This window comes from Kryptolebias marmoratus, linkage group LG14 (genome assembly GCF_001649575.2).
Source record: "Kryptolebias marmoratus isolate JLee-2015 linkage group LG14, ASM164957v2, whole genome shotgun sequence".
Taxonomy (NCBI): Eukaryota; Metazoa; Chordata; class Actinopteri; order Cyprinodontiformes; family Rivulidae; genus Kryptolebias; species Kryptolebias marmoratus.
In genome coordinates this window covers 12038022-12108492 of record NC_051443.1, presented here as the reverse complement: position 1 = coordinate 12108492, position 70471 = coordinate 12038022, and the positions used below count along the sequence as shown (strand labels likewise).

Sequence of the window (70471 nt, the reverse complement as noted above, 5' to 3'; positions counted from 1 at the left end):
TTCGCGGAGCTGCTGGTCGTGGTAGGTGGAGAAAGTGGTGCGGCAGTGCCTGGGGACGTCCATCCTGTCCACAATCTGCGTCATTCTCTGCCTCAGCTCGTCACACTCCTGGGAGGTCAGCAGCCCGTCCAGAACCACGTACCCGTCCTCCCTGTACTGAAAGGCAGAGCTGGTTCAAAAGTGGCGGAGATTTACCCCCCACCCCACACACACACACCCAAAAGAACCGACTCTTTGGGGGTCACTTGTATGATCCCTGAGAGAAACATTTGATCAGAGAGGTGATCCTGTCATATACATGATCTATGACAGGGCTGTACAATCAGCCCCGCCTGCCAATGAGTGCATTCAAAATAAAACTAGGTTTTAAATTGTGAATTAAATTTACAGAATAACAATTACTGTTGGACGTTCAGCCCCTGAGCTGTTGGCTTTCAGTAACTATGCTATGCCCCCCCCCCACACACACACCCGTTCGGGAGCCCAAAGAGTTGATTCAGATCCTGTTCAGAGACGGTTATTCCTGCTGACCAGAACCCCAGAAAAAAAGAGCCATAATTCCCATCATTTCATGGCAAAGCTCACGTTAAAGAAAGATCTGTGGGTAAACCAACAGCACTTACAAACAGAATAGACTTAAAACAAAGTATGTTAAGAGCACAGAGATAAAAAAAAAATAATAATAATTCTGTATTTACTTGAACTCAGTTATATCACCCAATGACCAAAATAAATTGATTTTAGTTTTGATTATTTGTTAATTTGCTGTCAAATGACTATTTCATGAAAAAATGCAATTTCTGTGGATAGGTACAAAGTAATATTTTTTTTATTATTATATTCATTTTTATAGTAGAAAATGCAGTCATTTAAACTGTGCTGAAGAAATCAGACTAAACCTAATAAAACAACTTGAACACAGTGAAACAATTATGTAACCATTTAACTATTTGAGGGAGTGGAAGTCTTTGGGGACATTATGTTTTTAAGGAAAAACTTCAACTGAACGTATCGTACAGGAGCTCCTTTTAATATATTAATGGTAAAATTCCCACTAAAGAGTCTCATGTTTTCTGGAAGTTAAAGAAAACCTTGTGTTTGGTCTCTGAGAAGCCACTTGTGGGTGCAGAAAGTTTGCGTAATAATAAATCTTATTACCTCTCGAGCCATTTCATTACATCGTCTGTAATTCTTAAATCTGCAGGGTTTGTTTTTTTTCCAACTTAAAGACATCAGCAGCTTCCTCACCTTCTGCACATCCCGATCCGTCATGAAATCCATCCTGGATCCGCTTGGAGGGAGATCCTGCTCCTCGAAGACACGACGCGAGATGATTTCTCATCCGGATAACCTTCCCCTCCGGCTACGTGAGGCATCAAAATCCATTTAAGGTCCAGCCGTGCTGTAATCGGATTTGGAGCTGTTAACTCTTTCGTGGTAACTCAGTCCCACTCAGGGATTGCAGCTCTCCTGTTGGTTTTAGATGTAATGTTGCTTTAAAACACCTGGTTTAAATTAATGACTCGTGGATGTGCTTCTGGAGAACTTGGTGACTTCGCGAAGAGGGAATTAAATCATTTGAATCAGGTGTGTTGGAGCAGGAAAACCTAAAACTTCCAGGACAGCGAAGTGTCAAAGGACACTGTGCTGCTGCAGTGGCACAAAATGACCGCTGGGTGTCACTGTTGCTACGTGTTCAAATACAGAGCAGCAGTGCCATCGTGTGGCCTGTTTGACCAATTACACACAGAAAGATGCATTTATTTTTTTTCTATTTCAAGTGTTTGTCTCCTTTATATTTCATTATAAATCGTTGTTACTTTAGTGGTAAAATCATACATAAAACAATCATTCATTAACACTAATTATAACCAATAATGTTTTAAATTTGTAAAAATTAAATAATTATCTTGCTTTTGTATGCTTTATTTTTAACTGTGGGGGGAACTGATTTCAGAGATGTTTCTGCAGCGATGTTCAGTATCTGTCCACCGTACACCAACAACATTCATTGGAAAGGAAAAATCCCCTTCCAGTGAACAAGGACTTGCTATAGTTAGGACCCTATTACTCTTCTTTCCTGTAGAAAAACTAAAAAGCATCCTTTAGTAAAATTATCCTTGATCAAAATAAACAAAACACTCAATTAATCAAATCAGCTCTTTAGTAAAAATCCAGTGCTGAATGACTTTGCTGAAACTGAAATCCTAAAGCTAAAAAAACAAATAAACAAACAAAAAAACAGAACACTAGCTAAACAAAACAAAACACTGGGTAAAAAGAGCAAAATGGTTGCTAAGAGGTGAACCAAATGTAGCAGAATGGCCGCTAAAAACTGAAAGCAGCATAAGACAAAAATTGAGCAAGCTTGCTGAAGCACATTTCAAAGAGAACAACATTTTAAGGAATTGAAGAAACAAAGAATTTCATAATACAACTTTGTGTACACACACACACACACACACACACACACAAGTTGTACTCCTCTCAGAGAAGACAGCATATCTGTTACAATGTCTAACACGCTAAGATATGAAGACATCTAAAGTTGAGGCACCACTACTCTCAGAGCTCCCTGTGAAGTGTAGATAACCCTGGAAAACACAAAACACGGAGCAGATATTTACACAGACATATAACAAATTATCATTAGGGTTAAGAGAAACTGAGGCACTTCAAGGATCAATTTGTTGCATGAATTATAAATACACTTGAGTCAGTGGAAGCAGAAATCTCTTGTCCACTTCCTTTTCAAGTGTGCAAAAATCATTTCTCAGCAGTTTTCAGTTTCAAAAGAGGAACCAGCCCAGATGACAAATTAACACACTCATCAGTGGTAATTTTATTATCATGTGTCAGAATGGTACAAAAGTAGGATCTGAACATTTGGAAACCAAACCGTTCCAACGATACAGAGCCAGTGTTTATTTAATTGGAAAAAAAAAAAAGTATATTAATACAAGGCCTTGTCCTCTGGGGATAAGTTACAGATGGCTGCTCTGCACAGCGGTTCAACATAAACAAACTCATGTTTTTTAAAAAGTAAATAAGACATCAAAAGACAAATCGTTTCCAGAACTCCCTAATCCACAGGGGGTCAGAATACATAAAGTTATCATACACAGAAAATACAATCATTTATTTAAAAAAACAAACAGATTTATATATAACCAGAAAATAAAAGTGATCACGACAGTTTAGCAATAAGTTATGCTGAACAACTGCCTAAAAATACTGAAATTTTGGATAATTACAACAAAATTACCTTGACTTTCATAAATAATAATAATAATTTAAAAAACATGTATTGTTGGACATTATTGAATGTATACTGTTACGCACGGCCCCCGCACTGAAGGGTGAGCTCACTTCCAGTTACAGTAAGATTGTTGAGTCATTTCTGTCCGAGAAAACAAACCGGTCTGCTCCAGAAGGATCCAAAAGGGTCCAAGAAAAACTGAATCATCTTTCTGTGTCACATAACAGACATGACATACAAACGGGACTCCAGCTGGGATTGTGTTTAAACAAAAAGAAGGCAGAAGTCATGATTTTTTTTTAATCATATATGCACAATAAAGCTTTTAATGAACTTAAATTAAAATAAAAAAAGGCAGCTACTGATGTGACAAATTAAATACAAGTGCACACGTTTTCTTGTGGCCAAGCAGGAAGTCAGTAAAACTTTCTCATTTTGGTTTCTGAGAGTTTAAAAATCAGACTTTTAGCTGATTCCCCCCAGCTGACAGGAGTGGAAATATACTAGGCTGAAAGTGAAATGACTCATTCAGCTGACTCGTAGCTTTAAGTGTCGCATTAAAAAAATGGCAAATTTTGGAAGAAGATCCTCTGTCGGATGGTAGAAACTAAATGAGACCTGAATGATGGCACATACATGTGTCAAAATGCACGACATGACATTTTTGGCAAACTTGCTGTTTCAATCATTTTCATCTGAGTTCCTACAGACGCCCTGAACAAGCTGGCTATGATACTCTTCATGCTAAAGAGTAATTTTTGACTAAATGCTCAATAAAGGTTGAAACTTAAATTAGACACCAATCAGACGTCCTTAAAACAGAAGGACAAAACAAAATCTACAATCTTTGTGACGTTTGTGTAAAAGACAGAAAACAAGACTTGACCCACTCGATCTGACACTCTGCGGTCCAGGAGGCAGGTCTGAAGGCATCTGCACTGCACCACAATGATCAATGTCAGAATATCAAATTACTTTGGAGTGACAGAGAAGACCTCATGTGGCTGAGCCCGGTACACGTCTCTGCAGTAAAAGTACCTAAAGTACTTATCTGTATGGCATCAACAGAACAACAGTCACTTCCTGTTGTATTTGTTGGAAAACGTGTTTCCTTTGCATCCAGAGAACAAAAATCAAACCGAAACATTGTTCAAATGGATTTGCCATTTGTAGATTTTACACCTGCAGGACAATACTGTAGTTGTTCGTTTATGTTCTGACCTTTGACCCCGACTTTTTAACTGCCTGCTAGTTGAACTCAACACTGACGCTCTGGTTTCTGAACTCGGGAGTGTGCGAGAGCGCTTTACTTGCTTTACTTTAGCAAAGGCCTCCGTGAAACAAAACACCCAGCTGAATCTTTACAGCCAAAGCGCCTATAAACCTTTTAAAGGAACAGTGTGTGAAACAACTGTGCGTCGGGTTACCCAGCGCTGAAGATTTTTCTATATTACTGTCAGAATGGGCACACAGAAGAAGAAGAAGAAGAGTACTCTTCAGGAGCAACAACAACAAAAAGACTGGCGGACTCCGCGGCAGCGTTTCAGGGCCGCTCATAAACATCGTGGCTGTTTAATTCAAAAATCATCTTTAAATATTGAGAAAGGCTGTAGGTTTCCAGGGGGGTGGTTGTTGCTGAAGTTTACTTATTAACCTTTCTGCTTACCTTCAACAAATAAAATGTCTCTAAAATCATAATTATAGTCTGCCTTCTGTAAAATAAACATCTTTCCAGTAAGCAAAGGAATAACATTTTTAAAGTTTTGTGACTACTCTGCTGAAATAATGGAAACTTGTTGATCAAAGTGTGGATAAAACGCTGCAAAGAGTCTGGGTTCAGCAACAAATCAACCTCCAGGTGTCGCTAATTGTTACACACTGTAGCTTTAAAAGGGCTCCGAACTGAAAGAAATCAGCTGGTAAGAATAAAAACACATGATCCACATTAAACATTCCAGCTATACATTTTACAGCTCAAAATAAAAAAAAAGGCCATGATGATGTTTGTGATCATTAAGAGGGTATAGCTTGTAAAAGCTGGGGCCGTGTTATCGGAGAGAAATGTCTGGCAGGAGCAAACGCAGATTTCCTCCAAATGATGCTATTAAATCCCAGGGCTTTACAAGAAAAGTGTTTCAAGCAGACGTAGCACGCTGCACGAATGTGGAGCACGGATGGTGGATGCAACACGCTCCACAAAGGAACTCTTTCTCTGGCGGAGGCTGGGCCGAGCCAGTTTCCCTCCACTCCGCAATATCCTGTTTGTCCTCGTGTGCCTCATGAAGGAACGAACGCGGCGGGGACAAACGTCTACTTTTCCACGGAGCGAGGCGAGCGCGGTGAACGACCCGAGAGCCTCGAGTCACGTCTTCTGACCATCCACTGGAAGTACCACCGCGGTTAATGAATATCAAAGATCTCATGATGCAAAAACAAAACAAACAATAAAAGTAGATATTTCAGATTAATTACTGCCTTGTGTGAGCTTGAATATACAGCTGAAACCAGATGTTTACATAAACTGTATGAAAAGACAACCTTTTGTTTCTCCACTGACTAAACCTTTCCCCATTTAGGTCAGCCTGAATAACAGGCTCCTTAAAAGTCACAGGTTTACATACACAAAGTTTACTATGTCTTTAAAGAATTTGGAAAACGTTGGTCGACCACATCTGAGATGATTGGAGGCACACCTCAAACACACGGCTTCTTTGTGTGGCATCATGCAGAGAAAAGAAAAATAAATAAATCAAAAGAAATCAGCCAAGATATCAGGGAGAAAACTGTCCACCTCCACAGAACGGGATTATCCTGCCATCATACCCCTCACGAAGGAGACGGGTTCTGTGTTCCTGACATGGAACGTGTTTTGGAGTGAAACGAGCTAAAGACCTTGTGAAAACGTGGGCTGAAGCTGAGCGTGTCGTTACCCACAGTGAAACGAGTCCTGAACCGACATGGGCTGAACGGCGACGGGTCAGCCTATAATCCTGACTCAGATACAAGTTCTGACAGGCGGAAGGAGTCAAAATTCCACTGCGAGAAGCTTGTGGAAGGAAACCAAAAACATTTAATCTAAAAGGCAAATCCTACCAAATACTAGGAACATGTTTGTAAACCTGTAACGTTGAAGAAAGTGATAGAGATAACTTTGGGAATCCTATCCGACCTAAAAGGAGGGCTGTGATGGATCGGTGGTCAGTGCCGCTGTCTTGTAATCCTGTGTGTAAACATCTGGTTTCAAATGTCCATGTTAATTAGGAGAACAAAACTTAGAACTGTGACTTTCTTCAGTGTTCTGTGGATTCATAAAAGGGAACATTATTCTATCTGAGCAGAGTGCAGTTAAACCTTAGGCTGAAACATTATACATAAGCTCTGAAATAAAAAAAAAGGCCACTTACGATATCAGGCTACAGATATTTGCTCCAGTAAGTCAAAATAAATGTTCAATAGGTGGTTGGTTTGTTACATGCTGAAAATATGTCTCTCAAGCCCAAACATGCTACAGACGTCTGTTAGTATCTTAAAGTACATCAAAGTAAAATCTTACACAGCCCATGAAGACAAATTTGTAATGAGACACTTTAAGCCCTGTAAAATAAGACCATGTTTGTTGCACATGCTCAAGTAAACACGTTGTCGGATGATGCGAAACAGAGCCAAAAAAAGGATTGTGAATTTCTTAATCACAGCTCCCAGCGCAGGCAACAGTTTACCGCACCGGCTGATGTTCGGTTTAACTGCAGGGATTTAAGCATTACACAACAAAGTTTATTTCCTTTGATTCCCGCAGCCTTCAGTGTTAAGGCCTAAGCTGCGAGATCACCTGCGGGATGATTTGCTAACCCTCAGAGTCATTCTGTGCAGACAAAAAGATGCCTCTGAGCAGGTCGAGCATAAAAAAAAGTAGCCTGAAGACGAGAACGCCGCCAAATCTTCATGCCTGAACAAAAATGGCTTTGAGCCGCATCATAATTTACTGAACGTCATCTGTCAATGGAGTGAGCCGCGCGGCACAGCAACTGCAAACGTCGAACTTCTCCAAAAGTCTCAAGGCCAGAGGAGGGGCAGGTGAACGCTGCATGGAGCATGTTGAGAATGTGCTGCGCTGAGCAAAGTAATGATCAGGAGCACTTTTAGCTCACTGGAGAGGCTGAGTCGTGCATGGTTGTCTCAGTCAAATGTAGAAGTTGGCTTTAGGGTCTTACTGTGGCATGCATATTCAACACCTACTGCCAGCATCCTTGCAACCTTGTAGTCAGGATGAAACAAAGAAAAGTCACTTTATTCAATCAATTCTGATTGTCAAGCTTGGTTATGAGATTTAGCCTTGCTTAGCACAAGAGTAGTTATATCCAACATGATATATCAGATGGTCTTTGAAGTCCTTACTTTTATTTGGTCCTTCCAGGGTGCCAAATTTCTATGCCTGTGTGGTCAATACTGCTGCATCTCTCTCAAGCTCCATCCGACTGTCATAAACCTCGTTTCCTCCGCAGCGGTTCGGCTCAAGCTTGCTCCTTATCGGCCCTCCAGAGCTGCTCTTTGACTTCGGGCGGCAGCGTGTTGAATAGGTCTTCCTCCACCACCAGGCCGCTCCTCTTCAACAGCCGGCAGTCGCCGAGCTCCACCGGGAGGCACTCGAGGCGGTTCCCTCTCAGCTCCAGCTGGGTCAGCCCGGTGAGTTCTCCGAAGCGCGACGGCAGTGTCTGTAAGCAGTTGTTCCCCAGATTCAGAGTGCGAAGTTTCTTGCACTGGAACAGCTCCGGGGGCAAAGTCTCAATCTGAAGCAGGGAGCATAAAAAAGGCAGAATAATGAGGAGTGTGCCGGTAAACAGGAAGGCTAACAAACAAGAATCCATACATCTGGACACATAACCAAAATGAAAGATTGCTCAAAATATAGCCTCTCTTTGTTGTGTTTGGATTCTGTTTGGTACAAGAACTTGATTTTAATAAAACAAAAACAGAGTTTCTCATACATCCACAAAAACCCATACATAAATAAATTCTCAAACGAACTAAGTGCTGACATTAACTCACTGGAACTGATAATGTGCCTTAAAAAGCACAACAAAAAAAAAAAACCTTAAAAACAGGTTATTTGTGGCAGCTCACAAAACTGCTGGAGGCTATTTTCAGCAAGCAGCCACACAGTAAAAAGGCAGTAATAGTAGCCTTTACTAAAAACACATGGCGCCGTTTGGATCCTTGTGAGCTCAAAGCAGCGTTTTCGAAAGAAAATTCTGAGTGTTTATTGAAGAAATCCCTTTCAACGAAGCTCACGTAAAGTAACACATCTATGACCTTCATATTTCTGGGATTCAGGATGCTTTAAACTGAAATACCATTGTGAAAGACAGAAAACAGAAGAGCTTAAATCTACCAAACGACAGAAATTTAAATGATTTAACTAGAAATGATCAATAAAAGAGCAACATTCACTCAAATAATAAACATTTTGCTTCTTACCCTGTTTGCCGTCACAGCAAAGTACTGCAGGTTCTGGAGGAAGCCCACGTCAGGGTGGATGCTCGTCAGGTTATTGTGACTGAGGTCCAAGAAGCGCAACTTGCGGCAGAAGAAAAGCTGGCTGGGGATCTTCTCGATCTTGTTCCTGTTCAGGTAGAGCCTCTCCAGGTTGGTCAGAGTTCCGATCTGAATGGGGATATAGGCGATCTGGTTGTACCAGAGCTTCAGGCACACGAGGCGGTGCAGGTGCTGGAAGCTGATGATCTCCTCGATCGTCTTCAGATTGTTGTCCTTCAGGTCGATCTCCTGCAGGTTGTGCAGACTGAAGATGGAGTGTGGAATGCGCTCGAGGTCGCAGCGGACAAGCTCCAGCTCCGTCAGGTTGACCATTTTCTTAAGGCTGTTCAGGACCATCAGCTTGGTGCCCTCGTTGTTGATGGAAAGCTTCTGAAGGTGCACGCCCACATCAGTCACCACTTGCGGCAGCTTGGTCAGGTTGCTTTTCAGACGCAGCACCTTGAGACTTTTGAGCTCTCGGAGCCCGTCGATGACGATGTAACGATTGTTCTCGGCGCTCAGGTTCCCAGTCAGGTGCAGCTCATTGAGGTTCTTCAGGCTGTAGATCCACAGAGGGATCTCCTTGATGTCAGTGAACTTGATGTGGAGTGACTTGAGGTGCTCCCTCAGGAAAGCCAGAGCTGGAGCCTCAATTTTAGCTGGCGTGTGGTAGAGCCACATTTCCTTCAGGTTGGAAAGCTGAGCGATGATGGGGGAGATAGTGACATCTGGGATAAGCTCCAGCTTGAGCACCTCCAGCTCGACGAGGTCGAACACTGTATCTGGGATCCCACTGAGCATGAAAAGGTGCACCTCCAGTTTCTCCTGGGAGTTCTTGGTAATGCGCTGCCTCAGCTTCTCCAGTGTCCACTCGTTGTTTAGGTTCAGCTGCCTCAGCTTGTTCTCACTGACCTCGGACAGAAACACAGCAAAGCGCTTCGAGTAGAGCGGGTCGTACTGATCTATCATGTGTAGCATGAAGGCAAAGTCATTCTTCACGTCGGGAATGTCACTGTAACTGCTTTCCTCGCGGATTGATTCGAAGGAGTATCGCTTGAGGGAGCGGCTGAGCATCCAACAGAGGGTGTACATGCAGATGAGACCATAGACCACAACCAGGCTGATGTAAAAACAGGCCAAAATCTTGAACAGAGTTGCTAATGGGTGAGCGCAAGAAAACAAGCTGTATCCTGTTAGCTTCTCAATATTCACTGGGCACACTACATTGAACTGGATGGAGTCTACATAGTAAATCGTGTAGGTAATAATCAGGATAAACTTGATTACCTTAATTATAGTCTGTCGTATGTAGAGGCGGTACACTATATCACCTTCTTCGACATGGATTCTAAACTTCTTCACCTTCTCAAAAAGCGCTTTGGCCTGCTCCCCTTCCTTTTTGTCTAAAACCCCGGTTTCCGAGCGGTCCACTATTCCTTGTTCGATTCTGGACTTAGTTCGCTGGAGCATGGGAACACTCGCCTCAACATCCTCGCTCACGCTCGAGGCCTTCTTGTCCATCGAACCATTCATTTTCCCCACTGGCTTAGGGTCGCTCTCCTCCACCACAGTCTCAGACAAGGCTCTTGTTGTCCACGGTGAGTCGAAGCACTTGAGGAGGATGGAGACAAAGTGCTCCAGTTTGGAGCTCGTGTGTGGGAATTTGAACCAGAAGTTGCTGCAGGCCAGGAAAATGAGGGTGTGGAGTAGCACCAGATAGGGGAAATATTTAGCAAACCAGTGGAGTTTGTTCTCGTAGCAGACAGCATCTATGTAGTTATACTGGTGTCGGTCGAGGTCGTACTGAATGCCTTTGGGTTCCAGTGGATAAGTGGGGGTCGTGTTGGAGACGGGCATGGGCTCGCAGGAGTTGTTGACGACCCACTTGCAAGGCAGGCAGATCATCTTGTCCTGCGTGACCTGCAGCGTCCCACCGAACACCGCGATCATCAGCATGACGATTGAGAGATAGTCGGTGAAAACGTCCCACCATGGCTTCAGGATTCGGTACGCTGGCTGGCTGTCAGCGAAGTACCGGAGCTCTGTGATGGGAATCATGATGGGTTATCTAAAAAAGGGGCAGAAACCAAAGAATGTCAGCATAAAACACGGCGTTCCTTATCTGTTTTTCTACCAATTTTTGGTGTTCTCGTGTGTGATCTCTAGGTACTGCATGCTTTCTTGTAGTGTGATAACATGAATATGGATGTTCCTTAAGATTTCTTGTCATTGATACAGAATAATTTAAGTTAAGTATTTGCCAATACCAAGTCTTAATCTGATTCTTGCATTTTACTACAACACAAACTAAACAGGTGGATTAAGGTTTGTTTAAATAAGTTGTAAAAAGAAGTTTTTTAGTATGTCAAGCCATAATTCTTGACTCAACATCTTTAAGACAATAACTCACAGCAGTCTGAATTGTTAGCGAATGAGGGACATCTTTACCATTTAATTCTGGTAAAGATGATTTTATTTCTTATATAATCAAAACAAAGAACAACTGTTTGACAACAATACACACAAAGAGACTGATTCAAGCAAATAAACAAAAGCTTTTCTTTAATTGCCATCCTAAATGCAGCTCGATTAATACATATAGTCTCAAAGTTACCAATTTGAAACATTCAGACTGTATTTAGGGTGAAAGCAGGGAGTTGCACTACTGTTCAGAGCAAACCAGATGTGAAAGGATCAGGCAGAACATCTGATTCCCTGTAACTATGTCCAAAGATTACTCAGAATGAACACCGTTTTCTCTGAAACAATAATTAACTTTAGCTCCTAAAATCCTGCTTTGACAACTCAACACAAAACATGGATTTTTAGATTAGCTTTGTTAAATCGGTTAATTTACCTGATAAATCAATGACTGGAGTTAGGAAGAGCGCTAAAGTGAAATGGGGGAAAAAAGATTAAACTATGACTTCAAATCTCTTAGAAAAATGGAAGTGAAACTTAATAGGTTGCTGACAAGCTTTTTCAGACATTAATTTATGCTTGAGCATTTCAGGAAAGTCACAACTAGGCCTCCCAAAGTAAATGTTAAAGATTATTGTTACCTCCAACAAGGAGGTTATGTTTTCAGTAGTGTTGGTTGGTTTATCCCTTTGTCCATCTGTCCGTTAGCAAGATTACTTAAAAACTAACAAACTGATTATAATTAAATTTTCAAGAAATGTTGAGGTTGTCACAAAAAACAACCGATTATATTTTGGTGGTGATCAGGATCCTACAATTTTCTAATGACTTTTTTTTCTAATGTGCTTTTAGTTACATACGAATGTTAAAAACTCTAAATTGTGGTGCTTTTGTAGCATAATTTGAAATGTATTTCTTATAACTTCTGTTCCTTATTTTAGTCCAAGAAGACTGAAGAAACCCAGTAACCCTTGTAACAAAAATATGCTGTCACAAGATTTAAGACAAGTTGGAAAATCCCTAATTGTTTTTCCCTGTTTATTCAAATTTAAACCCTACCTAAAGAAAAAGTCTGGAACAGACGGCTGGGCAGTCATTACATACAACTTTTTTTTTTTTTTTCCTTAACCAGTTCAAACCAGAACAGCAGAGCGGTCACAGCGGACCGCTCACTTCGACACACAAAGACCCAAGCAGCCGCTAAAATAACCTTTAACCTCCACGGCATTAAACAAACAGGCAACAAAATGGCGTTTCATGCCAGAGTTTCAAACTAACATTATCTTATCTGTTGAGAGATGACAAAGTTGTAGCCACTTTGGTCAAACCTCAAAAATGTGATCATAAGCCATGTCATGCAATATCCTGGGCATGCGTTGTGAATTACTCTGTTACTAACAAATAATACTTCAGCTCAGTGTGCTGGCTACTGTAGGTTAGCTGTGGCAGCCATCTTGAATTGGACTGAGCGCTAAAGTCAATCAGTAGCAGACGCACATCTAATGATTACTTTACGAAAGTTGCATTAAAACCTGTCCACTCACTTATGACATAATTTGCAAATAATCAGTCGTGGCTGACTCAAACAGTAATTGCTGAATTAAAGTAAAAACCTTATTAGTCTCAGCTACTCCCACGACAAATTTTAGCACAATATCTATAAAACTGACTGAGCCATTTTTGTGGGTCTTTTTTTTTTTATGTCTGCTGTTGTGGCAACCATCTTGCATCAAACAGACTCCAAAAGTCAAACAGTTTTAGATGTACATATAAAAGATTACTTTCTGCAAGTTTTATTAAAATGTGTCCATCTGGTCATGAGACATTTTGCTAACAGACAAGCACATGAACACGAGCAAAAGCATCATCATCATCCGTCTTTGCCTTTCAGCAGCAGGTTATATTAATTCAAGCACAAAAAAAAACAGCACCAGCGTGTACATAATCTTATGTCAACAGAATACTCCTTCTGTGATGAACAGAACGGCTCCACGGGAAAATGCTGTCCTCATTCGAACAATTCAAGCCGATTCGAAAGGGAAGGTCAAAAATGACTGTTGTGCAACACGTCTGCTACTGGATTCCAAATTGTAGCCACAGGCCTGATACATTTCTCCCAAATTTGTTTCCAAAACAAAGCAGCCTTTGTGAGGTGCAGGTGGAACGAGCCTTCACGGGATTCAGAGTCAACTATCCATTTCACTGGAGCAGCCGGGCGTCTCTCAGGTGGAGCCAAACAGAAACATCTGTCTCGGAAAACATCTTAAAGTTTGCCTGAAGTTAAGCTTTTATTGTTGAAATGTGATAGTCATTTCCTGACATACTGAATAAATAATGACAGAAGTGGGGAAAAAAAAGAAATAAATCTTTACGGGCAAACTTTAGGACACTCAGGATTATGTTCTAGGTTGTTACTCTGACAGAAACCTTTTAATATCGTAAGCCAATTTTGTCTTTGTGATTTTCCACCCGTGTCAGCCCTGCGTTGACCTGAGAGCCTGTCCGGTTGTGGGTGGATCTAACCCACTACAACAACCACGCAGGAAGAGTTTTCGAACTACCTGAAAAGGATGAAGGGGTTGAGAAAACAGATGAATAGATTCGAAGCTGGATGAATGCCATTCCAGATAATTACAGCAGGCTTGAACCTCTTTAATGTAAAGTACAACTATTGTTAATGTTCTCCCTGCAACAACTTCATAAATTTTATTATAAGTGCTTGGAGACACCCAAAGGACCTGAAAGCATCACATGTTTACATCTACAGAGTGCGAGAGAGGGCAGGGCTGCTCACTTTACAACAATAGTAGATGAGGTTTTTTTTTTTGGCATTCGTGGTATTCAAACCACAGTCATACGAGTTTTACCTGTGGCTAAACTGGATACTTAAAAACTGGATTTAAAAACGGCTTTTAAAACATGCGGCTGGTTTATGTTTAAGCTAGAAAAGTCTACAGGTTTGCTTTTAAACAACCCTGGAAATCGAGGTGGCACATAAAAAAGACAGATTAAAAAAACAAACATAATTCTGATTATTAAACAGACTTGTTGCAAGTTTGAAACTCATCCAATTTATCACTCACTGCCGCAGAAAACCTAAATTTGCAGAAAGTGATCACTGGATGTGCATCTACAACTGATTAACCTTTAGAGTCGAACCCATTCAAGAAGGCCGCCTCAGCCAGCTGACCTGAGAAAACACAAAAACGACTACAGCTCAGTCGGTGTTACAGATACCGGCTTAAAGGTTGACCTGATAGTATCTGAAAGTCCTCCCCTGACGCATTCTCTAAGCTTGTCGACACCCTGCGTTATTTTCAAGGTTTGGCCAAAACGACTTCAACTAAGTCGTGTCTCAACATAAGATAATCTCAATCAAAAACTACGGCATATGATGTGTCAGGGCTTCAGGTTCAGACTGACTGCAGTCCCCCCCCCATCAGAAACAAACTCTCCCCCAGATCACCAAGCAGAATTAGACAACACACCCTTCAGTCACCATCAGCTGAATAAATCTTTGTTCCTGCTGCCTTTAAGTTCAGCTCTACAAGCAGACAGCGGCAGTAGCCACTTGCACTCGTGAAATGTTTGCACTTCCAACCATTTCTCCCTAAAACAACAATCTGATTAAATCTGTATGCTTGGCCTTGCCTCTGTTTTCTTCAATAAACCAAACAAACCTGCCTGCGATTACATCCTTAAACGACTCGGATCACAACATGACGAAACTCCAAACAAAACAAGAGGATCATATGCTAAAATATACACAGTGATAAAACAGATAAAAGGGAGTGTTAATCACTACCAGCTCCTCTGCTCAGTCTTGGCAATGATTTGAGGAATAAAAAAAAACAAACAAACAAACAAAAAAACAAAGTGAGGAGCAGCCCAACCGGTGTTTGAACCAGGTCTGACTGGTTTTGACACATAAAATTCCACTTTTCTTTTTGATGGCAACATGTGTGAGCTCATACGAACCACAAGACATGATGCTCACAATACACATCTCAGCAAAAAGCAGTTCAAAACGACTTTTAAGGAGCATTTCTTGACATTATGTTTTGGATAATAGGACCAGTTGTATATAATCAAATCTACATTTAATTGGAGCTGTAATAATGCTGTAAAATATTACACTAAAATAGTCATAGAAGCTCTTGAAACCATTACTAATTCACATAACAGCCCTTAATATGCTTGTAATTTTTGTTTGGTATTTATAGGGTAAAAAGTTAGCTGTCATGTCAAATACTAGATAAGTGGTCTAAATAGTATATTTCTTACGAACTATGGTTGTATTTCTTATTAAGACATGTCATATCAGAAGTCTGTATTTCAATTGTTCTCATAGTCTGGGAACATAATAATTATGATAGTTAGTTATGATAATTAACTTTGTTTATGTGTTTGTGCCAAAATGTTCCACCTTTTTCCTGCTGGCCTCCGGCTAGACGAGACTATTTCGTTGGCTGACATTAAGATAAAAAAAAAACTGCTTCTAATTCAGTCAGGTGAAATTAGATGTAATTTAACCAACATTGCGACCTTTTCTTTAGGAGTCTTCCTTCGGAACAACAACAGAGTGTTTTCGGGGGGAGAGGACGGGAAACAACGTCGGTCTCATCCCGACAACAAACTACCGCGCTGCGGCAGTGAAATCCCTCTCAGCCAGCTGCTCTCAGTCACGGATAAACACGTCGGGACTCACTTGTTTCGTCAAAGCCGGTGTCTCTCGCTTCCTCCACACGCGGGTGACACATTTCTCAAGCGGTTCTCAGCGACTGGGGCCGGTCACACACGGGCCGGAGCCGAGTGACCGAAGGAGGCAGGAGCCGAGCGGCTCTGTTTGCTCCGGAGAGGGAACTCCTTCATCATCTTCTTCTTCCTCTTCGGAGTTCATCGGCAGCTGGAGAACGACCTTAAAGGCGCAGCACTGCCACCTGTTGGACGGGAGAGGGAGCGCACACACATTTTCCTGCTCCAGCGGTGATGAGGGTGTGCATGCATGTTTGGTGATTAGGTTTTCCCACCAGGAAAGGGAAAAACAGCAAGTGGCTATTTAATTTGACCTTTATAGAATAAATAAATAAAATTGAAATATGAGCCTTTTGCCGATTTGTTCAAATTGGCTTTTAATTAGTTTAATTTTGTTTCATGCTACACATTTTGTTGTTTTATCTCTCCTTTTGTTTTATATTTTATAAAGCACTTTGTGGTTTCTTACCTATGAAAAGGTGCTATATAAATAAAATTTACTTGCTTACTTTTTTTCTTTTTATGGTCAAAAATGAACTAGAAGGTGTCTAAAGCTCTGCTCAGAGATTTACATAGACTAGGAGTGTTAAACTCCGGGCCTCAAGGTCCGCTGTCCTGGAAGTTTCAGGTTTTTCCTGCTCTGACACACCTAATTCAAATAGATTAATTACCTCCTAACCAAATCATCAAGTTCTCCAGAAGCATATCCACAAGTCATCCATTTAAAGCAAGTGTTGTAAAGCAAGAACACATCTAAAACATGCAGGAGAGTGGCCACCGAGGAACGGAGTTTTACACGTGACATAGACTGTCAATAAAAAACACGGAGCAAATGGATCTTTTTCCCAAAACAATAATCTGTCATCAGCCTGCTTTATCATTTCAGAAACAAGTTCTGATGTGTTTGAGATCATCGCCAAGACGAAACCTCCAGCTGTGTCCAAGTTTTAGCTGTTTAGCTGTTGATCTGATTAGACCTTATTATTCAGTCTGCTTGTTCCACAGCATGATGCTACCACCACCATGCCCGACAGTAAGTCTGAAAGCCTCACCATGACTCCTTCGAATATACCTCGTGTCATTGTGGCCAAATGACGAAGTCTTTGTCTCGTCTGAGCTGAAACCTTTCCTTCGGAAGGCCTTTGGCGTGTTCACGCAGGCAGCTGTGAATTTCAGTTGAGCCTGAAGGTGTGGCTTTTGGAGCGAGGGCTTCTTTCTTGGTTGGCACCCTCTCAGTTCCAAACTTGCCTCACTGTGGACAGTGACGCTGGTGTTCCAGCAGTTTCCAGTTCATGGCAGGCGTGAGGTCTCGCAATTTCGCATGAGATTGCACAAAGTGGCATTTACAAAGTCTGACCAAAATGACAACAACAATTCCATCATTTCTCAATAAAGATGATCTTAGTTTAAAACTTTGGCATGAAAACAACAAATGCTATGCCTTTAATTTAACTTGTGAAACATTAAATTAAAGACCTCATCATTTACCATCCTGGGTGTGGGAGGTGTCCAGGTATCAGGTGCAGCAGGTGGAGAAGGGACCTCTTGTTTTCTCCGTGGGTGAATAAGTAGCACCTGTAAGATATCCTAGGTTTGCCAGCTATACCCAAACTTTGGGGCCCCACCTTCGATCGATGGGACTACCACTGAGGACACAAAGCTGGGGACACAAAGCCTAAGATCCTGAATACCCCAGCTATTCAGTACCATACCCCAAAGTTCTCACTGTGTATGTTCTGTTTGCTACACAGGCAAAACCAACAGTGACTAAAAAAAGAAAATGTATTTATTGTTAAAATTAAATATACAAAGATAATTTACAGTAACAAACAAACAATTATTGTTTCCCTGGGTTATTTGTTTTCTCTTTCTGGATTACTGTCCATTTTGTCACTTTGCTGAGACTCGTCTCTGCTGGATTCATCCACAACTATCTCCAAAGCAGCACTTCCTTCAACCTTCTTCACCGTCTCTCCTTTAGCAGCAAGGATTTCCTCAATGTTTCTGAAATATAAAAGGCATGAAGAGTAAACTGTTAGGTCCTGAACTTCACATCTTCCTTTTCATTTTGAACAGTTTGAGCTCATCAGAGTTGCATTTTGGAGAAGCTGTTGGTTACGTGTGATTAATCTGTTAAACAAGTTGGACACTATGAATGAGTTAATTTTTTAACAAAATGTTAACAGCATTTTTTAAACTTGATTTAAAGGAGGAACAATTGTCAACCCTCCCAGTTTTAATGGTTACAGGCTAGATGTTGTTACAGATCAATGACACTTTTTAAGAATGACATTCCTCCCAAGAATAGTTGTGTTTTTCCTGTTTTTATTTTTAAAAAAAATACGAAAACCCTCTTCTTCATCATTGAAGACATAGGGAATAAGTTCAAACTGTTAACACTTAAAAGCAACAGTGTTTTACTCTGATCAGTTAAAAAAACTTTATCATTCCTATTTATTTCCCAATTTAATGGCCTGCTGATAAAGGCCAAGAACAGTATAAAGTATAAATGCTCTTGTTTTGGGACATATTCAGAAAAGGCTGACATTATAATGAAGTTGTTAAATGAGAATGCCACAGGATCACCAACCTTTTCCCCTCTAGGTCTGAAAACCAGTTGAGGTTGTCAGCGATGATATGATGATTGTTGCACCCTGGACATGTCACGATCACTATGCCCTTGTGGTAAGCCAGTTTTGAAATTTTCTGCATGGACCTGGTGGAGCAAACCTGCAAACACGATGCAACCAGCTGTTAGATAACAACGGTCTAAGTTGCTTTCAGTTCCAGCTTTCGATTCGGCAGCTCAGTAGTGACTTATTCCCCTGAATATTTAGTCTGGACCATGTTTGATCAGCTCCAATTAAAAAACTAAAATGTTTAGGCTGTTCAAACCTGGACTGGAAGCAGAGTCTTTAACACACTGTTTGTGATTTGTAAAATCCTTCATCTAAATGTGAGTTAAAACAGAATAAATTTTGTGCTGTTTTTGGTGGAACCTTTATTCATCTGGACAGCAATGGAACAGGTCTAGTACAAAAACTACATTACCTGAACTACAAACCTGGACTAGATTGTTGTACGCTGAAAGCAGACAGTTTCTCATTTGTAGCATTTTTATTCTAATTGTGAAACTATTTTTAAAAAGTTATTTCAAAGCATTGCTGCCATTTTCCCCTCTCGTTAAAATGGGAACGTATTTCTTGTACTTAAATAGAACAAAGGTTTCACAAGTCTTTTTTAGTGCAGAACAATTTAGTCCATATTTGAACAGAGTATTGTAGTTTTTTTCAAATCAGACCTGTTCCAATATGATTCAGATACAAAACCCAAACAAGATAACATAAAAACCTTTTTTTTCTTAACTTGTATTAATAGAATAAAACAAAATAAATTAAAAATTGTGTTCTAAAGATTCTGCTTTTATTGTACAATAATTTAGGCCAGGTTTGAACAGTCTGAAGATTGTACTTCAGTGTCGTAGTTAGATATGGGTCTTCTAAACACCCGGGTACAAGTTAGATCATAAAATATATATAATCTAAAATATATTAGATTATAAAACATATTTTAGTGTGATTCTGTTACCTTGCACGTGTAGACGAGATGATAATGTGTTGACTGGATCTTCCCAATAGAGTCGTCTCTGGCAGGCGGTAAAGATGAGAATCCTCTATGAGAACTGAAATGAGTTTCACACCTGAGAGCAGGTGAGAAACACTGAAACATGTCATGTGAGGAGTGTCGCACTGTCCTCCTGGGGTAGCGAAACACAGCGCGAAGCCTTGACAAGGATAACCGACCGTAATGACACCGCAATACCAGGCTAAGTGGGAGCCACATTTTTAAAAAAGGCGTAAAAGTAAAACAGCGTCCTAAGATTAACATGAAAACCGGCGCTTTGAAAGAACAGAAAGCAATTTCAATGCGTTACGATTACATTACCCATGGGTGTTGACGCGCTGTGATGATGTCACGCCGCATCACCTCGCGAGAATAGCGAGTGTGCAGCTAGCTGGCTAAACCTCCGTCAAAATTGTGTTTCTGCAGCTTTTAAATATCCGTGTGAGTGCAATGAATGCTGTCGGATTCTTCGAGGAGGCAGAAAAGCCAAGACATCGCCCGTTTTTGATCGGGGTCAGCGGAGGGACGGCCAGCGGAAAGGTTTTAAATTATTATTATGATTAACTTGAAATTACGTACCTCGGCTATATTAGCATAGTTGTCTTTCCTGTAGCGCACATTAGCATTCATTAAACTGTCAAAACAGTTGTCACGCCCACTTTTGAAGTATCTATATTATTATAATGCAACCTATTTTGTTGCCAAAATCTTTACGTTTTTGTCACTTCTGCTACGAGACGTTTTTGCGCCAAAGATAACAGCTAGGAAACGAGGACACTGATTAAACTCAGTGACCTCAGCTACACTTCCAGATTCCAACACAAACTATGTTTTTCTCTCGTTCAGCTTTGTCACGACTTTCGGCAGCCATATCTTCAATTACTGACGATAGCTAAATTACTGACTTTCTTCTCTACAGTCTACAGTATGCGCTAAGATCATGGAGCTCCTTGGCCAAAACAAGGTGGACCACCGCCAGAGGAAGGTGGCCATCATCAGCCAGGACAGCTTCTACAAAGTCCTGACCCCAGATCAGAAGGCCAAAGCCCTCAAGGGCCAGTACAACTTTGATCACCCAGGTAAAACCAATCTACACAGTGTAGTTTTCAGTTCATATTTAACTTCTGTTTATTTTAATGCAGGTTTATTGAATGCTAACAAGATTTATACTGTTTTCCTCAAAATGTGGTGAATGACTAAAGTACTCTATTGCGAGAGTATTCAATTTATATAGTTATACACACTATTTTAACCTGTGGAGAGGGACCACAGAAACAGCAGCATAACACTATACACATAAAGTTGTTGGCCTTAAAGATCCTGTTACCTAGTCTCTCATATCCCAGTATAATTTGCAGCTGGTTAGTATTTGGATTTTATTCCCCTGAGGAGTTGGTGTTTTATTTGGTCTGATTTAATGTGGGATGAATTGCAGAGTTGTGCTTTAGGATAGTTGTTCCCAAAATTGGACTTAATAAACACCAAAAGGTGGTGGGGAAAAACAGCCCTTTTAATAAAGCGTTACCTTTTAATTAGCCTCTTACATCAGTATGGAGTCATATTAACCTTTCATACAAAATGCTTCAGTTTTTTAAGCTTTGCAGGTATTTTTTTTAGCAGCAGCTCTCCTGAAATCCCATCACGGCATCACAGACTTGGACTGTGGCGTTGCAGCACCCCATTTTTTCTTTTTCAGTCGTTCTGGTGCATTGAAATCTATTTGCTGTTAAGCTTGGGTTCATTGTCTTGTTGTGGGACCCAATTTCAGACCAAAGTTTTAGCTTTTCAGAGGGATGACCTCACGTTTGACTCTGAAGTTCTGGGATTTTGCAGTTTCTTTAAGCTTTGAATGGTCTGACCTTCGGGGTAAGCTGCCTGCATTTCCATTCCTCGAATAATAATCATTCTCACTGAAGACAAAGGGGCTCCAAATAGTTTAGTAATTACCTTATAACCCTTCTCAGACTGATGTATAGTAAGCGCTGTTGTCTTTACTCCTTGGCATGGTGTTAACACATATCTTAATGTTCTATAACTGGTATATCATCGGCTTTTGTAAAGGTGCTCACACCTGCTGATGATCAGTATTCTTGCTGATGACGAGTGTAATAATTTGACTGATAACACTGTCCCTCCAGGAGCAGACTGGCAGCTGTGTTATTAAAATCCACTTTTCCTTTTTAATGTCTTGCAGAGGCATTTGACAATGAATTAATGTACAAAACTTTAAAGGACATCGTGGAAGGAAACGTGGTTGAAGTGCCAACATACGACTTTGTCACCCACTCCAGGTAGAAAATAAGCCTCTTACTATGATTGAATCTTGCCGAAAAACATCCGTTGTCTTTGGTCTGAGACTGTTTTGCGTGTTCACAGGTTGGAAGACCGCATCACATTTTACCCAGCAGATGTGGTCCTCTTTGAGGGGATTCTGGTTTTCTACCCCCAGAAAGTGCGTGAAATGTTTCACATGAAGCTCTTTGTGGACACAGATTCAGATGTCCGGCTGTCTCGCAGAGGTACTCATGTCTCCATCATTCTTAAGTCCAAATTTTTTGACAGTCCTTTAAAAGTTTGAGTTTTTTATTCTTTTTGCAGTCCTCCGAGACATGAGCAGAGGGAGAGACCTGGATCAGATTCTCAATCAGTACACAACATTTGTAAAGCCTGCTTTTGAGGAGTTTTGTTTGCCTGTGAGTATGACAGTCGTTACCGATCGTGCACTTATTTTCTGTAAATTCACTCCGTTTTAAAGCATTTTTGTTTTCGTTCTTTAGACCAAGAAATATGCAGATGTCATTATTCCAAGGGGAGTTGATAACATGGGTGAGTAACCATAAAAGATGAAAAAAAAACACTCCATCTCTTGGATCTGTAATGCTTAAAAAGAACTTACTTTTTTGTCCTTTCATCAGTGGCCATAAACCTCATTGTGCAGCACATCCAAGACATTCTGAACGGTGACATTTGCAAATGGCAGCGCGGATCCACCAACGGCCGGGGCTTCAAGCGAGTGACCTCCGAGCAGTGTGACCTGCAGAACGGATCTACCAACCCTCCAATAAAGAGGGTTCTGCTGGAGCCCAGCAGTCGGCCTCACTGATCGGGCGTGCGAGCGTGTGGAAATGAAAGCGTTCGGCGAGAATTTGAGTCAAAATTGCTGCTACTGTTTGCAGAAAGGGTCAGAAACTGTCACCGTTTTCTGCCATTTTTAAAATAATCCCATGTTGCAAATGTTCCAACCTGCAACTTTTTTTTAATTTTAGCACAATTATTGCTATGTGACCAGTATTATCGTAGCCTTTTTTAATGAGTCTTCCATAATAGTTTTTATATATACACGTCTAATTATCGAAATTGTCACACAAGCTGTCACTGAAATGAGTCTTGTAATTGAGGGTAGGGTTGAATATAATTGTTTAATTTCAGTCATGCTTTTGCACTTTAGTGTGTGATCACATAGGACTTAAAAATTCAAATGTTATCTTATTCTTTTTTGTAATTTATGAGCAGATTTTAACTAGATGAGTATTTTTGAGGCTTAAAGTCTGAGTAAATGTAGGTTTTAAATTTTTTTTTTTATTTGAAGATGTTTTGCTTCTTGTCTGAAGAACTCCAAGCTTTAAAACCGCAGCGAGGTACTCTGTATACGTGAGCTGAACTCTCATGCAAATAACTCTCCCTGCTCTTTCTTCTGAGGGTCTTTAGCTTGGTCAACATGAGGCCAACCATAATCCTAAAGATAGTAAGTACCTCACTGGGCTGTGAATGCTGGAGACTAGTTTGCGAACGGCATTCATGTGGGAGTTTCCAAAATGTCTCAAAACGTTTTCAGTTCCCTTGCGTGAATCGCAGAGGCTCGCAGTCTTGTCACTTAAATTTTAAAAACCATGCCGATGAGTAAAAACTGGTCCAAATATGCCCATTCTCCTGCAATTAGCGTCCAACCGTCGCAGAGATAATACCCTAACAACGCTCAGGAAAGAGGGTAGGGAGAATGATTTGCATGCGAGTTCAGATTCCATAAAAAAAAAAAAGAGCACCTTACTGCGATTTAAAAGCTTGTAACTCTGCACTCTTTAGTTCGAACTAAAACCTCTTCAGACAAGTAGCAAAATATCCCCCTCTTACGATCAGCACGCCCTGCATATCGGACAATCTACACCAAGGTTGAGTGAGTTTTTAAATTTTCTTCTGGGTCTATGCCTTAATTTTAACCCCCCCACTCACTGTATGTACTACAATAAAACTAAATTCTTTTATGAGGTATATAAGTGTCAGTCTCATTTGAAGAAAAATGAATCTTCAGCAAAGAAAGTGCTTATTAAAAAAAACAAGCCATTTGTTTTATTGTAGTTTGAGAGCGCAGTGTGATGTGGTGGTTTTGACCATATTTCCCCCAAAAAGGGATTGGATGAATACCTAAAGCACATGTTGGAATGACAAACACACACAAGTCTCCGGAGACCTCAGTCACACACCAACTCTTTCACACACTGCTATGAGTGGGGCATGATTGTGATTGCCTGATGTTTGTTTACACTTGGACACGATGATTCAGTATGACATACACAGATCACAGCATCTTTAGTAATTTGTCGTTTCATGTTTTTGCATTTTTTTTTTTTTAGTGCACATACATATGGCACTTGGGAGAACCTAAGCTCTTCTCATAAGCATAAACGTCCTTTTTAAGAACAAAAGGAGCACTGTATATAATACATGTCATAACCATACATGATTCTTACACGAAAAAAACAACTCAAATTCCAGTCTATAACGGCCACCCTCTCTTCAAGTTCCAGCTCTGACGCTCGCAGCAGATCCTCAGTCTGCAGCCTGCATGTGGACGCTGTAGTTCGCAGCAGGTTGCTCCTGAGGGTCTGCTGTTTGAGGGGAACTTGTCAGTCCAGGAGAGGGTTGCAGAAGATGACCAGCAAAATGGCACATTTAAAAAATTAAAAACAAAAAAGGAGAGAGGGATTTGGAAAAAGAAAATGGACCATTCAGCTCATTCTCACACACACATAACAGCTCCACTCTAAAACAGAGAGTCCAGGGAGCAGACTTTGGTAATTCGTGTCTCCCTGTCCGCTCTGAATCCTCGCTTCTCATTGGGACCAGGTTTTCCACCTTAATCCCTCCCCGTCACCATCTCAGAGCCACGGTAATCCCAGTTATAATCTCCCGGAGCGGCAGAGCTCTTTGTAAACCTCAGTGACGCTTCAGTTGTGTGTAGTTTTGTTCTGGATTCCCCACCACGAGTCTCCCATTAGCTTCAGTGGATAGCTTCCATTCATGTTTCAGTCTGTAGTAAAGTGGAGTTAGTGTCATGAAGCACAGTTGGAGGTCAGTGTCAGAGGCCCACGGGCCCTAAGTCTTCTCCTCGCGGTCCGTCTTGCGCCTGGAGATGTTTCTGGGCTTGATCTTTAGCGACAGCTCCCACAGGGCCTCCTCGGCGAGGTGGTCGCTGAAGTCGTTGAAGAAAGAGATGATGTCCTCGTTGCGCTTCAGCTCGTAATGCCTGAGAGAGTGGAAGAGGTTTGACAAATGCAGAAATTCATGACTGATGCCAGACATGATTTATTGTACTGAAATTAAACAACAAAAAGAGAATAGTTTTAACATCTTTTATTTAATTGTTCCAAATGGTCTTACACTTGCTGGAAGCGCCTCATGCTGTCCAGAATGTTGAACTGCTGCCAGCGCTTGGAGAAGTTGACCTTCCCGTCGATGAGGTCAGGGTTCCCCAGGTGCACGAAGGTCAGGTCCTGTAGAATGAGACCTCTGCAAAGTGGAGTCGGTGGAAAAAAACAGACATGATTAAAGTAATGCCTTTCGCTCGCTGCCCTTCATGCTAGAGTTTTAAACTATGATCATCTTATGTTGAGAAACGATGGAATAAAGCCGTTTTGGTCAAACATTATGCACAATTTCTTGCAATATTGTGAGATAGTACTCAAAATATGTGCTGTGACAGACTCCTACCAAACCAAAATTTAGCTCAATGGCTCTAAAAATGACTGAGTTATAGCCATTTTTGTGTTTGCAAAGTTGTGGCAGCCATCTTGAATAATGCTGTCTCCAAAAGTTAATCGGTTGTAAAGTTGCATTCAGTGATTTCATTCTGAGAGTTTTATTAAATATTATCCAGTGGTCCATTAGATATTTAATGGAGTCCAGCTGTGGTTGAGCAGCAGATCTCCATCAGTCTGCAGCGACACGTTTACTCACAAGTATGGGATGCACGGGGGCTCCACCTCGGCCAGAGCAGCTCTGTACGCTCTGAAGGACGAGGAGCTGTCGATCAGCGTGCAATACTCCTCCAGTCCCTTAAAAAACAAATTTGAGCGAAGGGTTTGAATGAGAAGGCAGGTGTAAAGACTACGCTAACATTCAACTTGACACCTTTCTTTTTTTTTTTTCCTCTTTTTTCCCCTCACCTCTGAGGTCTGTTTCTGCCACTCCAACCTCCTGATGGGGGCTGAGTCCAGGGCGGACAGTATTGCCAAGTAGGAATTAAAATTATTCAACTTTCTTAAGTGCTGTAATAAAACAGAATTAATGTTAAGTGCAATCACAAAAAAACAAGAGTATATCCTTTAAAAGGAAACTTGCTTACCTTCATTATCTTAATGAACTTGAGAAGCAACTTCTCCCTATCTTGGGCTTTTTCCTGCTGAATTATCAAAGAGCGGACCCTGCGGGGGGGGAGGGAAATCAATCACTAAGGTGTCAGCATTTATGAAGACGAGAAAGAAAAGTCCAGAATTTCCAGTAACGAAGGGGAGGATATTGATTTGAGCATATCAGAATTTGATCATGACTCTTGTTTCCAGGTCTTACCAATAGCTCATGTTGTTAAAGTGCTCTGTGAACTGAGTCAGGTTTGGACTCTTCTCCTCATTCTGCTCCTTCGCCCAAAGCAGAACCTCGGGAATCTAAAGGAAAAAAAAAAAAGTTTGACGAAGCCCAGTGATAAAACAGTTAAAACCAAATCCATAAAGAAGCAGGAGATTATCGTACCTCAATTTTGTAGAAAAGTTCAGCGTCAAGAAGAGTGAGCTGATCGGCAACCTCGTGACTTCGGAAGTCATGGAGAGTTCCAGGTCTGTTTAAACACAAAAACAAAATGTCTCCAGCTTCGCTTATTTACTCTGTGCTCACAAGACAACAAGGAAATATTTAGGTGTATGTTGGTGAACTCAGACCAACCAAACTACTTTTTATGAACTAAAATGAGTAATAAATTAGAATTTCTCTGTTTATTACAAATGTCAGAGCCACTATTTCACTGTTTTTTCCTCATTCGGCTTCATTACGAAGCATTAATGTTTATGCCATTTTTAATCTGTCCACCAGATGGCTGACAACCCTCCTCGTTCCTTCGCTTACTGATAAATCTCACCTTAAAGCCCTGTCAGAACCCAGTATTGGATTATATTCACCTGTTAGAACACAGGTACATGGAAGGTAAAGCTGACAAACCTGAAAAATGATATAACATTCCTGCCACTGTTTATTTTTTTTACATTTTTGACATGGTGCTTTTTGGGTTTCTTTTCCTCAACTCTCTGCAACAAGTTAATCTGTTGCTTCCCATTTGTGTCTGCATTAACATTTCTTCTACTACTAACTAAACAGAAGAACTCCTTTATTTGCCTCTTAATGAGACAATCTTTATTACTGTAGCAACCAAAGGATAAGATAACACAAAAACAATCTTTTAAAATAAATTATACTAAAAATTACAAAAGAGGAAGTGTATAAAAAGTGTAAATATACAGAAATAAGATAGAAATACTCCAAAACTGCAATATGCAAGTACTGACCAGTGATTGGACAATCAAAAAATGGACAGATTATCAACAATTACTGCTCTGTAACTGGAAACTACACATTATCAAATCTATGACACATTACAGAGTTTTAAGAAGCTAGAGTCTGGATTTTCCAGTTCATGTTTCTGATGCTTCTGTGTTTCTAAGCGGTCGGCAGGAAGCAGTAATTCCAACCATTTTAAAATAATGATATTAAAAACAAAAGTCCATCTTGTTGTTCTTTTTCTTCTGAATTCTTGCTGCTGTGTTTAATACATTGGACTCCCAAGGTATTGTTTTAATATCTGACTGTGAAACCAATTTCCAGCATATTATATTATAAATGTTGTGACTGTAGCCACTGAATACCACAAAGAAAAATATGTAAAAAACTAAAATGGTTACTGCTCGTTTTGTCCCTTTTGGAATCAATAGTATGAGCACTTGTACTATCACAGCCCTGATAGACATTGTGCACAAAACATGTGCAGGCCACCACAAAATATATTGACTGATTTATGCATTTTTAAATTAGACTTTCATAGAATGAAATATTAAAAATAAACATGACACTCCACAATGTTTTCTTTTCCAACACTTGCAGGTAAAGCCACTTTTTAAATCGTGTGCGTGTGTCTGCCTGGGATTAAGTGCGCTCAGGAGTGTAAATCCACAACTTCAAAGCCAAATTCTGACCCCCACAGTACCTTGCAGAGACCCCCCGGGCAGCGAGGGGCTTCAGCGAGTTAGTGTAGCGCAGCAGCTTCTTCTGCTCCACCTTGTCCAGGATGTTCTTGCGGAGCACACGAGCGAGGCTGAGCTCGCCGTTGCACACCAGCGTGAACACGAGGTCCATGAGCTGTTTCAAGATGTCCTCCGTCAGCTCCACCAGGCTAGACGGGAGAAGGGAGACAACCAAATGTTAGAAAACACAAGAAAGCTTTGAGGAGATGATGTTCAAACAAAATAAGTACTTGTGCTGATGACTTGGTTGACTTCAGAGACAATTTTTAAAAACAGCTAGAAATGATATGTAGTCCTAGAAAGTTATTTTTATTTTAAAAAGGCAAAAATTTCCAGCTATAACCGAGAGTTGGCAAAAATGTACAAATCTAAGGATATTTACTGTCAAATGCATCTACAGATTCTAATGAATCAGCCTTTGTTTTGAATGACACATGGGTATCTACATTCACAACAAAGACCATATAACAGGGAGATGATGCATAAAATTGGTGTCACCTCCCTTCCGTGGTGCAAACATGAATGACTCACAGAAGGTTGTCAGGTGTTACTTACCACAGCTCGTCCACGACGCGAACCAGAACAAAGAACGTGTTCTTGCTGACTCGCTTTTTGAAGATGTCCGGACTGTGGCAGAATGTAGTATATGTGCATTTGTGGTCAAGGATGATGAAAACACCAATTGTTCAACTGAAGAAGCAACAACACTCTTCACTAACTGTAGCTGCTGTTTCTGAATGTGTCAATGTCAATAAATTTACTTTAAACTTTGAGTTGAACTATTTGTTTAACCAAACGTGCTGCTTTAATAAAGAAAATGAGACGTTAATGACCAGCAAAAAAAAAAAAAATTCAGTAACATTTATTTCTCCACCTACAAGACTGTAGAATCTTTTAAATTGTTTACTTTTTCTCTCAGACCAATTTCACATTTCCTGACAATATTTCTAACACCCAGCAGTCTACGTTAGTACTGTCTTGTTCCTTAAAGAACTACTTCAGACATTTTAAAGTGAGGTCCTAGGAAAACATCACCTAGGGTTAATATTTTATCTGTTGCCGATACCTCTATGACCTTAGGTTGGAAAACGAGTAAATCTGACAGGACTGATGAGCTAACAGCTCGTCTGAATGCAGCTAAGACTGAAGGGGATTGCTGCCATGACCGTCTTAAAACAACTCTAGTCTCAATAATTTTAAAACAGTTCATGTGAACGTTATTTTATAAACGTTTACGAGTCCATCAATGTAGCATTATTATAATTATATATCGTTTTGGAAGCACAAATAGCGGCAGCAGCTAGCTGCAGAACCTCTGGTGCAGTCTGGGGCACTTCCTGCAGGAATATCATCAGATTTCTGCCTGAAAATTTGTGTTATGCAAAACTGACACCTGTGTAAAGACTGATAAACCTGTGTAGTCATGAATCACTACAAAATGTTTAAAAATGAAGTTGTCTTAAGACGGCAAACCCCGGTTTGAAAGTGTGTTTGCTTGGACTAACCATTTTTGCCCAGTCAATATTACATGTAAAAAATCACGTACTCTAAAACTGAAGGAGGTGCAAAAGTTTAGAAAATAGCTTTTAAATGAACAGCTATGAAATTTTGGAGAATGGAGTTGTTATAAAAATGGCAGTATTGCCCTTTGGTCTTGGCTCAGACTAGCCATGAGCTCGTCAGTCCTGTCAGATTAAACCCTTGTTTCTCTAAACTGAGGCTACCTACAACAGGTGAGATATTAACCATATTCATATTCATATTAATCATGTTCATAACCTTTCCATAAAACCCCAGTTTAATGTGACTGAGCTATTCTGTAAATCTTAAAACAGCAGGACAGCAAGGCCTTTTCCTTTGCAAATAACCTGCTGATTATATTCTCAATTAGTTGATTAGCTGTTAAAATATCAAAGCCGTGAAAAAAAAATTACAAGGACGTTAAAAAAAACCTACTTCAGAATCACAGGAGACAGAAAAACAACTGTAGAGTAATTACTGTTGAAATTATTCTGGTATTATACATTTTCTGTTTATTAAAAGCATCATTCAATAAATAATTTATGCTTTCCAAAAGCAATAGTTAAACATGAGAGAATATATCCTGCTTATACAGATCCCAGTTCACAGCAGAGACGGATCTTTTGCAATAATCAACCAGGAAAAAAACCATAATCAACAAGTTTGAAGAAAAGAAAACATTTTCAGCTGTATCTTCGACTGCAGCTGATATTTCAGTAAATATTACAAGTGAATTTGATATTTTTTCTGTAATGGACTCTTTCCACACATGAATCTGAACAAGAACAAACAAGTCTCTGTAAATAAGGATTAAAGCAGGAAAAACTTCCATCTGCCAACATGCAAAAAAAGGCGATTAAGCCAGATTGACATGTCGACCAATTTGAAAAGGATATCTGTAGTGTAGCTTCTTAATGAGGTCCTCTGGGGTTATAAAAGTTCTATACGTAGTCAAAAAGGCTTCACAGTACAAAACAAGATCTGTTGAGCAAAAACAGGGGAAAAAAAAAGAGCAGTAGCGTTTAGATAACATGCAGCCAGTGTAAAGAGATTAAAGCTGACAACTCATCGAAGACTACAAACACAGCCTGACACGCTGCAAATAAACAGACAGACTGAGGCCATTTAGAAGAACAGAACAATTGGTTTTAACAAATAAAACTAAATCTGCTGTAAATGTTAAATTAATCTTAATGCTGTACCTTTGCGGTCTGTTTCTGTCGCGTGGACTAATAGGATATCTCCTGATCCAGCACGAACATCAGGGCCGTCGTCGTTCTGGGGGGGGGAAAGTCACAGTAAAAATAATGAGGAGCTGACAAAATCAAGCACATTAAAATACACCAGGAGGAAGACGTAATTGTATTAGAGTGATGCAGTTTAGCCCAAAATGTAGCATCTCTCCACCAACCCTCTCTGTCCTGCACCGGCTCCTCTCACGGCGAAGAAAAAGTCAGACTTGTGCATAAAAAAATAAAAAATAAAACACCTCTCTCAACACTGCAATACCTTCTGCAACACCCTTTAAATGTCATCACTGGCTACAAATCTTTTCTCCATGCATGTCTGAGCTCTTCCCATCTTCTTTTGTAAATCACTGCTGTCACATTGCCGCTAACCTTGCAGAGAGGCGTGCAGCATTTTCACACATCTGTATATCAGACTGCAGCACACAGGAAAAAAAAAGGAGGAGGTGGAGGAGGAGGCTGCAGTGAAGTCGGTGCAGTTTTAGAGGTTTAACTCCAGAGGGCGGAAAAGGCTACATGTGGTGTAATTCATGAGCTTATTTCACATCTGAGTGACTCTCTGAGACATTTAGTCTGACCTAGACTGATGGGATAAGAAGTTTTGTAAGAGACAATGAAAAAAAGAAAACTTACCTCTTGTTTTAGTGTTATCCTGCTCATAATCTCCTTGTGGTCTATGAGGGACAGCTCATCCACATCTTCCTCATCGCTCCCAGCCAATTCTGTTGCCTTTTGCCTCCTAAAACACACGCAACACCACTCACATCTATCTGAGGCCAGTAACTAAAGGCATGCAACAAATCTATACTGCACGCTTGAGCTCAAACGGTTATTTGATCGACAGAAAAATCAATCTGCTACTGTTGCGACTACAGGAATAATAGGGTGTGGAGGAGCTCCCAAAATAGCTTAGAAGATAATAACATGAGCATAGATTTTTAACGGCACACTTATGGCATCATTACTAGTGCAATCGTTTTTTTTTTCTGTGCATCCAAGCAGTTTAGAGCACATGGAGTAAACTGGCAAAATGTAATATAAACGTGTATTTTAATAATAGGCAGTAACATCATTATGCATTACCTTTCTTTGTCCAAAGCATCTTTACTATTGCTGGATGGCATTTGAGGGACGGGGTCTTGAAGAACATCATCACTTGCGATGGTTTCCTAATCAATGGAGGTGAAGAAAACAATCAGCCTCTGCCCAGTTGCCCAGTGGGACATCATCTGAATTGTTTCATGCAGTGAGAAGAGGCTAGCTACAGATGAGATCGGACGAACCACTGGGATCTCATGCAACACAATGACAGAAAGAACAAAGCTTTGTGTAAACATTTACCACATTTACCTATTAGTGCTGAAGCAAAGAATATGTAAAGGTAGGTGGGTAAAAAAAATATGCTTTTACTCAGTGTGAGCCAAAAAACCCCCCAGAAAAGCCCAACAGGTGAGACCCAAAACAGAACAACACTGGAGGGTGGAAATCCTTCAAACTGAAACGACTCCAGACGTCAAAACTGTGAACATATTGCTTCCTTTGCAGAGACTTTCTCACACATGTACAAAAACAAAAACCTCACCCAGTCATGCCTAAAATAAACACCGAAAACACAAGCCGAACCAAAGGAATACAACCACACACACGTAAGCTGTTACACATGCACAGGTGCGCATAATTTGCTACGGAGAGTGTTATTGGAAAACTGGAAACCCATTGAGAATCCCTTTTTGGAGCAAAGAGATGTAAGGAGTTAGATCAGAACAATGCTGATTACAGCTGAAGCGCAGCTAGAGAGACAGCGGTCACCAGCCAGGCAGCCAAAACAACAAACAGATGGACGTCTTTTCCACAAACGCCAGCTGCAGCACATGAATTCCCTCACAGGCGAACCTGTGAACCTGAAGTCATGCTCAGTCAGGTTTGGCTACACTTCCATTTCAGCCCCATTCGTTCAGGAGATGAATCAATAAGAACTGCTCAGTGCAACACGTGGGAGAGGGAAATGTGCCAGCAACACAGGGCCCCCTTTACTTCACCACATTTAAATTGATTCAAAACCTGAGGTGATGGGATGCACAAATGGAATCGACCTTTCACCCGTGGCAGTCAGCTACTTACTCTGAGGGAGAGCGGCAGCTCCCCATTGGCCTGGCTGGATGAGTATAAGTTGACATACTCCCCCTCCCCTCCCTCGTCATTCACGCTTTCGCTCTATGGGAAAAAAGGAGGGACATAAACCGAGGCGTGAAGCAGCAGAGAGGGGCACAGAGTGTTTGCTACGCATGTAGAGGATGCGAGGTGTGAATATGACCCAGGTCTGCTGTTCAACAGGAAGAATTGTTCTCCAGCTCTGTCATAATTACCACCAGATGGCACTGGAGTGCATCATATGTACAAGGAATAGTACTTACTGGCAAGAACATGCAGTGCAACATGCTCCACTGGGATTTTTCAAGATTAATAATAAGACAGCAGACAGATTGTGGGTAGAGATAATAACAACAAGAGGCCACCAAGCAAATGAGTCACTATATATTAATATTACTATATATTAATTTACCAATACAGGAAACCAAACATAGCTGTTATTTAACTTTCATCTGGCAAGGGAAGAGGTCCAGGATCAGATTTCATTATGTCCTAAAAAAACTTCTTCATATATCCTGTTTGTGCTTTCAACATCTATCCTTGTGAGCTCACCGCTGAGGTGTGGAGAGAGTCAGTGAGAGAAGATTCAGAAGGAAGACAGACAGCCACAGAACCCAGAGAGCCAGCCAGGGAACCGTTCGGCCCGCCCCCGCTGCCATCCAGAATGGTGGCATTGGTCAAGGCAACCTGGTCCAAGTTCTGCGATTGGTGGAAAGAACCAAAGCAGGAAAAAAAAGGGGGGGAAAACATAAAATAAAGGACAGGACTAAGAGATTAAAGAGAAGTCAGAGCAGACTGAAACAGAACAATAGGAAGAGGGTTGGGAGTAGGGTTCACCTCATTCTCTAACACTTCCAGTAATCTCAGACTATTAGAGTGATGTGCCTGAACATGAAACGCCTTACACACACACACACACACATATTCATAAAAAAGCAAAAACAGTGCCAATAGACAGATATCTCGTGAAATATGATGGAAAACAAAACATCAGAGTTTCACAATGACACAGATTATACATGGCTTTAAAAATTACTCAAGACTAGAGGCGTGTCTTTTTCTCTTTTTTTTTCTACAAGTGTTTGGCTAGTTGAAGGGATGGCTGTCAGCAGAGAGGTGGTGCTAACCTGTTCGAACATGTTTCACATACCAGCCCTGTTTCAGCATACCAGCATAGAGCCATGCAGACACAAATCAGACAGTGATAAACACGGCAAAAACTCGTGCACACACACACACATATTTCAAAGCAGATGTTCATGCATATAAAGCCTTTTTATCTTTTATCCCCCCCAACATAAATGTCAAAATGAAAGAAGAAATATGTCTGAAAATGTCAAAATCTTTGTGACATCATCTTAATCCCCCCCCCAATGAGCCAAGGAATGCCAACTTTCCACAGAAATACTGTGGAAAGTGTGTGCACTTTAAGGGGGGTGGGGGGGACAGACAAGATGGAAATGAGACAGTACACAATGTGGACGAAGACAACGAGGAGGAGAGAAGAGTAGGTGAAACGGGGAGAATGTGTTTTCCATCAGCTCCATCTGGTGCCGCATTCCACTTGAGATATCCTGAGGGACACCCAGACACACACACCACGTCTTAACGTGCCTCTCTCACGCCATTAGGTCATCAAGGGTCAACTCTCCCAAAATACTGATAAGATCAGTATTATACATGTAGCCATGCCGACTTAGGGTCAGGCCCTAACAAACTGAATTAAAGCACTGACTGACCACGAGCTAATCCGTTCACAAGTAGTCAACGACTGAAATACGGCCCTGGGATTTTATTTTTTATGATCCAAACCGAAGACCTGACTTCAAACGCACAGCTCTTAAAGAAAAGTCTTAAATAATTACCTCTCAAATGAAGAAATATCTTAGTTTAGACCACAAACACAAAGTTGGGTATCTAGTATTCACACAGAACCAAAACAATCTGCATCACTATGCAAAAGTTAATAATAAGCACATGTCTAATTCTTTAGATGAAACAAAACAATCAATCTAAATATACACACACACACACACACACAGATGAATGGATCACACAGCAACCACAGCACTGACCCTTGAGCTCTTTAGAAGCTACAAAGGTGAACAGACTATCACATATGATGCAATGAAAAGTCAAGCTACTACTGGACCAGTCCACGACCACACAGCACCCACGCCCGAGCGGAGAATGGGAGGGAGGAGCAGACTGGAGGGGGAGGAGGGTGGGCGACTCACCGTGGGCGTGGTCAAAGACACCTGGCCAATCAGACAGGAGTTAGAGACGGACATGCTGAGGCCCAGCACAGAGCCCGCCTCCTCCATGGCCGCTACAGACGGCTGGAGGTGGCAGGAGAGAGAAGAGGAGGAAGAGGAAGAAGGGGAAGAGGAGTGGGAGGCCTGAGAAGGGGGAAAACAAGGACAAATAAAGGAAGAAAAAGATAGAAATGATTCGAAGCAATCAAGAAAGTGAGAGTAATTTGGGTTAAGGGAAGGTGAAGAGAAAAAAAAAACAAGGCGTTACAGGAAATAGAAGAAAAGTGGCGGCAGTTGATTACACTGGCAAGTAAGACTGAATTAGAGCAGATTAAACCAAAGTTCAGCAGCAGGATAAGGAAGTCGGAGTAATGAAGGCTGATGAGGATTCTTGTAGTTAGGATGAGAAGCATCGACTCACAGACTGAAGATATAAAAACAGTTGAGAAATGGATGCAAAGACTACTGCTGTTTCAGCATCAGCGATCTAAATTGTTAGACCTTCTCTTAAAAAGAACCTTAAATTCCAAACAGTTCGTATGAAGCACACAGGTAACTCACTGAAATCAGCCACAATGATCCAAAAAAAAGTATTTTAAAATCCTTAGCTTTGAGGGGTTTACAGAAAACCAGGCCAACTACAACATGGTCTAAACTGAGCCAATGTGATCTGCTTTAGGTTTTTTTTTTACCCGTTTTCTTATTCACACAGCAGCTGGAATTACTTTTTTTATTTTAGCAAAGCTGTGTAAAGTCGCCAAAGCATGTAAGCCTGTATCATGGGTTTATGCAGGGGGCAAACAGGCTTATGCCACTGGGCCACGAGCTCATCAAGCGCAAAACATGAGGCCAGATTAGGCCTTGCAGCAGCAGCACAAATGAGTGCAGTTTTGACTATACACTCAGACAAAAGAGAGATAAAAATAAAATCTGCTCAAAATACACAGTTGTGGTGGCAAAAGGAGGACAAAGGAGAGGAAAAATGGAAAGAAAGGTGGCCTGGGTAGACTGCCATTAGTCTACAAAGTCTATTTTCTTTTCCATGTCATGAAACTCTACTGCACCCTGGAGAAGTGTCATGTGTTTACAGTGTCCATAAATGAACTGCCCTTAATATGACCACAAAGCTTCAGCGCAACCATAGATCAACGTATCACCTGTTTGTCACAAGTTCTGCTCATTTTTAGGTCTACAGTACAGACAAATTAATGGTTACAATAAATAAGCTAAAACACAGCTTTACTCCTCACATTCTCTCATATTATCATCATCTCTATATCAATATTGAGCTAATATTTAATTGAAAATTCAGCTGAGATGATTTAGAAAAATTGGGTCAGTGTAGATATGATTGACAGTGCTCACACATATTTGCAATTTTATTTTAATGCTGTCAAACTGTGATTTTGCTGCACAGGTTTACCGCTGGTTTGGTTTTCATGCACTTAGAAAAAAAGGAAATGTCTAACTTTACGGACAAGTGTGTTGAAGTAGGACTTGCTGATTACAGCAGGACTTACTTGTTAAAGTTGGCTTTCAGAGCTTTTAAATATTGTACATCCAACTCAAAAGGTGCCTCAGTCACTTTGAACTACCCTATTTTGTCTCTTCCGCCACTGAATCACTGGCAGACGGTTGTCTCAATTAACCCAGACGACACCTCAGATTAAGATAAGCGCACTGCATCTGATGTGAGGCTGATAAAGGCTTGTCCTCTCTCCCACCAGCAAGCTCACAACTCCGTGTGCACACAAAGGTCTGCTTTGGCTACAACAACAACGGTGAAAGAGACAGAAAGACCAGAAAGGGGGGAGCTAAATGAGTGGGGGAGATAACATGATAGAAAGAGGCCTTAGGAAAAAACTTGATGAAGATTACCACTGGAATGTACATTAGGTTTAGAATGCCTTCTTCTTCTTTCTTTCCTTCCATCCCAGCATAAAGCATAAAACACTTATTGTCAGATGATTCTAGGCAAGACCTCACAAATTAACTTTCATTGCTAAACATCTGACATCCTCAACGTTTTAGACTAAACTAAACCATTTCAAGAATTTAAATTACAGCGTTGCTCATCCAGTTTAAATGAGTGAACCCAGCTGTTTATTCATGTTAGTTTATGATATACTGCAATATGACACTAAACGGCCTGTGGACTTCTCAAGAATGACTCCACGTCAAGGGTTTCTTACCAGCTGTCTTTGTTTCGGTGGCAATGCTGGGGGCTGCAGGGGCTCGTGAACTGAGTCAGTGCTGCTGAAGGAGTCATTGAAGCCATAAACCTCTTGGAAAAGCTTGTTACGCTGTTCATAGATGCTTTCACTCTGTGGCATCTGGTAGAAAACAGAGGGCTGTGGCTCCGAGTAGTCCTCCACAAATTGCATGTATTGAAGAACTAGAGGAAAAGGATTGATTAGATTTTTAAAAAAAAAGAAAAAAAGATTGACTTATTTATAGAGCCTCCTATACATGTTGAAAATAAATGAAAAAAAAAGTAAAAATGGCAGGAAATGGCAGGAATACAATGCAACTGCAAGAATACGCCTTGAGAATTTGAAAGTGGGCTTTCCCAAAAAAAGCTGCTGTGACAAAATAACCCAACTATGATAATTTTTGTATCTTCCATTACTTTGTTAGAAGAACCAAAGATCCTCCAGTGACACAAAGTGAGTAACTCTACAGTCAGTAAACTGAGCTTCTCTTTAAAATGAGTTTCTACATTCAACATGACTGTAATCATACACTGTGTGAAAGGCTGACTGTATGAATGACATAATACAGTAGCATAAAAGGAAGTGATGAAGAAGGGCGGGTGAGGAAATGACCAAATATTGCCCTCTGCAGCCCTTGAACCAGACTCATTGTGTCACATCCTAGTATTTACTTCCTGTCTTTATTCACAATGAATATTTCTTTGACATAAGTGATGCTTCAACAAGCTAATGACGAAATACCGTTCAGGTCCTGTTTTCCTTACTCTAATCATCCCTCATTCTTTACTCTTCCCGCCATTTAGCTTCACTTTGCCCCTTATTGCCTCTGTGCCCTACATTCATCTCATTTAGAGGTCGTCCTTCCTCATCTTTCCTATTTTATTATGTCCCCCGCTTCACCTTACCCCTCACTTACTGTGTCTGCTTTTCTTTTCTGGCAGCGGCGGCGGGCTGGCTGGAACATCTGCATTCTCGCTTGCAATGTATTGGGAAACAAAGACGCCCCCGTTTGTCTGGGGCATGGGTGAGATGGGCGTGAAAAGGGGGAATGGTGGTGTAGGGTGAAGCTCTTCTTCTGACAAGTTGTCATACTGGGAGGGGTAGCGCTCATACAGCACCCTAGAGCCTCCGTCGGGAAAGGGCGACGTTTGCGTGCTGCGCCGTTTCTTCAGCGGCAGGGCAGGGGGGGCGCTGATGCGGGAGGACTGTAGGGGATTAGTTTGATTGAGCTGAGGAGTCCAGTATTCTGGCTGCTGGAGGGGAGGAGCACTATAGTGGGGATGTGAGGGATGCTGTCCAGGAACAGGGGACGAAGACTCGCTGTGGGACTCTGGCAGGGGGCTCAGGCAGCCTCCTACAGGTATTGAAGGCAGGTTATCCCCAACAGACAAGTCCTGGTGGAGGAAGTCATAATCTGGGTCATAATTCTCCGTGTTGTCTGAAAAGATAAAGAAAAGATGTTTATTATCAAAACTGATACCTAAAGACAACTAGTAGATTTTAACTTCAGCGTCTTTACAGTGGAAAAAGTTTGTGTCCAAACACAGCAGGGCTGCACAATATAGTGAAAATTTATATTTTGTTTAATCATTATTGCAATATCAGTGTAAAAATATTAATATTGCAAAGGTTTTCCCCACGTTTCTGAATGCCTACAGCTAGCACATGGACAGTGTTGTGAACATTGTAACAACAGAAAATGTAGTTTTATCGCAACTGATACTGTTACTGCAATATTTAACACTAATCTCTCAATCATGTTTTCCTAATATTGTGCAGCCCTAAAACATACCATGGGAAAAATGTTTTATGCATTTGCTTAAATTTCTTTTTGAACAGTTAATATTTCCGTCATATTTATATACAAACTGAGTTGGAAAATGTAAACAAAAAATACTAAATAAATAATAAAAAATTGTAATTTACCGTATATTTAAACAACAATTAGCCACAACATTATGACCACCTGTCTAAAACTGAATTACTGCTTAAATATCTCTGACCAGTCAGGGTAAGGGCAAAGATTATCTGGGACTGTCCCGGGATGTCTTATTCTGGGACATTAGGAACCTCAGATTCTGTGGATTGTGGCATGAGGTCACTGCAGATGGGGTATGCTATTGATAGAAGTCATATTAATGTCAGTTTCTGAGCATTTTCTAAGCAGATTTTGCAAGGCTTACTGCTAAAACACATGTTGTTTGGTAGAACTTTCCACAGGAAGCTAATGTTCAGTGTTTCAAACTTTACCAATGTGGTCATAATGTTATTGCATGAGACACCAGGAATATTTTTAAAAACTACCCTCAGAATCTACTTCTATCAGAAAAAAAGCATAAAATGTTTGTTGTTTAACTTTTTATTATTTTGCTTTTCAAACTAAAGGTCTCTTTAAAAAGACATTTTCTGACAAACAGAATGTGTTTGTGCAGTTTAACAACTAAAACCTAACTCATCTTCAGAGAAACAACAGTAGCTAATCACAGCAATCAAAATGTAAAACTTTTCAACAATTGTACACTGAAAAATAAAGAATTGGAACAAAAGCTCCAATTTCTTAAAAAAAAAAGAGCAAAAAACCTCTAAAAAAAATCAGGCTATCAGTGTTTCATTAAATCAACATTTCATAATTGATGCTGCTTGACTCACTTTAATAGTTATGGTTACAGGTAGTGTTCATTAATTAGACTTTAGTCAGTCTTGCTTTTCAGCTCACTAAAGGGAATTACAGCTCTAAATTAGGCCACTGAGCTTTAGAGCTTTTTTGTATTTATGTTACTTGGAAATAATGAATGATCTACCTAAATTCAAAACAAATTCAACTTTGAAGGATAAGCATCTATAATACCAAATTTTAAAAAACACTACTGAATCCCACTCTGTAGATTTGTTTTTGTTTTCTTACCAAGCGTCTCACAGCTGGTGTTACGAGAACACTGACCGCTGTCCTGCTCCATGGAAGAAAGCTGCTCATCGGACTTGCTGAGTTTCCCCATGCTGCTGCACGGAGACAGACGAGGAGAGTCTCCACCGTACGAATGGCTGCCCCCAGAGAAACGCCTCTGAAAAAACTCATGTTCATACTCCTACACATAGAGACATGTAAACTGTTTTACTTCTCCTATGTGGTCTGAGACTATAGGAAGCCATATTGCATCATGAAATTACTCTTTCACCTGTCTGTGGTCGCTACACGGCAAGCTGGAGCCACGGCTCATTGGGGCAACCACTGCCACTGGTGTTGGTGAAGGGGCTGACTGGCGCTTCTTAGGTGGAAGAGCTGGTGGTGGACTATAGGCAGATAAATTCACACAGAAGAATTTAAATGATCAAGAATGCCGGATGTTTGTGCCTCAGACACAAAGTCCATAATAGGAAAACAAAATCATACTTTCTACAATGCATACAAACACACAAGAAACCCTGTATAGATACATGAAGACACACATTATCATCCCTCTTCTGGAAGAGTGTTTCAAGAAAGCTTATCTTAGATATGCAAGCTGACTTCATGACATTATTGAGCTTAAATAATCTTAGTGAGTTAATATCAGGTCAAAATGGAGGGGACAATGGTGACCATGATATGGAAGCTAGCCAAAAGACATTTCATAGGCCAGTCACACACTCATGCACTGGGCGGCCTTTTGATTGGATGATGAGCTCTTCAGGAAATTACCAAGGATGACACAAACTTTCAGAAATAATGCAACCATGCAAATAAAAAAAATCTTTCATCCAATCGAGAAACTCTGGGAAGTTCGAGGGTGGGATGTTATTATGAAGTCGGTTGGTCCTACGAACTAACATACTTCTCCTTCTGAGAGGGTTTCCTTTGGCCAGCATCAGCGCTCAACTGTGCTCTGTTCCCAGAGTCCCAAGGGAGACCAAGGATGAAGAAATTGAAAGACACAGCAGAAAGAGTAAGAAAGGAAAAGGCACAGCACCAAACAAACAAAGATCCAAGTTTGAAACCTAAAGTCTGAACGGTATGCCAGAGTACAAGAGAAAATGAAAGAGACCTGCATTATTCCTTGTTCCAAATCCATATTTGAATCATATTTTTGTTCCTCATTTCTTATGAGCAACAGAAAATGATTTAATAATATGTAAAACTTAAAGTGAAACACCTGTCATAAAAAAATGCAGAAGGAGTACTTGCGATAATAACACAAAAGGTCACAGCTTCATAAAAAAAAAAAAAAAAAAAAAAAAAAAAAAGGCATTTCAAACCAAAAGTTCATTTCAGTTCAATATCAGGATCATTATATTTACGTAAATAATGTATGCTATACTAACTGTGGGGTGCATTATTGTCACCTGAGCTCTGCCATTTTGGCTTCTGGAAGCGGGGGCTTGGGAGGGGCCACATCCTCATCTTGTAGTTCAGGGGTGGCCTCTGCAGGAGAAGCTGCTGGAGCCATCTTATTTGAGACCTCCTGCTCGCGCTCTATCAGGGGTATCTCCACTGATACGCTGCTGCATGCATAAAAACCGTCTGAGCGAATGACACACTGCGAAGGTCTGTTTGTATTCATGCAAGCATGCATTCCCACCTCTCTGCTGCAGTAACAGGTGGTGCTGGTTTGTTTGGGGTGGTGGGTGATGGATGCTCCTGTTTCTCGATGGTCAGCTTCACTAATTCCTGTTTGCAGAAAGAAAAACACTCCTCCGTGAACGCACCGCGACAAAACATTTCCAGCACTGCCAACATCAGCACAAAGGACATTACCTTTACTCCATCCAGCACTGCTTTGATAACATTCTTGACGGAGGCCACCATTTCCTGGTCATCCAGATCGATGCCATCCAGCATCACCTGATCTGCCCACCGGATGAGATTGGCGAGACTCTGATATACACGGCTATGGCAAGAAGACAGCGCTGAACTGTTGAAACAGTGGGAGATAGAGGTCGGGTGAGGGTTTACAGGGACAAAACAATTGGAAACAATGAAGGAGCAAGTCAGAAAGAATGAAACATGATGTGTGGGGGTTATACGTATGATGTACAGGGGTTTAAACAAAAGGTAATAAGATAAAAACAGTGGGGTGTGAAGAAAATAAAAATGGAGATGTTAGTAAAGAATAACCACAAAAACAACAGCACACCACATTTTAATTTATCTACCATCTATCCAACTGCGCCTTTTGAAGGCATTTGGTGAGGATCTACAGAAATATACGAAACTACAAACTCAGGAGTTTTAAGAAAGCCGACAGGAGCATGTAAAGCCACATGGAGAAGCTAGGTGTTGTTTCTCCGAGTAGTTAATTGTACATTCAGACCTAACATTAAGGTGTGGCAAAAGCCTGTATCAACGTGCTGCAGTTGATTCACTCTGCAAAAATATCCTTCTGCTGTCTCTGTAGGGCTTATCCCTAAAGTGGGCAGGAGACAACTAAAGTTACTGGAATTAGAAGGAGGGATTTGAGGAATGGAAAGGTACGAGCTACAGGTTACACTGAAACTGGGCTGTTTGTACTTCTAATAAAGGAGGCAGCATAAAATGCCGTGTCAGTGGCACAAAAGTTTGTAGTATGCAGAGAGAGAATGATATGCCAGCCTTTTGGCGAATGAGCACTTTATTCAATCCACACTGCAGTATTCAGGACTTGTACTTACTGCTGACCAAGTTATCTGAGCAATATTGATGGAATTTGCTGCAAACAATCCAACAAAGCTGTATTCCTTGTTTGTTTAGCAAGAGGCTTTTCATCCAAAGAAATCTGGGAAAAATTATGAAATAGCCAGTAGTGACGTTTTAACTTGCGTCAAACTTAAACTGTGTTGTATTAGGACTTCTTGCAATGGATGTCAAATCCTCATAGACGGCAGATTCTATGTTGCAGCAACAATTCATCAATTGCTTCTAAAGACAGAGTTAAAAAAGTCACTTCTGACCTCCAAACCGTCATCAGAACTGACTGATCGGGAAAAGCACAAAGACAAAATAGAGAAGTTCCAACATGTACTGACAGTCCACACAAAACTGGAGCTACGGTTATTTTCAAAGGAGGGATTTAGGTGAATGAACTGGCCCATACTGGCTCTGAAAGAATGATCTCTATTCCTCAAAAGTAAGATTGTGAAAAACATGACATCAAAGGTGAGCATCACATACTGTAAATGCGACGTGTTAAGGCTTTAGGTATGAAGCACAGGAAGCCTTGAGGTGAGGAATATTATCAAACATAAATTATCACTACCAGCAAGTGAAAGCAAGTGCGTGTCATGCAAGTCTCACCATGCAGTCAGCATTGTTTTAAAATGTGTCAAGAGACAAGAATGATCGCAATGAATTACATAACCTCACATATTGATGACAGAGAATTGCAGTTAATTGTTGTTTTAATTATCAGTTCAAAAAAATGTGTTGTTCAAGGAATGACAACTTATATTTTTTTTTTATCTAGAGTCTTTTAAAAGCTTGTCACTCACCTATGCTGTATCCGCGCCTCCACCTGAACCAGAGGCAAGATCGCTTCAAGCACCTTGCTGGCAGAGCCTGGTAGCATTTCCAGCACTTTCCTCTCCACCATCATTTTGTCCACAATTGCCTTGAAATATTTTAGAGCGCTGACCACTTCCTTCTCCTGTTCCTCAAGTCTGCTAACCTTCTGATAGAAAAAAAAAGATCACAAAACAACCTTAGGATTAGAAGACTTAAAATTTTAAACTTTTATGTTATATACACACACACACACGGACACGTCAACATGCAGCTCTTTGGTCCCTATGTAATGGCTCTTTGTGGCTTTGATCAAAAATAAAATGAAAATAAATTTTATTGATATTCATAACCACAACAGACAGGTCTAGATTTAGCAGTTTGATTGTCCTTTTTTAAAATAAAAACAAGGAGTGAAGCATTTAATAAGATCATGATAGTTGGTTAGCCACTTCATTATTCAAACATTCACTCAGTCTTTTTCTGAAATCCACCAGAAAACAGGCTGATCAACGATACCAAGAATTTGAGTTTATGTTTTGCTTATATTAGCAGCTACAAATGTAACATTTAAATAATGACATAGGTACATTTAAAAAGAGCCAGGACACTAATGATGATGCTCTGGAGGCATTAACATTTATTACAATGTTAAATTTTGTATACAAAAGTCCTGGGGAGGTCAGAAGTGAGACGAAGGGGGGTAGGGATGGGAACGATGTTTCAGTTTTGGCGTCTACCCCAGCCACAGTGCATTGGTCACATGCAAACACATACAGATATTTATTAATTTATTACATGCCACGACCTTCCTGGGGGTCAGGAGGTGGGGATAATGCTAGCGGAAATGCTAGAAGGGGTCACCAGCCTCACTGAAAAGAAAAGGGCCTCCATCAAGTTGGATGTGGCCTGCAAGCTACCAGTTGATTGTCACTGTTCTAGCACATTTTGCAGTTTTGGGCAAATTTTATTTAGTGAAAGAATAGAACAGAATTGGCTTTGTTGATTGTAAAGGTTGCAGACCCCTGGTCAACGTTCTCTAGTTTAGATCTGTTAATCCTGTAATTTGCTACACGTTCAAAGCATGTATCAATTGATCTGGCCTCAATCTCTCTTTCTACTATTCACATGAGCTTCTCTAGTATTATAGGACTGGTGGGGAACACACTCATTATACCGAACCCAAAAGGGGTCGGAACGGAGGTATTCATTCAGGAAGCACATTTATTCATTCAGACACCTGCTGAAGCCTAGCCAGAATTCACAGAGGCTGGGAGACTGTGGGAACCAGCAGGGAAGCTCTCACACACACACACACAAACACACACACAATAGAATACAGCAGCACAACACATTAAACAGGAAAACAATAGTCTCACAAACAGGCAAACAAACACACAGAATAGGTGGGAAAGAGATGCATTTCCCATGATACATTTTCTCGCACACGACTGCGCACACACACCTTGTTAGCAGGTTTTTCAGTACTCTTGGCTGCTGGCTCGGGCTGCAGCTGCTTTCGATTTTTGGATGGAGTTCTCTTGATCTTGGGTGAGTGGAACTTGTCCTTCAATATCATGGTCAAAGTGGACAAATGGGACCGTTGCGAGTCTGCAGACAGAAGGAAAAAAGAAGGAAATGGAGTGGTAAGTCACAGTGTAAACATGCCCCGGGGAGCAAGAACTGATCTATAAACAGACGGCACAAACTCAGTGAAGCACACAATGGTGCTCTTCTAAAATTGAGCTCAATTGATGGGCTTGATCTGAATGCTAGCAAAATACCAGAACAAAGCTGGAATTTTAAGACAAGAATACACCAGAGAGTTTTTAATTGAGTAATCGCAGCCTTTGCATTTTTATCTTTTTTGTGTTGGACATAAATCTGCTGGACAGGTTCCTTTATGTCTGTGTAAGAGACAAGAACAGAGAAGACCAATGTGGCTACAATAAAACACTTTAGTTAGCGGAAAGCTGAGATGAAATCGCTCCACGTTACCCTACTGACAGCAGCTTTCTAACTGCCTAGTAATTTGACAGTTTGATGTGTTCATTGTAGAGAGTGACAGCTGCATCAAAAGAGAGCATAGTTCCACGTTTCCGTTCGTTTTACAATAATTGTTCACTTGTTCATTGTCTGCCTTCACCTCTTTGTCCCTCCCTCCGTCTCCACACAAAAGTAAATCAGGAGATAAATGCTAATAACAGCACTGTGAGTCAGCAGGAAGTGTGGGTTTTTTAATCAGCAACAAAATTACACTTCTATCTGCTGTAATCTCCCCTCAGCTTGGTGACAGTGGGTTCTGGTATTTCACGGCCATCAGCGTAAAACACTGAGTGCTGAGCGGCAATCAACAGCAGGAAAACACCACAAACCAGTCTTCCAGCTGGGCCATTCTTTCATCTGCACCATCGATCAACATGCCACGTACATATCCAGCCGGCTGTTCTTTCTCTCCTCCCCCTAATCCCCCTCATCCCCATACCCCGAGCAAAAAGCCAAAGATCGCTGAGGCAGCCAGAGACAACAGTGTGTCTCATTAAAAATGTTGATGAGAATGCTCCCAGAAGAGCTTCCTACCGATAACAAGATATGAGAAGGGATAGGAGGGATGTGTGACCCTTCAGCTTCCTGTTTAACACTGAATTTAGAAAAAAATAAATAAAAACCTTATCTCTGCTGTGCAAAAATAAAGCAACACAGACTGCTTTGTAAGCATGAGTAACTTATTTATGTTGCAAAGCTGATTCAATAAACTACAGAGTTAATGCAAACATGTCTCATGCCACTTCATTACCTTGAAATCGAATTTGACCTAGTTCTCTTTATTTCTAAATAGGTCAAATAAGGCATGTACATGTGTAAGCCAAAACTATGGCCCAGCATAAGTTTGCTTGCTTTGTGATAAAACATACAGTAGTTGCAGGTATTCTAAAAATGTCAACTTCTTGTCAATTTCAAGTTATAGCCGCAAACACTATAAATTCCTGAGTGACGGAGACAGCTGTTTTGTTATGATGAAATGATGTTGGTCAAAAACCCAACAGTTAAACACTGAAACAAAACACAGTCTAGTCAGCCTGGTGGGATTCAAGAGAGAGAGAGGGAAGCCCACAAGCAAGAGTTTATCAAAGAGAGGACTGGTGACTGGACACAATGAAGACCCTACAGACAAGAAAAACTCTCTCATCTCAACAGCTGTCTGGAATGATGCACTGTAGCCTGTCCACAGGGGATGTTGTGCATCTTTGGTGCACCCAGATAAGGCAATGAATGACATATTTAGGACTAACAGTTTGAGAGGGTTTTTACTTTTCTACCTTTACACAAAGGTTACACAAAGTCAGTTTTCCCAAAAGCCAGGAAGTTATGCTGGCAGGATTTCACATTACAGCAAAGTGCAAAGGATTCAGTTTTCTTCTGACTGTAATAAACTTCTGATAATTATCGCCCATCGCTAAAAAGCAAAAGAGAGGGACGTGGTTTTTGCCTATTTGTGCACACGTGTCTGTTCTAAAATATCTCATGTACCACTGGACAATTTTTAATGAAACTCTCAGAAAATAATTAATGGATAAACATCTACAACTGAATAACATTTGGAGTCAACACAATTAAATATGGCCACCATGGCAAGCCAACCTTAAACAAGAACACACACAAATGGCTATATCTCAGTCATTTTTACAGATATTGACCTAAAATTTGGTCTAGTAGTAGATTAGACTGAGCCCTAATACATATTCTGAGAACTAACTAAATTTTGACATTAATATTTGAAGTCAACTCTGTTAGCAAAATGTCTCATTAACTACTGAATAAATTTTAAGGAAACTTTAAAGAAAAAATGATTGGATGTAGGTCTACAACTAATTAACTTTTGGAGTCAACATAATGTAAGATGTTTGCCACAGCCAACTGAGCTTAGAATAACCCTAACCCTATAATTCAGTCATTTCTACAGATACTGAGCTGGTCATAGCTGAGAGTCATTCAAAACGCATACTTCAAGCGTGACATCTTCCATTATTGCCTAAGATTGCAAATAATGTTATTTTCAATGTTTAACCAAAATGGTTCGCTACAACTTTGTTATTTCTCAACATAAGATGATCTAAGTCTAAAAGTCTGGCATAAAAGGTGGCAGGTGATATGCATTCCTTCAAAAAATGCAAAACCTTTATTTTTAAATCTGTTTAACAATGTCTCCTTCAATCTACCACAAGTACAGGGGCTGAGACTGCTATCACAGTATGCTGATAGCTTAAACCGCCTTTAAATGACTCATGTCTCAGTTTGCAGCTACGACCTGATGCAAGAGTTGAAAGTGACACAAGAAAAATTAATCAATATCATAATTGATACAGCTGGCTCTCCAAGACATTACCACAGTCCCTAAAGCTTGGCCATTTGTCTGACACATGAGGTTGATTTCCTGTGTCCTTTGTCTTATTCACTTCTCTCCTACTTTTTTTTCCTTTTAAGTCTTTGAGGACAGAAACAGCCCACTCGCAGAAAGTCAGGCCTCAAGCATGAACATTACAACAGAAAAAAAATATGTGCAAAGTGAAAGAAAGTGAGCAAGAGGCAAATACAGAGGAAAATACAGTAAGGTGGTTTGTTATGTTCACGCAGAGCTTTCAGTATCCACTGCTCCACCACAGAGCGACCAGCCACCCCCTCTGCTCTCCCCAGCTTCCTGTCTGCTGCTGGACAGAGTTTATGAGCTGCTGAGGTCATGGGTTGTAACGTCTCTCACACTGAATCAGGCCAGTCATGGACTGAGCTAAAGAATGACAGAAATCTCACAGAGAAAACCTCTCTTTCAGCTGTCTAGTGCCTTCAAAGTTATAGAAGAGTAAGTGAAATTTAAGTTCAAAAGATATGGGACAAAATAAAATAAAAAAAATAATGCTAAAAATATTGTATAAGTAAAATCTGACCACCAAGCGTAAACAGTGAGGTTTTTAGCAAGAAAACTACTAATGTATGCAAAAAATTGATTAAACACTTTGTTGTTCTCAAACACATTGTAGAAATTCAATCTAAACGCTACAGTCGGAGTCTCTTCAACTCTAACAAAGCCTGGGAGAGATTCTTTATCACTTGGTGAAATCACAGAATCCCAAGAAGCTTTTCGAGCCGCTGAACTCAAAGACATTGTTGCGCAATAAGTAAACAAACACCCACAGCCACACACACAGGGGTTGTAGATTTATGGATGCTTCTGGCGAGAACACACCTTAAGTGTTAAATGCCTTGCTTTTAATCAATCAGGTGTGCATTTCACCTCTTATAACTAATTCAACAGACCTCCACATTTAATTCTGTTGCCTTCAGGTAATGCAAAAACACCAGCCTTCTAAAAACACAGTGTCCTCTCTGAAAATACAACCTCTTTGACATTTCTCTAACAGCAATTGTAAAAAGACCAAAATATTTGCAGATCTTTCAGGCAACCAGGTTCTAAATTACTAGGTTTTGCATCTTTTTGAAAAGCACCTAACTCGTGGTGTGTTTTTAAAACATATAAAAAAAGGGACTTTTTCTTGATGGCTCACTCAGATGACTTGCCAGTGTTGTTTCCCCTAATGCCAATTTAATGGATGAGGCATAGCTTACATCCTGCAGGCATTTAAACTTGTGAATTTAACCACTACTGGTTGGTCATTCCACTGAATGCTTTCATTTGTTGTTCATCTTCTTGATGAACAAACAGGACCCTTGTTGCTGACACTGATGACTGGTAACGTGTGAAACCGATGGGGTGGCAGATTGATGTTGCTGCCGTTCAGTTCAGGTGTGACCTCTAGAGATCAGCGGGTCAACCTTTAACTGGGCCGCCCACCAAACAACAGGATAAAAACAGGGTGAAGGGATCCTAAGGAGGTTGTGCTTCAGGTTACACCCACAGCTATTATCTCCTGCTGAACTTCTCGTTGAAAGCGTCTGCAAGACCTGCGTTAGCAAACGTCTTCTGCCAGTTTTAAAGGGTTAACAAGAGTCGCAAAGGAAAATTGTGACAGATGCTGAGGTGGGGAGGATGAGAGAGGAGGAAAAAAAAACTTGACCTGAAAGTGTGGGTAAAAGTGTTGAAATTATAAACAGGATACCATTTGTTTTTCGCTCTCTACAAACTGATCTTGTATAAACTAATGAATATTGATACTGCTTCTTCTTTAGCCAATAATGACCTGCATAACTATTATGGTTTAGCAGTGATTTCTGACTATTTAAAGCCTCGTTAAAATGTGTGAATTTAAAGAATTATTGCCACTGTCGCAACAGCTTTTTTGTTGTTGTTGGTTTTAAACCTGGTGACATGTCAAGTTGTTTCCTGTCTGGTGCTCTTTCAAACACAAATATTTTAAAGGAAATTAAATTACAGGCAAAACTGAAGACTGCTTTTGCTTTAAACTCTTTTCCCTGCTAACTATGCTTTAATAATTATTCATTCATTTATATCCATCCACAGCAATGTTTATGAAAATGAAAAAAAAAAACCTCAAGAACATTCAAGAATTATTAAATTTGGTAGTGCATTGTTTATATTGGACCATCCACAATGGAGCTTTTCCGGTCTATAAAATGACAACACAGACTTAAAAACTGTCTATTGCAATGTAAAGTAAAGAAAAAGATGGAAGAACTGAGCCATGAGATTATTTCTTCAAGGCAAAACCTGCTATGGCGCTAGAGAAACACAAGTCAGAGGCACATGAAATAACCAGCAGGGAGAAAAAAAAGACAAATTTAACAGGAGAAAGTTAAGGACTTGGTGAATAATTTATTCTGTCTATTGTAGTGGTTTCTTCCTGCTGGCTGTGTTCAGTTTTCATGAAAGATTTCTCATTATATCCTTGGTAACTAACATGAAGTACTGCAGGAAACACCATGTTCTGCAGCTGTGGATATGTCGGCTGGAGCTGCAGCACTAGAATGGTGCAGATGTGAGAATGGGGTAACAGGGGACAGGTGATTGGAGACGTAATGAAGGCCGAAGGCCAGTGGTGTGTTTTACAGCTTTCCAGCTGTGCTGTTTAAGCATGGCATTCAGTATAGAGCCACAGGAAGACCAAGAGCATCAAGCCAACTTAGTGAGTAAGTGAATGGATATGGTAGATGTTAAGAGCTTAGTCCACTTAACACGTACTGTGTTTCACATAAAAAAAGAGATGGTATCTACATGTTCATTATACAATTAGCAATGCAAAAAAAATAACATCTAAATACTGGGTTTTATCCGTCACTTACTACTCAATAGGTCATTCCACAAAATGGGTTCATAATGTGGCAGTAAAACGCAAGTCCCTGTTTAAGCTACAAATACACCAATCGAGTTGACCACATCCTGCATTGTTATCACTACATCGCACCCTTGAGATGCAATGTAGGTGTATTCTTACACATACTTGGCTGTTTCGGCTCTGTGACTACCTCTATTAAAGGCTCAAAGAGGTAACAGTGGTGGGTTGACTTCAAGCCTCCTTACTTCTTTATTTATTTTAGACTTCTGCAGTCTAAAATAAATGTGATACACAAAGGTTTTGTGAGTTGTCTGCACAGTTCGAAAATAAATTATCAATAACTGCATCCAGTTCCAAACTGGAAGACTGATGAAACAGTATCTAAATTAGTTTATGCTTCAAATTTTCTTACAAATGAACTGGGCTATATGCAAGTTGATTTTATTCTGAATTTCTTTTGGACTGAATTAGATTGAACAGAAGTAAAATATTGCTTACTGCTTGCATGTAAGTCTTTAGCTCTTTGATTAATTGTGAAGAAACATTTTCAGACATGGCACTACAATATGTATGTTTTAACCACATATTTCTTTTACAAACCTGGAACTTTACTTTTATTAGTTGTTATCAACTCATGTCTTTTGTTTTTCTTTATTTCTGCTGCTGTGAAATCCACCTCAACCCGAATGTTTTACTGTCACCAGCTTCCACAAACATCCCCTTTCAATACGTCAATGACTAGCAAAGCAGAACCAGCGGCCATGGGTCAATGTTCAGGAGTAAATATTAGTGTGGTGATAGAGGTGCTCTGTGTGCAGTGTTGCATGGGAACAGACTGCCTAGTCAACCATGACTAACAAAGTGTGCCCACACAGCAAAAGGCAATCTATATTACAGATCCATATTACAAAACAGCAAACCAGATCATAACTGTTAAATGTATTAGTGCAACATGAAGATGTAAAGCTAAACAAAGGCGATCTCATTAACCAAACCGTGATTGAGAATACATCTACAAAAGCACCTGCTTTTTAAAAAAAAGACATCACTATCTTTATGGCTTATAAGATGGCACCTTGAAATATCATATAATATCTGAATATCAAAAATGTCCTCACTCACGTTCTCAGCATTTTACCTATTTCAAGATGTGATTATGGTTTAAAAATCAGTATGCAGAAAGAAAAAAAAATACAAAAATGTTTCTCCTATCTGTATTGTGTAAATAATCTACACACAACAAACTGAAACTATGTGGAACGGGTACCTAGCGTTATCAGCAGAGATAAAAATATGCCACATGTAGCCACAACAAACAGCATATTGTTGCATATGAAAACTAAATCCAGCTTAATCACTTGGTGGCCTTCTTCTGTGTGTTTATTAGTGTAAAGTATCAATACAAGTTGACAAATGAATTTTTGCTTATTCTTTATTAGTCTGCTAGAACCACTGATGGCATGCCTAACTTAAATACACCTGGACTACCATCTGTATATTCAATCATTCATAAAGCAAACTTTAAACCAATATTGCGTTATAAATATTTTACAAACTACAACATACACAACAAGAGAGTAAAGAAGAATTAATAAAACATAGGCATCATATTTTAAGTCAAAGATGTAACTCTTAGAGGTTTTGTATGTGGTTCTTGTGCACTGCCCAGTCTCACCTCAGGGTGAACTTGATTAGACATCTCCTCTTGCAAAGATTTTCAGCTGTCCTGAATGATTTTTCACTCCCTTACTAAACCTTCCTATCTAAATTTATTAGTTGACTCAATATTAACTTAACTAGAAGAGTCACTTGAGATATTTCTGCAGCAAAATTAAAATGCTTTCAGATAGCGGAGTAGCTATACAAGTAGCTCCATTAAATCTGTGTGTTGTGTGGTGACAAATATTTACATGTTTCTAGCCTCAGTGTTGGCAGTACAAAGTCTCTGCAGCACTTTCTATCCAAACTTAGCACCATCTTTTCTGCCAGCTGTGTTTTGGTACACTTCTGCGAGCCTCTCAACTAGTGATGCTGATTTGTGGTTCATTTGTGCTGGTTCTATTGGTACCCAAACACTTCCTCCGCACAGACAAGGAAGACTGCACAATTTAAAACACATTAGCACATTACTGCACAAATGTGTTTTACTTTACATTTAGAAACACAAAATAGTTCAGCCAAATTACATCAGTTAGGTCAGCTGCCATATTAGCCACCAGCTCAAGTGCTTGACCGATATTCATGAATTTCTTCATTCCGTTTTGTTTGTTGGACTCTGTTCAACAAAACTATTCTTCCGCGTAAAAAAGCAATTTGTTATATATGCTACTGGATCATACCACACTGTGCTGACTCTGGCTTGCGACTGACCTCCATGTTATTATGCGTGTTCAAATATTCCTCACTCCCTGGCAGCAGCAGTACAAATCGGACAATTTCAATATGGGTCGACATCTCATTATGGGCTCTGAACAAGCTAATGGAACGAGTCCATGGGAGCCCTTGGCACAGCACTTTATTGGTGTTGCATTGAAAGATATGCAGTGAGCCCTGAGGTCTTGTTCGCTCAATTGTCCCCCGTACAACGGATATGCACAGTTGTTCGCGCAAGCATCTACATCCAATGACACAAACAAATAAGCATCCAAAAATTCTCACAAAAGTATTCGACCACATGCAAAAGGACTGCAGAGGAAGATGCCTGTTCTTCAACAGCACCAATGACAAACAGAACATAATTTATGATTTGAGCGTTATCTCTCTGAGCTATTCAAATTAGTGCTGGCTGAAATAAGTCAAAACCAAAAAATGTATGTACTTTGAACTGGCTTAAGACTAAGCATAAATTCTACACTGCACTTCCATGTCTACATTTTGCATCACATTAAGGTGTAGGCGTGTCTCAGTTTGTTCTGTGAAGTAGGGGCAATGCTATCTGCATTTACAACCTCAAATTTAAAAAATACTCAATAACTCAGATAAAAAAATTATGATAAAAAAATTATAATGTCCAGCGGTCAACAATCCTTAAGTATAAAACAAGTGTTGTAAGCAGATGTTTGTAGGTAGCTACATACCGGTATGCAGCATTTTGAAACTCCCTCAAAAAACACACCTCATCTGTTTATATAAATAAAATTGATCACAATTTATGATGTATTGGGTATTGGGATGAATTGGCATCTTAAAAGTGTCTCTTACAAAAAATATTTTAATCACTACTCCTTGTGGCTTTGAAGTAAGTAAGCAGGTAAAACCGAACTCTAAGGTTAGGGATAATACCAAGAAATAGGATTCATTCATACATACCTGCTAGATAAGGGCAAGCTGATAAATTTGAAAATAAATTTTCGTTTTGGCATCTTATAATAAGAATCAACCATTACTTACAAACATTTCAGTGCAGCGATCTTGAGCCTTTTACAGGAGTCGGACTTTTGTGATTTTTAAAGTTGTCCTGAACAATCACTTTCCAGGTTTTCTGGCTGCATTTTAAAGTTTCCATTGGGAACTGACTGCTTTTTTTAAACAAATGTTCAGCCCAGTCCTTGTACTTTATCAAAAATGGTGAAACTGGCAAAACAAAACTTGCTCTATCTAATGTAAATTCCCACAGTAAATTTTTGACATAATTTTTTTTCCAGTTTATCACACCAAAACATTAGTTTATTTGCTAAAACTCTAAATATTAAATATATCCCCAACCTGAGAAATGAAGGAGGTTAGAAATGCTGGCACAGATTTACCAAATTTCATTATAGGGTGTGGTAAGCTTCTACGATGCAAATTGGTGAAAATGGGAAATCACACCACAACACATACACGCCATCCTGGGTACCCCTCCTGTTCCTTCCCTACTGAGGCCGAGGTCACTAGTATGATTTCCTGTCCCTTGTCTCCATCATTGGGAGCAGCTCCCTCCTCAGAGTCCAGGGCAGCCTGAACTCAGTACCTCTGCCTTTCGAGCTTCCCAGTGCAACAACTTGCCTCATTTAGCAGGTCTAGGCAGACACGGACACGGTGACAGAAACATACACAAGACAGAGCAGCGCACTATGCCGCACAACCACCCAACATAAACAAGCTCAAAACAGTCCAATCCTTCAAGTGACTTTTTAACTGCAGTGGTTTGCTGCATTTTTTAGCATTCTATTTAAAGCTTGCGTTCTGAGCTGAATCTTTCAGTAAACTAAGCGCACACCGACTGGCAGGCGGCAGGTTTCCCTCGAGTGAAACCAGTACAATAAAGAACCAGAAACAGCTAAAAATATCCGGCTTGACAGCATCTTTAACATCCAGCAACACCGAAGAAGACGCTGACAGCTAAAATACAACAACACTATGATTTGCTAGATGAATTTGGAGTTCTGAGAGAATGGAAGCTGTTTGGCAAACAATCACAAGGCAAACATGAACTAAAAACCACTTGAGCTAGAAGACTGATCCCACACACAGACAAACAGCCACAAGAGAACCAATCGCTTCACTGCCGAGTACAAGACACAGACAGATACAGAGAGACATCAGCATAGGAAACAGTAAATAGCCTCAAGCAGTGAGGAGTGGTACCACTCTCCTCATATTAGAGTGCTGTACAAAGCCGATCTTGTCTGTACTGTGGCCTACTTGTCATCCTCTTGACACTCTTTGCACAAACGCTGCACAGGATAGCACTGACAGACAGATGCTACATGATAAACACCTTCACAAGTTTAAAAAGAAGTAAGACTAGCAAAAATTATTCACATTTATTTCATTGCTTCCTAAAAAAAAAACAGGTTTGGAAGACAGATTTGCTTGTCAAAAATATTAGAATAGTTTTTTTCAAAATCATCTATAATTAAAAGAGAATATATCTGAATATATAATAGAATCAGATATAACACTGTAAGTGACAGTGATTTGATCTAAGCATTTTTTTTTTATTGCTGTTGCAGCTGAATGTCAGCAGTAGCCAAAGGTGTGGACTCAGTTCGAAATCCCTCAGCCTAATAAAATAAGAAGAAACAAAGAAATAGTCAGTTTAAAAAACTGGTGAAAAAGAAAGGAATATAAAGATCCATGGCCAGCAGGATTAGCAGCAGGACACATCTCTGTATGACGCCTCTGATTTATTGGAAAGGTTTTCAGCTGAAGGACTTAGAGTAAGTATAGTAAACTTTAATTCAACTCAGTTCAGTTCAGCTAATTTATATAGTATCAATTCACAACAAAAGTCGTCTCAGGGAACTGTACAAAACATTTGCATATGTTATAAAATGCCAATTCGTAAACGTTATCCATCTGAGGAAGCCAGCAGATAGCGCTGAATTTTCCATTTGTTGTAATCTCTCGTCCTGAGCAGCACATCGGCGACAGTGGAAAGGAATGACTCCAACAGAACCAGGCTCAGAATGGATGGCTATCTGCCTCGACTGGCTGGGGTCAAGGCAGACAGCCACACTCAACTGTGTGTACATGGTCATTTTTCATCAGAAACGTGAAATATACAACAATATTCTAAGAAAATTTAAATAATTACTGGACAAATTTGAAGAGCATTTTTGCTTAAAATGCCCATCTCTAAACGCTGCTTAACCCTACGATCAGTATAAAGTACTGACTGATGCGATTTACTGTACCCTGGCCACAAATGTCTAGCTTGAAATCTGGCAGCATGGATTTGAGAAATCACAGAACTCATTATAATCCAGCTGCCTTGTAAGATAAAGAGTGTTCATCATACGCCTGAAAACACTGACACAGATATAATTCATTTAGACTTTAAAGAGTCTGTGATGAACAGAACTCTCGCTGCACCTTGGGCTCCACATCTAGTTGTAAGTAAACAACATGAAATGTTGTCGAAAAGACCTCGAACAACTGCAGCACACAGGATTTTTTTTTTCACAGTACCAACAAAAAACAGTTTGGGATTTTGCTTAAAACATTTTATTCTTTTACAATAGATAGCCTTTGGTTCTTTGGTACCCTCACCAAATAAAGAAAATTTTCTTGCATCAGGTGTCTAATCTTTTTATAGATATAAAAAAAAAATTCTAAATAAAGTCTCAGACTATTTCATCATTAGAAAATTTATTTAAATCACTTTTGCACAATTTTCTTAGAACCTCATCCACAGTGATGCAAATTTTGTGGCATATTTTAATTCTAAAAGCAGAATCTTTTGTTCTTTTGTTTTGTTTTACTTTGCGTTGCATGGGTAAAAACATTCAAAAGAACTGGGCACAATAAAATACAAAGTCTTATTCTACCCATGGGCCTAAAAGCTCGACTGCTGATGAGGTAAACATTTTGTGTGTCTGCGAGCAGATTTTTCATTTACAGTTTCAATATGATGAAAAGATATTAACCTAAGACTCCACAATCCTGGATTAGCCCAAACAAGCAAGCACATGTAGGCATAGACGTACATTCACATCTACCCCGACAACAGCGACTTGCCTGCAAGCAATGCCAACTTCTGTCTCCATTCCTGATTTAGACCTGAATCGGAAACTGGCAACAACTGTGGGACATCCCCTTCTTTGTATGCCAGCTCCCTGACCCCACCATGACACTTTGGAAGTCGCAGTGATTTGACACAATCAAGCCAAGCAGACAAAAAAAAAAAAGAGTTTTCACAAGACCACTACCTTTTATCAGCAAAAAGATGCCAGTCATCCCTTTTTCACAGCTGTTCACTTTACTTTGCTTTAAAAAAAAAACACAGTTCAGACAAATCTGGATGTTTTTTTGTTCTATTTTTATTCTTGGTGTGGTCAGTAGTATGAAAGGAGTCAGCAAGTGATGTGCTGAGAAAAGCAAGTAATAAGCTGTTTATCTTCGTTCCAAAAAAAAAAACATCAAAGCTCACTGTAACGAAAATACCATAAAATAGCTTTAAATTTTAACACGGCAAAGAGAGTTGCTACATGTCCAAATCAAGTAGTTCAAAACTAAAGAAAAACAACAGAAGCAAGTTGAAAAAGAAGTACAACATTTTGACTTTCAGAAGTGGTTCTTGGACCAACTTAAGGGCAAAACATGCTTATGCTTTATGATGCACGTCAAAGTTTACTCCTCCATTATTTCCGATTCCGACCTCCACACCGGCAGCAACGCTCTATGTTGTCTCAACCAGCAATATTTCTCAACACAATTCGGTTTTCAATCGACACTGCTCCTGAAAGAAATGCCTTTTTACGTGTACTAATGTACTTTATGTGTTTGGAAAATTGGGTTTCCATAGAAGCTCTTTGATGCTTTTTATGGACAGTTTTGTTTAGTTGTAGCATTGTTTCATATCAAAAGTTTAAAAACCGATGATGAAAAGTTCACTTTTGCTGATAAGAGGTTTTAAAATAATTCAAATAAATTAATGCCATATATTTTGTGTTTTGCTGTCAGACTCAACATTTAGGGGAAAAAATAAAAAATCTGTTTGGCTGACTTGACCAGAAAGTACTTATTCTTGAGTTTGAAATTTTAGTTTGTGACAAGCCGAAAAGAGGCCAGTAAAATTTAGTGGAAATTTAAATAGTTGTCTTTAAGATTGTGATACAAGTAATTAAATGCGGAGGAGTTTTCTACTGCTTTTGACAGCAATAAGCAAACTCTTAGCAGTGAAATAAGATGTAACGAACAAATTAGTTCAAAGTGTCACCAACATCTGTGCAGCATAACCAGCTCATTTGACAGTGCACTGAGACCTGTTTTGAAACACCATTTAGTGAATCAGTTTTAAACACATAATTAAGTCTTCACATCCACTCTGAAGGCTATCAAGGCTACAGAAACTTGGCAAATCAGGGTAGACAAACCATGCGCAAACCAATACAAACAGGAACTCTGCTGAGCTAAAAATGAGTGGATTTTAGGGCTGAGCATTCCACAGACTGTGTGTTTTCAAAATAAGGTATTAAGACACTCGGCTCTGTGTAATTACACAATAATTGACTCAAATGCCTTAATTAAAGGAGCCTCAATGTGCTACCAGCTCACCAGGGTGGATCGCTTCACACAATGTAGAAGGGGAAGCACAACAAACATTAATAAGTCAAGCAATACCCACCCCAATGTGTGGGTCAACAAATATGGCCAGCTACCATGGTGAAGCTAAGTAGGCAGGGCAGTATAACCAATGCCGTTTTTTGTGTTGTGCAACAGGATTAGAACCACGACATCCAGATGCACTGACAAATCCTCACCTGATGAGCCAGGATTAGAGTAGCTGTGGCTTCTGTCTATGAATTCTGGAAGCAATAAAGCGAAGAAGCAGCTTGTGATGAAGGCCTGCAGAGCAAGACTCTAAAAGCTGGGTCCACCCAAGGCTTCAGCAGTGCAAATGAGCACTTTCCATAAAGCCACACGACACAAAAAGCACAGCGAGGAATGCGCCCAGGATATTATTCTGCCAGTGAACCTATTTTACATGAAAAGCCTTCAAGCTGACAACAAAAGCCTTAAACAAAAGCCCACATCCCTCAAAAACAAGGCAAGTGTGCATGTGTTTCACTAAAACAGCTGTATAAATACATATAATGAAACCTCCAAAACCAGAGCCAAAGCAACCATGCAAGTGGAACCAGTGTTTGATAATATTTTAAGTCTATTCATTTACATTTAAATTTATGCCTATTTTTTTAAACAAATGCTGTTTCGAATACATGCATCTACATTCAGAATCTCCCTTGTTGTCATTTATACTCAAAGGATATGCAAAATATTAATAAACTCCATCAACTATGTTTCATCAGTTTCTAGATTGTGTTAACTCAACCACAATAGAATCATCTCTGCACTAATATGTGTATATTCTTACTGTCTAACACTGATACATTTTACATTTTGTATAACTGAAGATATGCCTACCTGAGTCCTCATCTTGATCCCCTCGTACAGAGGAGTCTGTGTCCTCTGAAGACACATGGCTCCTCCAGCCTATATTGCCCATGCAAGAGTCTTGAGTCCACACAGGGATTAGTCCAGGTGATACTGACAGTTACGCTTTCTGTATGCCAAGCCTTGTTGGTCAAGCATGCATTTGTAGCGCTATCTCAGTAGGACTGCTGAGCATTAGTCATGAACTAACTGGACCTCATGATCATCCTTACTTGACCCAGCCATGTTACACTTCAGAGGAAAGATCCACAAATAGCACTGACAGATATCATGAGGAAATGAGAAGCAGAGCTCTATTTTGAAATCAATTGTTCCTTTAAAAATTATTGAATTACGGCAAAAATATACACATCACATAATCCTGGATAGGTGTGAGGGAATAAGTCCAAGTTGTTCTCGGTGGCCATGGGGGGCATCCAACCTATAATTATCCGGAGTGGGGATGTATTCAACAGCCATGAGGAAATGAGCAGCCCACCTGCAGGAATAAATGACCTGCTCCCAAGCATGTAGGCCAACACACAGCAGTGACCTCAAATGGAGCATCAAAGAGCCCCTATCAGAACACAATACCCATCACAGACGGAAGTTGAGATGAATACGACCTGCAAATAGAACTTGCATTAAATCACAAACGAGAGCTCTGAAAACGATCCTAGCTGCAGTCCTTAGCTCCTTGAAAGATACTGAAGATGCTGAAGACAAAACAGCTATAAAAATATTCATGTTACAAAGGCCTGATTGCCTTCACAGATGCTGCCTTCCACTTCCCATTGATTGCCTCGTCCCGGTCATTACCAAAGGTGTAATCAATCCATTTTTCTACCCGATTTGCTCTTTGTGCAGAGACTTGATTCCTCTCAGTGTTTCACCTTTCTCCACCCTCTTTTTTTCTATCCCTAAGCTATATTCCCTCCCTCTTTTTTTCTCTTTTGCTTTCCCATACACAAAATACACACACAAAAATCTAATTACAACACAGCTAAACCTATACTGGAACAGCAGGCCTCTCATTCTGTGGTAGAGGGAGGGTGAAAAGCTTGCTCCCATCAAACCTCAAAATTGCAGTTTGTCAAACCAGGACCCATAGCTTGCCCCGTGCAACAGTGGGATCACTCATCAGCAATGCGGGTAGACCAAATTGTCTGGGGAAACCTTTTGTAATCATAACTACTTCGGCTCTTACTCAAAGTTCTGGTGACTAAGGTATGCAGGCTTTGCTATTTTTGTACATCACACAGGACTATATTTCAGTCTGAAGCACGGCAGTCGCCACTTCACAAACACAAAGACGTCTAAATAACTCACACTTCAGTGTTAACTCTAGGAATGCTAGAGAGTAAACTATTTGCATTGCAGCTAAACTCCTTCACAGGCAAACGCTCTCTCACAGTTTGCAAAGGGAGGGATGTGGGGGGAAAGAGGAGTCTAAAATAAGAAACTGATGGATCAGTTCCGCTCTGGCTGGTTACTACCATTGACTGTCCAGTCACAGAAGAGTCCACAAGCTAATTATAAAACACTGCGCTACTCCCACGACTTTGTTACCAACACTGACATACCAAAATCTGTTGTGTCACAATTTTAATCTCCATGGGGAAAACAAAGCAGATTTTGCAACTGCTATGAAAAAAAATGATGCTGTAGAACAACAACATCTCAATTTAGGCTTAGTTCTGCAGTGTTTTAATCTGTGCCTGGTGCAGTTTTCTTCAACCCAAAAAATTGGACAAAAGAAGTCATTTCTTTAGTCAAAATAAATTATCTAGTGTTATTGAAAGTGAGCACAATATTAGCATACATAGGTAAAAGAAACATGATTCTTAATGAGATCACCTTTCAAATTTGATCTCCTAAAATTCTGAAAAAGATCACAACTACCAAAAAAACCACATCTGTTAGCCGTGTTATCAGATGGAAATCTGAGTCTTCAGAGTTTTGTTGCAGTAAAATTCTGCTCATCAGTGCTGGAGGCAGTGTACAAACAAAAATAAAATACTATCCTTTTATAATTAATTTTAAATGAAAACTTTAACAAAAAACTTGGCTTGTCAAGCTGCCAAGGACTCCTGTGCTAATGGCACTTTCTCATTACGCTGTGTAGAACAACTTGACTCAGCTGTAAGCATTTCTTTTGGGGATTGGGGGGGGTTCCTGGTGGGATGGGGTACTGTGCAAGCAGTACTTTTTGTTTTATACAACCTCAATTCTGAAAACGTCTGGACATTGTGTAAAATGTAAATAAAAATAAAAGGCAATGATTTGCAACTCTCATAAACCCACAGTTTATTCACAATGAAACACAATAAACATATCCAATGTTTAAAATAAGAAATTGTAAATTAAGAAAAAAACTAATTTTGAATTTATGACAGCAACTTATCTCAAAAGAAGTTGGGACAAGGAAACAAAATGCTGTAAAGGTAAGTGGTACAAAAAAACAGCTGGAGGAGCATTTTGCAACTAATTAGATTAATTGGCAACAGGTCAGTAAGAGGACTGGGTATAAAGAGAGCATTTTAGAGAAGCTGAATCTCTTAGAAGTAAAGATAGGCAGAAGTTCATGAGTCTGCAAAAAAATAGTGGAATTTCAGAATAATGTCCCTCAATAGAAAATTGTGAAGACTATGAATACTCCATCATCTACAGTTCATAATATCATCAAAAGATTTCACGGATTTGGAGAAATCTCTGTGGAAAAGGCCGAAAGTCAATATTGGATGCCTGTGATCTTCAGGCCCTCAGGCAGCTCTGCATTAAAAACGGGTCTGATTCTGTTATGAACATCAGAGCATGGACTCAGGAACACCACCACAAATCACTGTCTGTAAACAGACAGTTCGCAGTGCCATCCATAAATACAGGTTAAAGCTCTATCATGCAAAGATGAAGCCATACATAAACACACCATTAGGAAAGGTCACCATCTTTTCTGGTTCAAAGCTCATTTGAAAACAACTGAGGCAAAGTGGAAAACAAAAACTAATCAAAACTTGAAACTCTTTTAAGAAGCCATGGACTCTAAACTAAAGAGGAGAGGAACCACCCAGCCTATTATCAGCACACAGCTTAAAAGCTTGCCTCTCTGATTGTATGTGGGTACATTAGTGCCTATGGCATGGGCAGCTTACACATCTGGAAACGTACCAACGATGAAGAAAAGTCTATACAGGTTTTAGAACAACATATGCTCCCATCCAGATTGTGTCTTTTTCAGGGAAGGCCTTGCACATTTCAGCAAGACAAGGCTGAACAGCACACTACATCTTTTACAGCAGTATGGCTTCATAGTGGGAGTAGAAGTAGAAGAAGATGTCTGCAGTCCAGACATCTCACCAAATGAAAACATTTGTTGCAGCTAGAATCCTACATAAGGAAGAATAGGACAACATTTCCCTCCAAAAACTCCAGTTCATATATGTTTACAGGCTGCTGTTGAAAGAAGAGGGGACGTTTCATACTGGTAAATATGGCCCTGTCACACCTTTTTTTAAACGTGATGCTGCAATAAAATTCAATGTTAACTTTTTTATTTTTTAAACTGTACAATTTCTTAGTTTAAACATTTAATATGCAACTATATCTTATTGTGAATAAAACAAGGGTTAATGAGTTTAGCAAATCACTGCATTCTGTTTTTATATACACTTTACGCAACGTCCTAGCTTTTCAGAATTGGGGCTGCAGCTAAACTGATAATATAAGGTGATGTCAAAATATTCCACAGTGCTCCTCAGTCAGAGACTAACACGTGAGGGGAACAACAATTGCTCTTCACTTAAAGGGATATTTTATTTTATTTGACTTTTGGAGTGGGGTTTTGTGGTGTCGTTGTGAACAGTCAATGTCTTAAGAATAACAGGGCGATCAGGTGAGTGAAGCTAACCACTGCTCTAAACATGGCCCATTAAAGAGAAAATGTCCACCACTTAATACAACTGTAAGTCAAAATTTTGTTCCCGCAGTTAGAGGGAACACTGTGTTTGACCACTTTACAGATGAAGAGATCTGTTGGTTAGAAAGATGGAACAACTCTTGGAGGACTCAGCTGTACAGCGATACATGTTCAGCAGCCACGGTGCACTTGGTTAGCATAGCGATATGAAAGTTGCTAAGTTGAGAAAATAGCAATTACATGCATATGTCATGAAAAAGTGCTGTGGTGGAAAAACATATTATAGTCTTTGCTTGAACAACTAGTAAAGTTTTAAGTTTGAGATGTTTTGGAAGGTGGAAGTTCACTCTTGAATAGGCCATGTTTTGAGCAGCAGTTAGCTTAAACTACTAAGAAGAGCTTTACCCTGATTTTGCAAACTGGGATCAGTTGTACTGCTGTCTACTACAAATACCATTCCGGAGTACGGCAGATAAGATACTGACAGATATGAGTACTAAAACTCACTTCAAATAAAACAAACTATTCCTTTAAGTCCTGTTTGCACCACCTCACACCTTCTCTGAACAAATTTGATGGTCTGTGTGCACAGTTTACATTAATGCGGGGGATGAACTGTGAAACATAAAATACAGAGATCTCATTTGTGCACACAGATCCGCCATTTTGTGTATAATGAATAAATTCTTGAACAAATTTATGTATCAAGAGTATGGGTGCTTGGTTGTTTTTGTTTTTATTTTCTTCCTGCACTGAAGGAAGATGCGCTTGAGCTCTGCATCACCCACTAATTATAACTCCTAAAAGATATTTAAATAAAAAAAAAAAATTATGGACCATCTCAAATGCAGTGCAGTAACCACTCTACACCCACACAAAGACACACACGCACGCACGCACACTTGGCTGTGTCCTGGTTCTGTGTCACAGCAGTTTCACAATGTGACGAAATGATAAAGAGCTAATTCCTCCCATATTGAGGAGACACTGTCTGAAGTGGAAAACAAGGCAGGGAGGAACTGAATCCTGTTGTTTAAACCAAGACATACAATGAAAAATAACTACATTATGGTAAAAATTATAATGAATAAGCGTATACCCTAAGACTAAATTTAGAAAGAAAAGGATCACAAACCAAATGCAGTTACATTTTTGGTTTGTCAACTCAAAAAGGGAGAAGAAACTTTAAAGTTTAACCCAAAATATCCGTAAAATGTCTGTAAAACAAACATTAATGCTCATATTCTGGAAACAAGGTGTTGTCTTAAGTGGCTTAAGTAATTAAAATCTAATTAAAAATCCAACAACAGCGTTTCTTAATCCATTTAAACGAGAACAATACAGTTTACCAAATGTGAAATGACAAATTAAATACACTCCAAACTTCCCACTCTTCTCCACCCAGTTCATTGTCCCAGAAGAAATCACTGGGAGAAAAGTTTTTTTTTCCTGTCAGCTGCGCTAAGTTTTTTGGGCAACAAACACAAGACACCGAGTCTGTTTATGGGTTACAGTCCAGGCTGCCTGAGTGATGAGGTCATGTGGGCGCGTGCACAGAGAATGGGGGTTCAGTGCCTAAACAGATAAATCAACCACCCCGTTCATTTTTTTTTTTTGGCAAATGACAACCAAACCAAGCTCCAAACATCGGGTTGCAGAGGCAACCAACAGGTCACACACTGTGGGTGTTTATCTCCCCGGAGAGGAAAAAGTCAGTGACTTTGGGACACTGTAACCATGGCGACTGAAGAGCATGTTGATGCAGTCGATGAACGTGTCCATAGCCGCTGGAGTTTGGAGTCTATGTACGCACTGATGAACCTACACAAACTTTGCTCTACAGTGAATCTTCACACAGAGAAACTTGGCATCATTTGAGCATCTGATTCATTAACCTATGGCTAAATCTAAGTGCAGCCTGTATTTACAGGTGAGAACTTCACTTCAAAACTTTCCTTCTTGAGGCACGAGTTGCACCCACTTTCATTTGTCAAACCTAAAACTGGCTGTTCTAATGAAGAGTTTCCACACGCCGAGTCCAACACGAGACAGTTGTCTTCTTAATACCGTTTGTTTTTACAGACATTTTTTACGGTTTAGATATTCCATAAATATATCACATTTTCTCTGACAGTTCCAAAACCAAAAATCAATGCAGCCTAAAATACTTACAGTAGACATGACAGCAGAAAAAAAAGAAAATATCTACATGGGCATTGTCTGTGTGACAACAATTTAACAGCTGTAATTGAGTGACCTTTCATTAATCCTAAGCCATCAGAGTCCTGAAACATCAAATATAACATTACAAGTATAGTAAAAACATCTCTGAAAACCTAATCAGATCATAGAATCATCCTTTGTCATCGAAAGCTTTTTAAACCCCTCCTTTTTCCTTTGCATTGCACTTCCAAGGAGACAGACTTTCTTCTGGGGGGACCTTTTGGTTGTTTTTTCAAAGTTTTCTTTAAACTTCAACTGTTTTTTTTTCACTTTCTGTCCAGTCCTTGTATCTAACCACATATATTATGAGTGCATGCTTACATAAAATTAAGAAAATGGACAAATGGATGACTAAAGAAGAAGTATCAGGCCTACAGGAAATAAATGATATCCTAAAGTTGTGCCTTTATTAATTACATCCTTCAGTTCATCATCTACTGTTCTGACTTTGCCAGTACTTCTTCGGGAGTAACTTTGTTGGTGCTAAAAATACTAAATAAGCTGATCAGAATCATGGTCTGTATTATTTTTATAGATGAGAGAAACGTGAACAAACTGTGTCTTTGTGCCTAAGGATCCAAATTAAAACAGAGTCTTTGCCAAGTTGTCTGTTATGTGTTGACACAACACTGTTGTTTATCAGCTTTCTTGTGCCTGAATAATTTAGATGTCAGTGTTAAGTGGCTTGATAAACAAGAAAACAGTCCTCAGAAAATGTTTAGATACAAGACTGAAAATGAGCTCTCCCGCAAGCCAGAAGAAATGACGATCAAGATCATTTTAATTTAAAGATGACAAAAAAAGTGTGGCTCAGTGGAAGCAAAATGTCATGAAATGCAGGATGACTCAAAACTTTCTCACCAGCTCTGTGCATTTAGGATCAATATGTGTTATATAAAAGACCATAAGCACCCTAAAAAAAAAAAAAAAAAAAAAACTGTCAAAAAAAAAGCAAGAAATGTGAGCTGGATTGGGCTCACATCAAACCCACTGTTGCTTTTGCTTGTTTTCAACTCATCATCGCCAATGCTAATCCTCAAAAAAAAAAAAAAAACCATTTCGTCGTGACCATATGTAGTCATCTGTTCGCAAGACACGAAGGCAATCGGAAACTTTTACGCTTCTGAGGAATGACCGAGCTGCTAGTGGTGGATGACACTCCCCTGCCCGAGAGGGTGTATGTGTTCATTTTCTGCCGCCGGAACCGGGAAGGGCTGGCGGTGGCGGTGTGAACCGGAGCAGGCAGACAGCTGGCGGGATGGGATGCAAGTGTTGCTGGCGGGTGTAAAGTTTCCTTTCAAAAAGGCATACCTAAGACGACCCCGTTTGCGCTCGCACTCAAAGTGTGCAATGGTCGGTGCTTTAATTTCCTCTTCCAGCCGCATATAAAACGAGCCACGCTAGCAGACACAACGAGGGCTCAAATATCAACTGAACACAAACACAAACAAGTCCCGGGCGCTCAAAACTCCTGTGTTTTTTCTTTCCTTTTTTTTTAAACGCGGCTAACGCTAGCCGCCGAAAAAGCTAACCTTTAGCTGCAGCTAGCCGTCTTTGAGAGGCTATGATTTAAAAAAAGGAGGTAAAGTAAAGCAGAGAGTATTCCCATCAAGCATATATCGATTTGTTCATGAGTCACGAAAGATGACGTCCTCCCAAGAAAAGATGAGATTTCTCCCGACTCCCGTAGGAGGAGAAAAGAAATAATAGGAGCTGGTTAAAATAAATAAATAAATATCGGTGTTGTGGCGAAAAAAAGCACCCTTGCTATAAAAAGCATCTTCCAAGACAGCGCTCACTAATAAACTGAGTAAAATGACAGCTGACCCTTGGTTTACAGTTCTGTGAAGGACACAAATACCTGAAATTGTTTCATTGTGGCACACGTAAATGAATGTTTTTTTTTTATTTTTTAGGCTGCCAGGAATCTGCCAGATTGTTTACCTTTTTGCCATCATGCACAAGAAATCGTTTCAACCCCGAAATTAACTTTTTAATGCTACCAATATAAATCTGCAAACCACCCTTCCCCCCAAAAATATTTTAATTTAAAGCAACTATTTAAAATATATCCTGACAGCACAGCTTGCCATGAAAAACACACTGTTTAGACTACATACATACATCTAATTAACTAGATAAATGTGTTCATAGTGAAAAATACAAGTCTGTGCGCCAGTTTTGACTTTTATTCACTGTTTTAGTGGATTAAACTGCCTTGAAACGGAGAGGTGCTTTTTCTCGGCAGAGGTGCTGTTTTTCGGTACAACACCAGTGAAGTCCCATGCCAGCTTTGGAATGATAGCACCTCTAATGTGACATTTTTCCCGACTACCTATCCCATAATAGCCGTCTCGCTAGATTAGACACGTCTAGAAAACCGACACAGACACGTTCCGTCTCAACTGGGCTGCCGAGAAGAGGGCAATCCACGAGGCCCAATTAAACCTCCGCTGGACACGTTCATCCAGCGTTAACCGGAGCTCCATATTTGTATCCCGCATTCGGTCCAATCGCAAACCCCGCGCGAGGGGAACCGTTACGCCGCCTGAACGGCACCTCGAGGCGGAGCGGTGTGCTCCGGTCTGGCCGGGCGGGACTCACCTTGCTTGCTTTCTATTTTCCTCGACATTTTCGTAGCCAGCAGGCAGCTGTGTTCCCCCCCACCACCACCCCTCCACACACACACACACACAGGCGCACACACACACTCGCGGTTCAACAAAACGGTCGCTGCAGACAGACGAGCCTCGCCGTCGTCGTGCGTCTCCTCCGAGATTATTCCCTCATTTTCGATATGCTCTTGTGTCCATGAGACGATTCCGCCGGGTTACAGATGATGTACTTGTAGGCCACACACATTGGTACGGTCAAACGCGGTCTCTGTCCGTCTCCGGGTATTTTTTTACTGGATACACACACACACACACAACACGCTCGCGTTAATGCCCTGGACCCAGACTCGGGCAGAACTAGCGTACCCCGGTGTAACAGCGCACCCTGGCGGTAGGAATTAGCCAAAGCAATCTGTCAACAAGGGGATGGGCGTGTTTCCATCTCAGTCCAGAGAGTTGCAACAAACCAGACTGCTGGGCTGTTTTTCACACTTAAAAAATGCGCTCTGCTTCTGGACTAACTTTAAAATCCAGACGAAAACAATAGACCACGAGCAGTCAAGTTAAAATGGCAGGGAAATAAAAACAGAAGATTGAAGCCATGTTTAACAACACCTGCAGAAATCTACATGTCAACATAGGTTTGCACATAGCTGTAGTTTATAGTGCTATATCTCATGTCAGGGTTTTATTTTTTGTTTTGTTTTTTTAGGAAAATGTGGTGAAAACTCAACATTTCTCATCTTAAACTGTCTTTGCACAATCTGAAGCTTTATTCTTGAGATGTAACTGATGTATACATCCTCCCTGCCGGTGTATATATATTTTAATTAATTTTTTTTTTTTGCATCATACTTTTTGTGAATCAGGTTCACTGTTCTCCCTTGCTCTCCTGTGCCATCCAGCTAGTTAACATAGTCTAATCTTGTGCACCCATGTTCCTTTATGTAGACAAGGTTAGGATACAGAGGAAGTTACACTGAAAAAACATTGCGTGAGAATAGATTAGAGTAGAATAAATCTTTATTTGTCACATGGCAGGGAAATTCACCATGTCGCCACAGCAAAGATAAACGCAAAAATTGGCAAAGGGCTCTTGATACAAGGTAAAAAATAAATTAATTAATTGAAGAAACATTTAAAAAAATAACTGTACTAGTAAAGAGCTAATAAAACTACTCTAAATGTTTTCATTCAGATAAAAGAATGTAAATACTGGACTTTACAGGACATGTCTAGCATTAAGACCAGATGTATAATGCACTAAAAAAAACTTAAAAAAAATACTGACTGTGTATACTCTTGTAGTTTTTCCTTTGTTGCTTCTTTTTCTTCTAAATGTGTCACAAAAGAACCCTATTCCATTTATAGTAATAGTTGCAGAACTGTTTTGACTGAGGAAAAAAATAAACAATAATCCTTTTTAATATTTGATTGAAGGCCAGTTTAACATCAACACAGCTGGACTTTAGGTTTGGAACTGAAATTTTGATTTAATGCACATAACACAATTATTAGAAAGTTTTTTTTTCTTTCTTCTGAACATATCACAAGCTATCAAAACAAGAAAACAAACACACAAAAACCAAACGGGTGTATTGATTGCTTCTGATTG

At 40.1% G+C, this 70471-nt stretch overlaps 5 protein-coding genes across 17 annotated transcripts in view; 1 reads left to right on the top strand and 4 right to left on the bottom strand.

Annotated features, from left to right (window-relative positions):
• phyhd1 (phytanoyl-CoA dioxygenase domain containing 1) overlaps positions 1–1512 on the bottom strand; it is a 5882-nt gene extending 4370 nt beyond the window's left edge. Inside the window, exons 1-2 of one of the 3 annotated variants that reach the window (XM_017407759.3) lie at positions 1249–1512; positions 1–151 (exon numbers count right to left, since the gene is read on the bottom strand). The exon at positions 1–151 is cut by the window's left edge and continues 3 nt beyond it. In XM_017407759.3, the coding sequence (XP_017263248.1) occupies positions 1–151; positions 1249–1259 (162 nt within the window). In that variant the 5' untranslated portion in view covers positions 1260–1512. Of the gene's footprint in view, positions 157–1248 lie in introns of those variants that run through there. The other 2 variants (XM_017407758.3, XM_037979399.1) reach the window with 2 other exon arrangements.
• A 1306-nt stretch (positions 1513–2818) lies between these two features.
• lrrc8aa (leucine rich repeat containing 8 VRAC subunit Aa) lies at positions 2819–16117 on the bottom strand. Of its 2 annotated transcripts, XR_001808397.3 has the most exons (4): positions 15921–16117; positions 8735–10859; positions 7655–8046; positions 2819–7513 (listed from the first exon to the last, which is right to left on the bottom strand). XR_001808397.3 is itself a non-coding variant. In XM_017407753.3 (3 exons), the coding sequence occupies exons 2-3, from the start codon at positions 10847–10849 to the stop codon at positions 7771–7773; spliced, it is 2391 nt and encodes a 796-aa protein (XP_017263242.1). In that variant the 5' UTR covers positions 10850–10859; positions 15921–16117; the 3' UTR covers positions 2819–7770. The 2 variants fall into 2 exon arrangements, 1 of the variants encoding a protein (XP_017263242.1); XM_017407753.3 differs by having other exon boundaries at positions 2819–8046.
• Positions 16118–17735: 1618 nt separating this feature from the next.
• dnlz (DNL-type zinc finger) lies at positions 17736–19906 on the bottom strand. Its single transcript, XM_017407727.3, has 3 exons — positions 19556–19906; positions 18558–18697; positions 17736–17971 (listed from the first exon to the last, which is right to left on the bottom strand). Exons 1-3 carry the CDS (start codon positions 19853–19855, stop codon positions 17821–17823), a joined length of 591 nt encoding a protein of 196 aa, XP_017263216.1. The 5' UTR covers positions 19856–19906; the 3' UTR covers positions 17736–17820.
• Positions 19907–19938: 32 nt separating this feature from the next.
• uck1 (uridine-cytidine kinase 1) lies at positions 19939–23860 on the top strand. Its single transcript, XM_017407726.3, has 7 exons — positions 19939–20131; positions 20511–20670; positions 21786–21882; positions 21968–22110; positions 22190–22284; positions 22369–22417; positions 22507–23860. Exons 1-7 carry the CDS (start codon positions 20042–20044, stop codon positions 22692–22694), a joined length of 822 nt encoding a protein of 273 aa, XP_017263215.1. The 5' UTR covers positions 19939–20041; the 3' UTR covers positions 22695–23860.
• A 49-nt stretch (positions 23861–23909) lies between these two features.
• Positions 23910–69213, bottom strand: rapgef1b (Rap guanine nucleotide exchange factor (GEF) 1b). 10 transcript variants are annotated; one of them, XM_017407719.3, is made up of 27 exons: positions 68846–69213; positions 45459–45604; positions 43984–44162; positions 42275–42431; positions 42099–42187; positions 41863–42021; positions 41355–41405; positions 40719–40833; positions 40448–40628; positions 38459–38980; positions 37522–37724; positions 35312–35473; positions 33627–33773; positions 33045–33137; positions 32007–32092; positions 31557–31662; positions 30879–30954; positions 30573–30657; positions 28711–28803; positions 28119–28304; positions 26618–26702; positions 26438–26532; positions 26214–26292; positions 26035–26136; positions 25826–25923; positions 25250–25378; positions 23910–25115 (listed from the first exon to the last, which is right to left on the bottom strand). In XM_017407719.3, exons 1-27 carry the CDS (start codon positions 68871–68873, stop codon positions 24965–24967), a joined length of 3603 nt encoding a protein of 1200 aa, XP_017263208.1. In that variant the 5' UTR covers positions 68874–69213; the 3' UTR covers positions 23910–24964. The 10 variants fall into 10 exon arrangements, with proteins under 10 accessions (XP_017263208.1, XP_017263204.1, XP_017263206.1 ...); XM_017407715.3 differs by lacking the exon at positions 68846–69213 and adding an exon at positions 60094–60953 and having other exon boundaries at positions 43984–44159; XM_017407717.3 differs by lacking the exon at positions 68846–69213 and adding an exon at positions 60094–60952 and having other exon boundaries at positions 41863–42018.
• Between the last annotated feature and the right edge of the window lie 1258 nt (positions 69214–70471).

Bases quoted from the DNA above. Each gene is read 5' to 3' on its own strand.
- lrrc8aa (XM_017407753.3), bottom strand. From the start codon at position 10,849: ATGATTCCCATCACAGAGCTCCGGTACTTCGCTGACAGCCAGCCAGCG. The intron at 8,047-8,734 runs GTAAGAAGCAAA...TCCCTGCTTCAG, and splicing joins TTGCTGTGACGGCAAACAGG to ATTGAGACTTTGCCCCCGGA.
- dnlz (XM_017407727.3), bottom strand. From the start codon at position 19,855: ATGTTAATCTTAGGACGCTGTTTTACTTTTACGCCTTTTTTAAAAATG. The intron at 18,698-19,555 runs GTAACAGAATCA...TCGTGTTTGCAG, and splicing joins ATCTCGTCTACACGTGCAAG to GTTTGCTCCACCAGGTCCAT. The intron at 17,972-18,557 runs GTTGGTGATCCT...TTTATATTTCAG, and splicing joins TCAGACCTAGAGGGGAAAAG to AAACATTGAGGAAATCCTTG.
- uck1 (XM_017407726.3), top strand. From the start codon at position 20,042: ATGAATGCTGTCGGATTCTTCGAGGAGGCAGAAAAGCCAAGACATCGC. The intron at 20,671-21,785 runs GTAAAACCAATC...AATGTCTTGCAG, and splicing joins GTACAACTTTGATCACCCAG to AGGCATTTGACAATGAATTA. The intron at 22,418-22,506 runs GTGAGTAACCAT...TCCTTTCATCAG, and splicing joins AAGGGGAGTTGATAACATGG to TGGCCATAAACCTCATTGTG.
- rapgef1b (XM_017407714.3), bottom strand. From the start codon at position 60,175: ATGGGCAATATAGGCTGGAGGAGCCATGTGTCTTCAGAGGACACAGAC. The intron at 33,138-33,626 runs GTGAGCTCACAA...TTTTTCCCATAG, and splicing joins ACTCTCTCCACACCTCAGCG to AGCGAAAGCGTGAATGACGA. The intron at 25,116-25,249 runs GTAAGACCATTT...CCACTCTCTCAG, and splicing joins ATGAGGCGCTTCCAGCAAGT to GCATTACGAGCTGAAGCGCA.